Raw genomic sequence first — 62,876 nt, forward strand, 5'->3', positions numbered from 1 at the left:
GGGTCGCGACCCACAGGTTGAGAACCACTGTGTTAGGCGATTACTCTGGGCCAGCACTGTGCAGGGCTTTGGGGATTAGCCATCAATAAGACAGACTCTTACCTTCACAAAGTATACAGTCTACTGGGGAAGACACAGAGACCCTATCCTCCCACTTTTATTGTAACTAACAAGAATTACAAATAATTGTGATGTCAATGTAAGAAACGTCCAAACCTGGAGAGAATTTTTATAAGAGTTTATTTGAGCCAAACTGACATCATGCGCTGGGGAGCAAGTCTCAAGTGCTCAGGAGAATAACAGTTTCTCTTGTGCATTTGAAATGGAAAGAACTAAGGAAGATTACATAGAGGTGAGGGGAAGAAAAGCGGGGAATGGATGACAGGATAGTAAACAAAATTAGGTGCTCTCCTGAGGGTAGTTTGGGCTTATTTCTAAGGTGTATTAACCTAGATGCATAGAAACAATGGACAAAGCTTGCCTAAGGTAAAGATAAACCTCTTACTAAAAAGTTATATGCCTGGGTGTGACTGCCCACCATGACCTGCCCAGTTCGGAATTTATGATCTGATCACCCTGGGAGGTTACTCTCCATAGAACCCCTTTCATTCTGTCCACAATGACTTTTTGTTTTTTGCCTCCCTGTTGCCCAAAACAGAGAAAGCAATGCTACTCAGTTTGAGTTAGTCAAAGTTTGGAAAAGGTTAAGTTCTGGATATGCCTGCTCATCAAAAGCAGCTCCCATGGTTACCACTGAGTCTGTGGCACCCCTTGGTGTAAGACGCGAGAACTTACAACAAAAAGTTACAGTTCTCACAGGTTTACGTGGATTTTCAGTGTGGCCTGACAAGACTGCCACAAAAGTAATTGCCGAAACCAGTTTGGCTCAGTGGATAGAGCGTCGGCCTGCGGACTGGAAGGTCCCAGGTTTGATTCCGGTCAAGGGCATGTACCTGGGTTGCGGGCACATCCCCAGTGGGAGATGTGCAGGAGGCAGCTGATCGATGTTTCTCTCTCATTGATGTTTCTAACTCTCTATCTCTCTCCCTTCCTCTCTGTAAAAAATCAATAAAATATATTTTTTTTAAAAAGTAACTGAAAACATATTTTTGTATTGCCTCCTCCGTAGTGGCTATCACAGTTAGATCTTGCAGCTGCTTTATCTCCGAGTCAGGAGTAGGTTGCCATTAGTGCCAGCAAGGTAAGTGGTCAGGAAAGAGTTGATCACTTCATTCCACAAGCGGAATGCTTAGACTCTTTACCTGCCCCGTCCTCCTTAGACCATGCTAGACTGTCTATCATGTGCTTCCATAGACTCTTAGCTTACATCAACTTAGCCACCACATTCTACTGCTGTTTCACTCCCTATCTTGTCTAGCCTATGGTAATGACCAGCAGAGCAAAGACCATGTCTATCTTGCTCACACTGTATCCCCAGTACCTAGTACAGTGCCAAACATAGGTAGGCATGCAATAAATATTTTACTTAAAAAATGAAGGGCCCTGGCTGGGTAGCTTGGCTGGTTGGAGTATCCTCCCCATACGCCAAGGTTGCGGGTTGTATCCCTGGTCAGGCCACATACAAGAATGAACCCATGAATGAATAAGTAAGCGAAGCGACATTATCGACGTTTCTCTCTCTAAAAAGAAATCAATAAATTAAAAACACTTTTTTAAATGAATGAGGCTCTATGTACTAGTAAGTCCTTGTGCTAAGCAGGGAGACGGAGCAAGACTGTAATATAATAAAACCAGAATTCACAGTCAGTGGAGACACAACAGAATAAACAGGAGTGCGGCCAAATTTTGTGAGGACAGAAGCTTATACAAACTAAGGGGGCCAACTTAGGAGCAATAATATAAAATTATAAATGCAAAATTAAGTACTTCATCTTGGAAGAGGTTCATGCAATTGAGGGGACTTGAAGTTTCAGCCACAGTATTTTCACTGTAGATGCAACTCTGGTGACAAGTGGACTAAGGTACCGAATACTGTGAAATCTCTGAAGAATGATCAGAGGTTTCTGCTGGGAAAGTCAAAGATTTCATCAAAGGGATAAATTATGAGTGTGATATTTCCCAGAGGAAGGAAAGGGACTGTAGGTGGAGGAAACACCCTGAGACACAGCTGAGAAAGAGCTAGAGCCTCTCTGTGGGACAGTAAGAAGGACTTCTTGGCTAGCGTGGGGTGGGATGGGGAAAGCCTGAGGCCAGCATCACCTGAAGACTTGTTAGAAATGCAGCCCCTCAGGCTCCTGCCCAAACTTATCCAGTTAGGAACTCTGAGGTTGGGTAGGAAAAGCTTTGAGTCTGGTGCAGTTAAAGTTTGAAAATCAATACTAGAAAGTTACTTGAACTCGGCTGGTGTGGCTCCATGGTTGAGCGTAAACCCATGAACCAGGAGATCTAACGCATTTCGATTCCAGTCAGGGCACATGCCTGGGTGGCAGGCTCGCTCCCCAGTAGGGGGTGTGCAGGAGACAGCTCATGAATGATTCCCTCTCATCACTGATGTTTCTCTCTCCTTCTCTCTTCCTCTCTCTGAAATCAATAAAAACATACTTAAAAAAAAAAAAAAAAGAAAGTTACTTGAGCATCAGATGGAGCTATTTTATTACTACAAATATAATTTCAGGCTGGTATACAATTGAAGGAAGATAAGAAAAAAGGATTATGACAGAACGAAAGAGAGCATTCTTCTTATCTCATACCTTAAAATAAATTACAGATAAATAAAAAGTTAAAGTAAAAAATGGGTAGAAGAACATTATTCCAACATAAAGCCAATAATAGAACCTGAAAAGGGAAAGATTAATAGGCTTGCTTTTGCAACAATATTTGTAACATTAACAAAATTAAAAAGAAAACAAACTTGAACCTGGACAGGTTGCTCAGTTGGTTAGAATGTTGTCCCCATAGGCTAAGATTGTGGGTTCGATCCCCGGTCAGGGCACATACAAGAATCAACCAATGAGTGCATAAATAAGTGAAACAACAAATCAATGTCTCTCTCTCTCTATCTCTGTCTCTCTCCCCGCCTTTCTCTCCCTCTCTCAAAATCAATAAATAAAAAAATAGAAAGAAAACTAGAAGGAAATATACACAACATATATCTCAGACAAAAAGCTAAAAAGTTTAATTTTTAAAAAACTAGAAAAATGGGCAAAGGACACAAACTGAAAATTCACACACACAAAAATACAATGGCAATAACCACATGAGAAAATATTCAAGTTCACAAAAAAACAAGAAATACAAATTAAAATGGAATAGTATATTTTACTTAGCAAATTGACAGAGCATTTCTATTTGTCTTCACCCAAGGAGTGAGGATTTTTTTCCATTGCTTTTTATTTTTTTAAATATATTTTCTTTACTTCAGAGAGGAAAGTGGAGGGAGAGAGAGATAGAAACATCAATGATGAGAGAGAATCATTGATCAGCTACCTCCTGCACACCCCACACTGGAGATCAAGCCCGCAATCCGGGTGTGTGCCTTGACTGGGAATTGAACCATGACCTCCTGGTTCAATAGGTAGGGTCGATGCTCAACCACTGAGCAACCCCAGCCAGGGCAGCAGAGCATTTTTAGAGATGGAAGCAACTTAATTGTCCACTATCTAACTGTATGGTCACTTATATTGGAATCCCAAGGTGCAATTAGCATTAAGAGCATAACGAATGTTCATGCTATGTGAAATGGGGCCGGGGGGGGGGGGGGGGGGGGAGAGAAGCTGTTACAAATTAATATAAACCAATAAAATCTCAATTGCCAGAAGCCGGTCCATCCTTGCTGCTTGACACAGTCGCTGCAGGAAAGAAACATCTGCACAGTATATGTTTCAAGGGACCTGGCGTATATAGCATACTGTTCTTAATATGTTTGCTCCCCTTAGCGCTGTGTGTTTTAACCAAGGTCACCTCTCCGAGAAAGGTTGTTTTCCCAGGTAGGGATTTTTCCCTGAAGTCAGGGAGGGGATAAAACTCCTTAACTAAGCGCCAGGCGGGTAGTTAATCACTTTAACTACAAACAATCACGCTTAAACTACATAATCTTTACTTCCTGGAATGGAGATAAGAAACGCCCTAACCTTTGTAATAGAAATTGACAGGATTAAAATCAACTGGTATAAATACGGATGTAACAAGACAATAAAGAGCAGAACTTGGCTGGAGATCCAGACCAGAACTTGGCTGGAGATCCTGGCTGGAGATCCTGGCTATGCTGCTGATCAACTGAATGCTGTCTCCGTGTCCTTCCTTCTTCGCCGACTCCGTCCACACCTTTGGGGACCCCTGGACCTGCTGGGGTGGGACCACAGCACTTAATTAAAAAACAAATCTATATGGATAAAGATATAAAAATAAGGGAAACATATTGAGCAAAATGTTTCTAGTGGTTAGCTCTGGGTTGTAGAATTGATACATTTTTCTTTTGTTCTTCATATACCTCTTTTTTTGTTCTTCATATCCTTCCATTGTCTCCATTATGTGATAACCATGCATCCTTTTTCTAATCAGGAAAAAAATAAGCTGTACTACAAAGTGTTGCCAAAAGTTGAAAGAATGATGATTCAATATCCCCTCAGTCAAAGTTATAACAGAATATAACAAAATACACTGAGTGGCCAGATTATTATGACCACCCCATCAGTACTTCATTGACACTTCCAAAAATACTGAATATTGAAAACTTCCTAAGCAAATACTGTTAAGGTTTTATTATTATTATTATCATTTGCATAACTAATTCACTTCATTGTACTGATGGAGTGGTCATAATAATCTGGCCACTCAGTGTATATTCTAAAATAGAATATAGGAAAGAGTAACAAACTGGTATTCTTGAGATTTGAGGGTTTTATCCTCACAGCCACCATCCTCAAGAGGAAGAATAGAAAAAGGAAGATTTAAAAATCAAACTGAAAAAACAAAAATCAAACTGAAAAATATACAATCACAGAATCTCAAGTTGCCTCTGATTCATGATTACGTTTAATGACATGTAAACACTGGGATGCCCTTATTTACTTTGTTGGGTAAATAGTGTGGGCTTGTTTGTTTAAATAATGAGGGTGGTGTTTGCTCTCACTATGAAATGTATGTTTTGGAATAAAACTTCAACCTTAGAATGTGAAGGTTTTGTTTGGCATTGGCTACAATGAGCAAACAGTAATTTAAAATGGTCCCATAACACCCCCTTGTGGCTTCCACTGTATCAGATTGGGCAACAACCCAACCAGCCAAGAGGAGGGAGTGATACATACATACTTCTCTTTATAAATTCAGCAAACATGTGTGCATTCCCTATTCTGTGCCAGGTACTAACTATACTTGGATAAAATGCCATTAAATCTCTTCCTACTGTATTCAGGCCTTGCCAGCATGCGTATATATTCATTTGTTTAGGCTGAGCACACATAGAAGTTATGAGGCCATAAGAGTTGAGCCTCACAAACTAGTGTTTTGCAACTATGGCTTTACCTCCTGGGAGATAGTTGAAGGGATTCTGGAGTAAGATCTGTGATTATTATTATCCAGCTGTTGGTTGGTACCTATGTGGCAATCAGAAAAGCACTGTGGATGTGGATGTGGATAAAATGAGCCGGATTACAGCCCTGACTATCCCAGTGACCTTGAGCACCTGATAATCCACATGGGAATCATTCATCCACTTAACAATTTGGTGCTGAGGCTACAAAAATGAGTAAGACCTAGGTCCTAGACCAGCCGTGGGCAAACTATGGCCCGCGGGCCGGAACCGGCCCGTTTGAAATGAATAAAACTAAAAAAAAAAAAAAAAAAAAAGACCGTACCCTTTTATGTAATGATGTTTACTTTGAATTTATATTAGTTCACACAAACACTCCATCCATGCTTTTGTTCCGGCCCTCCGGTCCAGTTTAAGAACCCATTGTGGCCCTCGAGTCAAAAAGTTTGCCCACCCCTGTCCTAGACTCAACCTTGGCTGCATTTAAAAAGATTCCCAGGTGATTCTAATGTGCAGCCAAGGTTGAGAACCACTGCTCTAGACCCTCATAAATTCACTCTTCTAATTTGTAAATTGGAACTAACCATCTCAACTTGTCAAAAAGATTAAATATATGGCCACTGTTGGACAGAAATCTTCATTTAAAAAAAAAAAATGTTTTTAGACCTGGCCAGTTTGGCTCAGGGGAGAGAGCAATGGCCCCTATGACTGAAGGGTCCCAGATTTGATTCAGGTCAAGGGCAGGTTCCTCAGTTGCAGGCTCCATCCTGGCCCTGGCCTGGGGCCCCTGTGGGAGGCAACCAATCTATGTCACTCTCCCTCTCCCTTCCACTCTCTGTAAAAATCAATGGGAAAATATCCTCAGGTGAGGATTACAACAACAACAAAACAAAATCAAAAAAAGCCCCTGTTTTTATTGATTTCAGGAGAGGGAGAGATACAAACATCAATGATGAGGATCACCTATCACCTGCCTCCTGGCAGGACCCCTACTGGGAATCCAGCCCCCAACCCCTAGTGGGGATGGAGCCTGCAACCTGGGCATGTGCTGGGACCGGGAATGTAACCACGACCTCCCGGTTCATGGGGCAACTCTCAACCACTGAGCAACTCCAGCCGGGCCAGACATCTTCATTTTCGAACCCGTATCCACAAGTTTGTTTGTGCTTATTTAGTTTAATCCTCTCTATGTCTGCTCATAGAAACTAAGGAAAAGGAATCAAATCATCTAATCCAGTGATGGCGAACCTTTTGAGCTCGGTGTGTCAGCATTTTGAAAAACCCTAACTTAACTCTGGTGCCTGTCACATATAGAATTTTTTTGATATTTGCAACCATAGTAAAACAAAGATTTATATTTCTGATATTTATTTTATATATTTAAATGCCATTTAACAAAGAAAAATCAACCAAAAAAATGAGTTCGCGTGTCATAGGTTCGCCACCACTGATCCAATCCCTATAATTGCATGTTTATTTCCACCAAGATTTCGGGAGCCAAGGGATCCGGCTGCAGCCTAATAATAACTCGCGATCTTCCAGAGTTTCACCCCGGCCGGGCCGGGGATAGCATTCCAGCCCCGTGAGGCTCGCCGACCAACGTCAGTAACACCGTGACGCGGGGGTTGCCCTTTCCGTTGGTCCCTGCGGGCTGCTGCCACCCGCAGGGGTTTGCAGTGCCACGTGCCCAGCCTCACCCGCGCAGGATCCTTCTCGCACGTCCCCCGGGGGAGGCGGTGGGCAAGGGCCGCTGGCGCGATGCGCTTCTCCCACTTTTCCGGGGCGGGAGGGAGGGAGGGAGGGCTGGGCGCGGGCAGGGCGATTCCCCGCGCGGCCTCGCCGGCAGCCTTTCTCGGGGATGGATCGCCCGCCCCGCTAGGAGGGGCGGCACCCCGCGCCGACGGGGCCTGCGGCGGCGCAGAGGTGCCGGCAGGGGGCGCGGGCGCCGAGCCACCCCCGGGGCTGGCGGCCGGTGGTCCCTCCCAGGCCGGTGAGCCAGCCGCGCGGCCCGGTCCCCTGCCCCCACCCTCACCCTGTCACCTCCCGCCCTCCCGGCGGGGCCCCGAGGTGCGCGGCGCAGGCGCGGAGCGGGGCGGTGAGTGCGGCCGCGGAGCTGGGCCCGGGGCCTGGCCGGCCGGGTGTGGGGCGCGCGGGAGGGAGCGGGCCGGCCCGGCGGGGCGCCCGGGAGCGCCGGGGCCTGAGCGGCGGCGCCCGCCACCCTGAGCCCGCGGGCGGGGCTGCGCGGTCCCTCCGGCCATCCCCCCGCCGCCTGCGAGCTGCGCCCCGGCTGGCCCGCGGGCCCGGGGACCGGTGAGTGCGGGAGGGGCGGCCGGGCGGCGCGGGGCACCGCGTGCGGGCGCAGCTCCCAACCCCAGGAGGCGGGAAAGGCCGGATGGCGTCCGGGAAACCGAGACGCTGCCCTCGTTTCCCGGCGGGATGGCGGTCCCCTCCCCCATCGCGCAGCAGTTCCACCCCCTGGCGACGCCGCCACCCGGCTCCCCGGGGCCCCTCAGTATCGGGGCTCGGGAGTCCCCGCTAGTCTCCGGGCCCAGGCGGGGCCGGGCAGGTCCCGCGGCTTCTGGCCGACGCCCGTGGGTGCCACGCTGGCCACGGGCCCCGCCAGGCGGCAGGGCGACCCTCCGGCCGCGCATCCCCGAGCTCGGCCGCAGCGAGCAGGCGTGGGTCCGGGCCCTGCAGCTGCAGCCCGTGGTATAAGCCTCTTTAGGGTGCTCATGCACCCCTTTTGGTTTGGGGGGCGGTGTGTTTCAGTGCAACTGAGGGACACGAGTAATTTGAAGCAGTTTCTCTCTTTGCAGAGGCAAAGACGGACACAAGTTGGACGTACATATAAGTGGGTTCTAATTCAAGCTCTCCTGCAACATTTTTGTGTTTAAATTCATTTGAAACCTGGAAAACATCTACTTATTTTTAAAGTATGTTTTCATTGATTATTTAGAAAGAATGAGAGGGAGAGGGATCTAGAGAGAAACATTGAGGAGAGAAACATCACCGACCAGCTGCCTCCTGCACGCCTCCTACTGGGTATCAAACCGCAACCCGAGCACGTGCCCTGACCGAGAATCCACTAGTGACGGCTTGGTTGTTAGGGCTAGGCTCAACCACTGAGCCATACCGGCTGGGCCATATAATTATTTTTAAATGTTGGCGGAAAAGAACGTGGTTTTAAAGCTTTAGTATTAGAATGTAGCTTTTTATTGTACATGCTTGTTTTATTTTTATACTAATTAGGAACAATATTTACATTGCCTGAAAGGCCTTTAGAAAGGGTGGTGCCTATTATGTGTAGTCTGTTTTGTGCATAGATATTCTTATTGTTGAAAAAGAGAGAGAGTGGAGGGAAGGAGAGAGAACGAGAGGCATTGATTGGTTGCCTCCTGCAGGCACCTGACCGGGGCCAGTAATCGAACCTGCAACCTAGGTACATGCCCTTGACTGGGAATTGAACCGAGACCCTTCCTCTGCTAGCTGAGAGTCTAAATGAGCAAAGCCTGCCAGGGCCTGACATGTATTTTGTAAGTTGCTTTTTTTTTTTTTTTTAATATTTTTTATTGACTTTTTACAGAGAGGAAGGGAGAGGGATAGAGAGTTAGAAACACCGATGAGAGAGAAACATCGACCAGCTGCCTCCTGCACACCCCCCACTGGGGATGTGCCCGCAACCCAGGTACATGCCCCCGACCGGAATGGAACCTGGGACCCCTCAGTCCGCAGGCCGACGCTCTATCCACTGAGCCAAACCGGTTTGGCTAAGTTGCTTTTTAAAATAGTTTCTTGTGGCATGATCTCATTTTTGTACATGCAAATTAATGTATATCTTAGAATAGAAAAATGTCTAGAAGTTTATACACCAAAATGTTAATAGTATTTTTTCTGGGTGTATAGATGCTAGGTGACTTGATTAATTTAAAAATGTTTTTCTAGCCCTGACCGGTTTGGCACTGGATAGAGCGTCGACCTGTGGGCTGAAGGGTCCTGAGTTCGATTCCGGTCAAGGGCATGTACCTCGGTTGCGGGCACATCCCCAGTTGGGGGGAGGGGGGGGGTGCGGGTGGCAACTGACCGATGTTTCTCATCGATGTTTCTAACTCTCTATCTCTCTCCCTTCTTCTCTGTAAAAAAATCAATAAAATATTTTTTTTAAATGTTTTTCTAATTTTCCTGCAGTGACATATATCAGTAGTTTGATTCAGAATCTTCCCCATGAGATAAGGACTAGTGAGCAAATGTTTATATGACATCCCTAAGTAAAAGCTAAACTTCTTCATCTGGGCAGCTGTGCATACAAAAAGCACATGAAAACATTTGCTGAAATAAAGGATGGTTAAAATTTTTGGTCTTGAGTGGGCATTTTACCATCTCTCTGAAAGGAGGTCTGATAAGTGTTTAGATACTGTTCAACACTAAGTAGGATTCAAATCTTTTTCTGATCAAGGTGATCCTATTTCACCTAATAGTCTGAATCCAGACCAGCTTGCAACATTAATTTTAATGCCATCCTCGGTTTCCTTTTCTTTTTTATTCTTCATGTTCGAAAGAATTTGAAGTATATTGTGAAGGAAAAAGAGGCTACTTGAACATGTTTGGCTGCCAGTTTTCAGTGTTTTCCCTGATACCTGAAGAGCATTTAGAACATCCATATATATAAAAGGCTAATGTGCCAAGTGTCCCCTTGGGAGTTCAACCAGGAGATTGGGAGTTTGATCGCTTGCTATGACGTGCACTGACCAGCAGGAGGCAGTGCAGAATGAAGGCAGGCCCCGGTCTGCAGCTGACAGCCAGTAGCTGGGGAAGGAAGGCCCCAATCGGCCCTGATCACCAGCCAGGCCTAGTGAAGTAAAAAGCTTTTGGCTGATTAAATTTTGGAAGTGTAAAAAAAGATGTATTAAGAATAAGTCTTGAAATTTTGGTTTATTACATAAAAATGAAAACAGTTTTTCTTTTACTTGTGAATGCACTTGCTTGGGATGGGCTCAAGAAATGCTATTTGTTTTGTTAGGTGAGGCATTATATATGTTGATATCATTTCTATATATCTCATGATTGTCAGTTTCTTTCGGTGATTCCCTTCCCCCTTCTCGGAATTGGTAGCTGAGTAAGAACTGGAAGCAAGATGTAACTTGCTGGTAGCAGAGATTGACAGTGAAGATTTACTCACACAGTTAGCTGTTCAAAACCCATGGGTTTTTTGGTGTGTTTTTTTAATCTCTGGTTCTGCCACTTAGTTGACTTTTACTGAGTCTGTTTCATCATCAGTAATATTGAGTGGGTTTAGTAGGGCTCCTCTATGTACCTCATAGGATTGTTGTGAAGATTAAATAAAATAAGGGTTAGGAAAATGCTCAATAAACTAAAAAGCACTACTTATTACCATATGATGACATCCCCTGTGGTGCTAATATACCTAGGACTTTGTGAAGCAGCAAAAATAATATGTGCCTCAGTTTCTTACCACTAATGATTTTGAGAGAGGGTAGTGGATTTTGCATATCACAGGATTAAATGAGAGAAGGTACATAGCCTGGTACATAATAGGTGCTCAATAAGTGATCATTATTCTTCTATTAGTAAGTAATCTATAAGGACTTAAATAGTAAAAGTCTGTGATTTGGTATTTGCTTTTATTACGGCTGAATAAATTTATGCAGAATTGCATTCCTATTTTGGTGTTAAGATATAGCTTTAGAACAGGGATCCTCAAACTTTTTAAACAGGGGGCCAGTTCACTGTCCCTCAGACCGTTGGAGGGCTGGACTATAGTTTAAAAAAAAACTATGAACAAATTCCTATGCACACTGCACATATCTTATTTTGAAGTAAAAAAACAAAACGGGAACAAATACAATATTTGTATTTGCGTGTGGCCCGTGGGCCGTAGTTTGAGGACCCCTGCTTTAGAAGGTAAATTCATTCAAAGAAATATGACATATTTACATATACTTACATATTTAGCAATATATACAGTTTTGAGTACTTAATACAGCATCTTCAAAAGAATATTATACTTCAATTCTGTATAACTTTCCAATTGATTAAAGATCTTGGTACTGTTGTATTCTTGAGTCTCAGAGATGAACTACATTGTGACTTATATCATATTTTTCCTACAGGTGCTTTTTACCATCTGTGAAAACTTCGCTGTAATTCAGTTTTCCTCACTTCCATATTAAGAATTATACCAGTAAGTGGAATGTGGTAAAACGAATGAGTCAATTTTATAACAGTCCATGAGAATCTAATTATACATTGGTTATTGCTATATATGTTTTGTTCTCAGGAGATTGTTGAAGGTGCCTTATAAGAAAAGGGGTTTTTGTTGGAAATTATATTTTGAGCTTCCGTATGATGGATATTCTTCCTGGAAGCCAGGGAATCAATACAAATTTGTGAAAATATATATTTTTAAGGGATCATATTCACCTTTTGCTTGAAAACTATATCAGAATTTTCCCAGTTTTAAAACACCTGTTTCATTCTTAATATGTTATCATAGGCACAATTTATCCTATCTAATAAAGAGGGAACATGCTAATTGACCCTCACACTGTCGCAAAGATGGCAGCGCCCACAGCTAATGAGAGAATATGCTAATTGACTGCCCCACCCTCAAAGATGGCAGCACCCACAGACAATAAGGAAGGAATATGCTAATTGACTATCACACCCTTAAAAATGGCGGTACCCACAGCCACAAGATGGCAGCGACCAGTGCCCTCAGCCCTGCTGGGGCGGCAGACACAGTCCCCTGAGGCGGGGGTGTCCCTCAGCCCAGCCTGTGTCCTTTTGTACTTTGGGAGCCCTTAGGGGATGTCTGACTGATGGCTTAGGCCCACTCCTCAGGGGAGCGGGCCTAAGCTGGCAGTCGGACATCCTTGGCACTGCCGCGGAAGCAGGAAAGGCCCCTGCTTGCCAGCCATCGCCCAGCTTCTGGCTGAGCAGCACTCCCCCTGTGGGAGTGCACTGACCACCAGGGGGCAGCTCCTGCATTGAGCATCTGCCCCCGGTGGTCAGTGCACATCATAGCGACTGGTTGTTCCACCATTTGGTCGATTTGCATATTACCCTTTTATTATATAGGATTAACAATGGTTATTTGTGACATATTTGTTAAATTTTTTTCATTTTTAGATTGAAAAGATATGAATGAATACCCTAAAAAAAGAAAAAGGAAGACTTTACACCCTTCTCGTTATTCAGGTTAGTGAATTATTTTAAAGTTGAGCCATGGATTAATTTCCATGCAATTGTATTCCAATCTATTCTCTCATAAATGATCAAAGTTATATATCTAAATCAATTTTTAAATAAGAGAAAATTTTAAATAAGTTCTCTGAGTATAAATTCTTTTGTCTACCACGTGCTAGGTACACATCAGAACTTACAGACATTTAATCCTCACAACTTAAAGGTTTATAGACATTTAAAATTAAATATCAATGGTTGGGTACTTATACAGCATAATTGAAATGTGTCTGTGTGCTTCCCAACCTTGTGCTTAAGCACAACAATAACCTTGTTAGAAGATATTTTGCACATTGCAAAAAAAATTTTTATTCTATATATTACTTTCAGAAATGTGAACTTCCATTTTGATTTTGTAATGTTAGATCCTTTGGTTGAGGTTTACTCAACTATCTTGGCAGTATTTAAAAGAGGTCTTGCCCAGCTGGCATGGCTCAGTGGTTGAGCATCGACCTATGAACCAGGAGGTCACGGTTCAATTCCCCATCAAGGCACATGCCCAGGTAGTGGGCTCGATCCCCAGTGTAGGGCATGCAGAAGGCAGTCGGTCAATGTTTCTCTCTCATTATTGATGTTTCTATCTCTCTCCCTTTCCCTTCCTCTCTGAAATCAATAAAAATATTCGTTTTTTAAAAAAAGGAAAAGAGATATTTGTGGTCATCTGTAATATACCTCCCATGAACAGTACTTGGAACAATCTCAGGCATACCTGTTAGCCCACCCAACCTACACATTCTTCACACCTAAGGAAATTAAATCTAGTTTACTGCTTACTGACTCCTCCCAGACAAGACTTGAAATTACTCTATTTAGAAGCCCTAACTGGTCCTCCCACCATTTTTCCTATGTATTAGTGCTTTTTATGCACTTCATAAAATGTCTTCTTGGAGTTAATTTAGGTTTGGGGGTTGTTGGGGTTTTGTTTTGTTTGTTTGTTTTTGCAATTAACACATTAATTGCATATTTTTATTTTGTGGGATTTAGACAGTAAGGTATCTATATGCTTCAGAGTATTATATTTTTATATTGAATAATTTGTGGTTCTTTCAAAACGCAATGTTAATATCAGGTCTGAAATATAAAAGCTATCAGAACTGAGGGAACTGTTACTTTATTACAGATACTATAAAAATTTACATCTGTTGGATAAGGGGGTGGCTGTCATCAATGTATATGTGTTTATTATGCTTGAAATTTTAAAAAATTTTGTTTTATGTTCAGATTCCTCTGGAATAAGCAGAATTGCAGATGGATTCAGTGGCATTTTTTCTGATCATTGTTACAGTGTCTGTTCTATGAGACAACCAGACTTAAAATATTTTGACAACAAAGGTATATCTAATATTTTCCAAAATATTTTTTCTTTAAATTACTTTTATAATCATTTCTTACTTATTTAAAAATGTGGGTGAATTATGATTTCAAAATGGGCAAGTGTTTAAATTTGTTTAAATGTAAGAAAACTATTTTTTTGTAATAAAGTAAGTGAATTTTAATTTTTAACATTTCAGATATATAATAAAAAGTACATTTTCCTAAATCTATTTTTGTTGGCTAGGAATTGGTGGCAAAGCTGGAGTGATGCAGAGTTGGGAGTATTATGGTTAAAAGTTAAAAATGGTGTTATACATGGTTCTTTCACTCAACTATACCTTTCAGTCTGGAGGGCATAGTTTGAAGGAAAGAACAGAGAATAAAGAATTTGGTCTTTTTCAATCTTTCATCTTCTGTTGGCTTCTCTTTTCTAGAGCATTGAATGAATGATAACAATTCGGGTTTGTTTTCTCTCTCCTCTGTAACCATCAAAATTCTCAGTTTTCTTGAGCTCCTGTTACAGACACAGAAACATAAATTATTAAAAATAATACGGAGTCAGAGACATCAGTATGAACTCATGTTGGCTTGATATAGACACAGATGTAACATACAGAAATATTTATAGGTATGTTTATACAAATGTGGTGGTATACACAAACATATATTTTTTGTTTCATTGTCTGAGAGGACATAAAAGAAATGACACCCAGTAGCAGTGAGCAAGCAATCTAGTGTTAGGATCTTGGTGTCTAGTATCATTCTCCAGTGAAAGGAACTAGGGCTTCTTGGAGAAATGCCTACTGCTTACTGACCTCTCCCAGATAAGACTTGGGAAGAAACAAATTTCTTATACAGAAGAATTCCAAATTATTTATGTAGCTACTCCTCCCTCAAGGAGGTGGAATGTAAATCCTGGTTTCTGAAATGTGGACTCTACGTAGTGTCCCCCTTCCAAAGCACAGAGTAAATGAAAGTAAAAGAATGACTTTACAGAAGAAAAATCTGATAAATACTACCTCAACCAGGTGATCAAAGTCAACATCAGCAGTAATAAATCATGTTGATCAAATGTACCTTTGATAAGTTGTGATAAAATGGCAGTTTGCCTCTCTGGTTTGCTCTCAATAACCCATAATCCCAGTTGAATCATTCAAACACAACACATTTTAATAGTGGGCATCCTACAAAATACCCGATCTGTTCTCAATATTGTCATGGTCATCAAAACCAAGGAAAGTCTGAGAATCTGCCACAGCTAACAGTAGCCTAGAGAGACTTGACAGCTAAATGTCATATGGGATCCTGGAACAGAAAAAGGCCATTAGCTAAAAACTAAGGAAATCTGGAGGAAGTATGGATTTATTGGCATTGGTCGTGAATTGTAACAAATGTATATTATAAGATGTTAATAGTGGAGAAACCGCAGGATATATGGGAATTCTCTGTACGACTCAAAATTTTTCAGTAAATCTTAAACATCTAAAAAATAAAGTATATTAAAAACAACAGCCCTGCCTGTGTGGCTCAGTAGTTGAGCAATGACCCATGAACCAAAAGGTTATCTGTTCTGTTTCTAATCAGGGCACATACCCGGGTTGCAGGCTTGATCACCAGTATGGGGTGTGCAGGAGGCATCTGATCAAACGTTTCTCTCTCATTGATGTTTCTAGCTCATTCTCCCTCTCCCTTCCTCTCGCTCTAAAAAATGACATTAAAAAATAACAATGACGTTAGGTTGAAGCCTAGTGTTCTCTACTGACCTGTATTTCAGTTTATCCATGCTAACTTTAAAACACTGGGGCTGGGCTGAGGGGATAAGGGCTTATTCAAATTCAATAACATTAAAAAATGTGTTCTAGTCCAAATGGGGCATGGGAGCAAAAACATTTGCTTGTTTGGACAGATTTTCTGTGTGTCTGTGATATACGTAATGTCTTCAAATCAAAGTCCTTATTCCTGTTGGAATTCAAAATTATATTTAAAATATTTGGTGCTTTGTGTTATAATATTTAACGTTTAATACTTTGACACAAACAATAAGTTTTTCCAAACTTCTCTTTACAGATGATGATTCTGATACAGAGACATCGAATGATTTGCCAAAATTTACAGACGGAGTCAAGGCCAGAAACAGAAATCAGAACTATCTGGTTCCCAGTCCCGTACTTAGAATTCTAGACCACACTGCCTTTTCTACAGGTTAGGGAAACTAAGTAATAGCATTTGCATATTTTATAGCTCAATGAAAAGATAATGCATAAAATAAATTTTTGCCAGTTATTTATTTAGTAGGTTTTATAAATTTTTGCCAGTTATTTATTTAGTAGGTTTTATTTAGTAATCATAATAATAGGCTTGCTTTATTTTTCAGAAAAATCTGCCGATGTTGAAATTTGTGATGAGGAGTGTGACTCACCTGAATCACTCAACCAACAAACTCAAGAGGAGAGCCCTATAGAAGTTCACACTGCTGAAGATGTTCCAATCGCTGCAGAAGTGCATGCAATTTCTGAAGATTACGACTTAGAGGCAGAAAACAATTCCTCTGAGAGTCTCCAAGACCAAACTGATGAAGAGCCACCGGCTAAACTTTGCAAAATTCTTGACAAGAGCCAAGCTCTGAATGTGACTGCCCAGCAGAAATGGCCTTTGCTGAGAGCTAATAGCAGTGGCCTCTATAAATGTGAGCTTTGTGAGTTCAACAGCAAATATTTTTCTGATTTAAAGCAGCATATGATCCTGAAGCATAAGCGTACTGATTCAAATGTGTGTCGAGTGTGCAAGGAAAGTTTCTCTACCAACATGCTTCTGATCGAACATGCCAAACTGCATGAAGAGGATCCCTACATTTGTAAATACTGTGATTATAAGACAGTAATTTTTGAGAACCTCAGCCAGCACATTGCCGACACCCATTTTAGTGATCACCTTTATTGGTGTGAGCAGTGCGACGTACAGTTCTCCTCAAGCAGTGAGCTCTACCTGCATTTCCAGGAGCACAGCTGTGATGAACAGTACTTGTGTCAGTTCTGTGAACATGAAACAAATGATCCAGAAGACTTGCATAGCCATGTGGTAAATGAACATGCATGTAAATTAATAGAGTTAAGTGACAAATATAACAATGGAGAGCATGGACAGTACAGCCTCCTGAGCAAAATTACCTTTGACAAATGTAAAAACTTCTTTGTATGTCAAGTATGTGGTTTTCGGAGTAGACTTCATACAAATGTTAACAGGCATGTTGCTATTGAACATACTAAAATTTTTCCTCATGTTTGTGATGACTGTGGCAAAGGCTTTTCAAGTATGCTAGAATATTGCAAACATTTAAATTCACATTTATCTGAAGGGATTTATTTATGTCAATACTGTGAATATTCAACAGGACAAATTGAAGATCTTAAAATTCACCTAGACTTCAAGCATTCGGCTGACTTACCTCATAAATGTAGTGACTGCTTGATGAGGTTTGGAAATGAAAGGGAATTATTAAGTCATATTCCAGTCCATGAGACAACTTGATTATTCTAACTTCCATAATGTTAATGTAAAATAATAAATACAACATTTTTGGAGATGTTAAAAAGGATGATTTTAAACAGAATTTATGAGAACTGCCTTTAACAAGCAAGATTTTTAATTGTCTAATTCTTTTGGCATGGCTACATTTTTTAGTATATGAATGTATCCAAAATACGATATTTTCAGTGCATGGTAGCTCATAGTTTTAACCACTCTTGGGGTCTATTATCCTGTGCATGTGCTCTGATTTCATGAATGGGTAAGAACCAGATGTACTAAAAATACTAGACTTGTTTTCCTTCCATAACCATTGGTGCTGTTAACTTTTTAAAACTCAAGACAAGCTTAGTTTTTCATATATGAAGACATTAAAGTATTGCAGTACCAAAACTAAAATGTAACATAATATACAATTAAGTCTACTGGTATTCCTGTTAATAAGAACCCAGACCCTCCTTTTGCATTCCCCATCAGTAATTCCCAGGGCTCTCCATCTGAATGATTCTTTTAATAACACTAGAAGGCCAGTGTTCTTGGCAGTCTTTTTTAATTCTCACTTTATTTTAGTCCTTATATATATTAAATAGTGTATATATGTTCAAGAATTTAAGGTGGGGGGGAGTGGGGAGGAATTGGTAAGGGATGAGACAATGAAAAAGTAACATTTCATAATGCTTAACCTGTTCACATTTCATTTTCAGTTATACAACTGCAAAGTCATGTCCAAATTTTTGATTTCCAATTATTTATTGACTGAGAAATTGCACTGAAGTAGTAACACAGAATTAGGAAGATCTAGGCGATAAGGGGTTGCTGGCATGATAACGTACAAATTACTTTTGATAAAGGTAAAATAATCTTAGCTCTATATTAGTTTCCTGTGGCTGCCATAACAAATTATCACAAACTGTGTGGCTTAAACAACAGTAATGTATTGTCTCAGTTTTAGAGTCTAGAATTTGAAAATGTTGGCATAGTTTGTTCCTTCTGGGAGCTGTGAGGGAAGAATCTGTTTTGAGCCCCTCTCGGTTTGTAGATGGACATTCTCATGTTCACATGGTGTTCTCCCTATATGCAGGTCTGCCTCCAAATGTCCCCTTTTTACAAAGACATCAGTCATGTTGGATATGGTAAGACCAATATCCCCAAATAAGGCCAAATTTTGAGGTACTGGGGCCTAGGACTTCTACATATGAATTCTGAGGAAGGAGGGAGGCACAACCACCACAATTCAAAAGCAGCTTCTTAAATAGTATCAAGAAGGTAAAATTTTGCATATCACTGGCTTCAAATTTAATAAAAACTGCAGCTAACAATATTGTTCAGGAGTATTGATAAAGTTGAAGAAACCAATTTATGACCTATGATTTTTCCACTTCAAAAACAATGGGAATTTATTTTGAAAAAGTTGGCAGCAAAAAGTACTTTTAGAACCAACCATTTGTTTCTCTACTGTTTTGTCATGTATGTATATCTGTCTTCTTACAAACTGCCATCCCATCTGATTATAACTTTCCAGGTAGAGCTGTCGCATACAAATATTTCTTAGAAGACTTAAAATTATAATAGTTTAAATTAGAAACCATCTCATCTAAACCCTCTGATTTTCTAAGTTTCTTGTATAAATAGAAACTTAGGTTCTTGTTGGGTCAAGGACACAAAACCATTAGAGCAGACAGGAGGGAATCTAAGTTATTTGGCTTCTGTTCTAATGTTTCCATTACACTATGTTACATAAAAATCCAAGCTTTGTCCTTGGGGTATTTTTCATGGCTATTTAACCTAGCCATTCAGATGCCTTCTTGGTAATTCTGTTTTTACACTTGTTTGGTATATATCAAACTCCAGGAATTTGATTTTCAGGAAACAAACCTTAAATAAGTAATGCCTTATTGGTTTTGTAAAATTCTGTAATGTATTGCTTTGCTTTGATCAGGTATTAGTAATCAAATTTAAAAAGACTGTAATGAAACTAAACATATTAAATCCAAGTTTTAAAAACATACAAACATTTTGTATTTTTGATGAACCTGCAGCTTGAAGTGACATCCCACTGACTGCTTGTCCCAATAAAAACTTTTGGCTTTGATTCAGCTTTCAAATAAGTCTGTGACTGACTATAAATTGCTGAGGTAGCTGGTCTATATTTTTACTTAAAGGACTTCTTTGGAAAATCATACCTAAAAAGAAAAATTTCTAACTACTTTTGGGTTTTTTCCTCTCAAAGACAGGCATTTCCACTGTACTCTGTGACTTGAACCACAATTCAAGTATGAATGTTTTTTATTAGTACTACAATAGAATTCTTGGCAGTGATCAGTAGTGATGGGTCATTTTTTTTCTTGCTGTTTTTATCTCCACCTTGCAATGAAATCCCAAAGCATTTCCCTTGTCCTCCAAAATTTCAAGGTGATTGTGCACTACTCAAAAGACTCTCCCTATTATAAACTTGCCAGTTTTACTATTTTAAATCACTTTGCTTAGGTTTCTTTGAATGTATGTCATCACATAATAGTTCCTCAGTTTCACTGCGCCTGTAGCAAGTTATTAGGTGGTTGCTGAATTGTTGGCAGGCATAGTATATATAGGCGTTTCTTTTTCAACAGATTAACACTATTCCTAATTTTTAAATCTGATTTACAAAGAATTGAATGATTTAATTCCTTACATTTAAAATGAAGGGATGTCAGGAAGATTGGAGAATGCACAGGGGGGCTAAGTGTGTTAACGGAGATGCACAAGAAAGGGGCAGGGCTGGCTTAAAACCTTCCACTAAGGAAGTATAGGTCTGGGGCGTGACTACCCACCATGACCTGCCCAGTTAGGACCTTATGATCAGATTACCCTGTGATGTGACTTTCCACAGAACCCCCCTTCCCCTTTTTTGTCCATAAGAAGAAAAATATGTATTTATTCAGCTCTTACTATACGCCCAACACTGTACTAAGCACTTTACATGATATTGACCCATTTTCACAACAAACAGGGTAGGTGTTATTAGTACTCCAATTTTATAGATGAAGAACCTCAGGCTCAGGAAGATGACGCGGCTTCACTTCAAAACATGCGTATCCGCAAAACCAATGGACACAGACAGTAGGGGGGTGAAGGCGTGGGCTGGGGGTGGGCTCGGAGAGGTCAATGGGGGGGGGGGTGAGGAGACATATGTAATACTTTCAACCATAAAGAATTAAAAAAACTGCATCTCACTTGCCAGCTCTAAAGAAAGACACCCTCAGGAATTGTGTTGAGCCCCGAACAGACCAGCAGCCGCTCCCCTGGATGTTTAACCCAACGACTCAGAATCTGCAGTTTAACAAGATCCCTGAGTGATTCCTCGCTACAAAGTCTGAGAAGCAAGAGACAAGGATGCATCAATTTCCTACGTCTCACCTCTAAAGTAATTCAACACACACACACTCACAACTGTGCTCCACGCCCCGAAGCCCAGCTCAGGCAGAGAGCGGCCAAGGGGCTTTCCTTTATGTCAGCAAGCGAGGATCCCGCGGCTCTGGCTGCTCCAGCCCCACCTCCCCCTGCCTCCCCTCAGCTCTCCCTCACTCAGCAGGCCCTGGCAGTCGGCTCAGACGAGGCTGGGCAGAGGTGCGCCAACCCGAAAGGGAGAATCGAGAGGAGGCTGGAGTGGGGGGAGAGGGAAGGGAGGGTCAACGACCAATCACTCCTCTGAGAGCATGCTTTACCCACAACAAACCTTGCCTTCTGCCCGTAACAAAAATGGCGCCCGACGCAGGGGCACTTCCGGCCAGGGAGCCAAACAAAATCCGTCAGGGCGCGGGACCGGAAGTTACCGCCCCCTGGGCACTCCTCCCGCCGCCCGGCCTGCCAGAGCAGGATGAGGCGGAGTGCGGGCTGCTGGCTGGAGTACCGTGGCCGGTGACGAGGGGGAGCCGGGACAGCGTGAGTGTCATCCGCCTTGGCCGCCGGCCGGGGTCCTTCGCCCGGGGTGACCTTCGTGCGGCCAGGGACGGGGCGGGGAGTCGTGCGCGGGGAGCTCTGTGACGAGTCGCCGCCGCCGCGGTCCTGCGGGACGGGAGCGAGCGAGTGGGGCGGCGGGCGGGTCCGGCCCGAGGAGCCCGCGAGGCCGAAGCCCGGGAAGTGGGAGCCCGGTCCGGACGGCGCGCGGGGCGGGGCGGGTCTGGCCGCTAGCCCTGCCGGCGGGGTCCCCGGCCGCGGCGCGCGGCGTGGAAGGCCTTCCCCCAGGTAGGCGCTGTCCCCGGGCTGCAGCGGGCGCTGCCGTCGCCCCGCCTGTCCCACGCGGCTCCTGCGCCCGGTCGGTTCCCGATCCTCAGCTCTCCTTGTGCCTGCTCTGCTCCATTACACACGCACACACGCAGGATGGGTGTTTATTCTTCTGTTGTGTGTGTTTGTGTGTGTGTGTGTGCAGTGGTTCTCAACCTTCTGGCCCTTTAAATACAGTCCCTCATGTTGTGACCCAACCATAAAATTATTTTCGTTGCTACTTCATAACTGTAATGTTGCTACTGTTTTGAATCGTCATGTAAATGTCTGATATGCAGGATGGCCTTAGGCGACCCCTGTGAAAGGGTCGTTCGACCGCCAAAGGGGTCGCGACGCACAGGTTGAGAACCGCTGGCTTAGTGCCCTTTTTCATGAGAGGCTGTCAGGGGACATTTTTCCCCTTTGAACTTCTATTCCTTGAAGTTCTTGGGCTGGAAACGTCACTGCTCGCTGTAAGCCTTGCCCTTCTTCCTCGTTGTGAGAGCTGCGTCTCTCTAACGTCAGTGTGCAAGTATGGCCTTGGAATTTTATTGCTTCACCCTGCATGGCCACCTCCGCCCACCTGGAGCGCCAGGCCTTACCCTTGGTGAACTCGGCTTCCCACGAACCCTGTTGCCGATGCACTTAGGAGTCGCATGTAGTCGCAGTTTAGCCTCAGTTCGCTTCATCTTCCCCAAAGGGAAATAAAGTGGACATTGCAGCCAAGATTTTCACTTGTTTTAGTGGCATACCACCCCAGAGCGTCTCCGGTTGTCGGACCGGAACCCTGCTCGCCAGGGACTGTGCAAACAGCCTCGGCAGGAGGTTTCCTTTCCTCGGGTAAGTTCATCAGTGTCGCTGATTTGCAGGTGTTTGCGACCCAGGTTAATCCGTGCCCTTCTGACTTGTTATTTTCTCCCTCCCAGTGGCATAATGGCAGAAGCTGCTTCTCCCCTGAAACGCTTTGTGCTGGCTAAGAAGGCAATTACTGCAATTTTTGACCAGTTACTGGAATTTGTTACTCAAGGTTCACATTTTATTGAAGGTTAGTGTCTCTTAAGTGTTTCAAATAAGGACTGTTGAAAATAGGCCGTGGCGCTTTATTCTTTCAGCCTTAGTTACTGAGCACAAATAGAGGGGCATTGTGGTGTGTATGCCATGAGAGATACCGTAACAAATAACACCCATTTTTGCCCTCGAGAGGAGGAAGATAAAATGGAATTTATAACAACTAAGAAATAAGTGCTTGTAGGTGAGGTGCTATCCTAGCACTTTATTACATTAATAACACATTAAAAACTTAGTAACTCATTTATTATACAAAATACATTTTAATTATAATTAACTCAAATCAGTAACACTAATAGCTTATTTAATCCTCATATCAACATTGAGGCACAATTTTATTTATTTATTTATTTATTTATTTTTAATATATTTTTATTGATTTTTTACAGAGAGGAAGGGAGAGAGATAGAGAGTCAGAAACATCGATGAGAGAGAAACATCGATCAGCCGCCTCCTGCACATCCCCCACCGGGGATGTGCCCGCAACCCAGGTACATGCCCTTGACCGGAATCGAACCTGGGACCTTTCAGTCCGCAGGCTGACGCTCTATCCACTGAGCCAAACCGGTTTCGGCTGAGGCACAATTTTAATCACACTCATTTTACAGATAAAAAAGCCCAAGACGCCCTGGCCAGGTGGGTCAGTTGGTTACAGTGTCCTCCTGTCCACCAGCTGGTTGCAGGGTCGATTCCCGGTCAGGGCACATGCCTAGATTTCGGGTTCAATCCCTAGTCAGGGCACATGCAGGAGGCAGCCTATCAATGTTTTTCTCTCACATCAGTGTTTGTCTCTTTCTCCTTCCTCTCTCCACAAAGCTAGTAAATGCCCAGACTACAAAGTAGGCAGCCCACAGTAAGCCATTATACTTATCTTCTCCCCAACTCAGTAGTTAAGCCAAGATCTCAGGCCAATTTTATCCTCTCAAATGAGGCTGGGATGCTGTGGGAAAGAACCAAAAAAGTCTTCCTAAAATGAATGTAACTGTTCAAACAAGGGGGATAGGAGTGGCTTGCTAGGGATTACTGCCTTGGAGATAACTGTTAAAACTTTTCTGGTTCTTAAGATTACATGACCTTCAAGGGTACAATGAAAAGGGAGGGATTCTGGAAACCTCTCCAGTGACAATTGGGACACATTCAATAGATGAGTAGAATCAAACTTTACTTTTCCCTCCTTACTCTCCCTCACCAGATTTTGAGCTCCTTGAGGGTAGGGATCATGCCTTACTATGGTGTTTCTGTCACCAAACCTTAACACAATTCCAGTTTTGTTGGAGTGAGAAAAAAGAAGTACTGGTGTAGAACATTTACATTTACAGTTTGGGAAAAATTTGAACTGGAACAGTGACTTTGAATCGTATTTTATTCTAAAACGATAGGAAGTGAAGATAAAATTAAATATATTTTGTGTAATGAGCTAGTTATAGATTGAGTGTCATGCTTGGAGCTAGTGAATAGCAGCTTTAAAAATCTGAATTCGATTTTACTGGTTTTAGAACCTCAGGGAAAAAAAATGTTATGAAAAGAGACAAAGCAAATAAATCGGGAAGAACAAGAATAAAATGAAAAACATAGGTGAATATAATTGTACTTATTTATTCACTTAACTTCATTCACCAGAGCCCACGTATTTTATTATTGCACTTGAAAAGTATGATGAGATATGTAAGGCTTAAGTTGAATTAGATGAGTACTGGGTAAGCCAGTGGTTCTCAACCTTCTGGCCCTTTAAATACAGTTCCTCATGTTGTGACCCAACCATAAAATTATTTTCGTTGCTACTTCATAACTGTAATGTTGCTACGGTTATGAATCGTAATGTAAATATCTGATATGCTGATATTTAGGCGACCCCTGTGAAAGGGTCGTTCAACCGCCAAAGGGGTCGAGACCCACAGGTTGAGAACCGCTTCGGTAAGCTCTATCATTGTTTTGTAATCGGAGAACCAATGGGTCCAGCTGCCTGTCACTACTTGAGACAATTAAGCAGAGACAAGATTGAATTACATATGAGCGTTTATGCCGGTGGTATGGGAGAGCAACAGGTCATCCACAAAAATCTGCTCTGCAGCCCCCATAAGACAGCTGTTTATATTTGGTAGGACAAAGATTACATGGGGAAGCAGGAATCATAGGCATAGGGAAGTAGGCAAGGTGGGCTGGGTGGGACTCCATTGTTTGGACAATAAGGTTGTAATCTTCCCTTGATATTAAGCAGTTCTTGAATGAGGATGGACCACATTTCAAGGTTGACTCTTAGGTCCCGGAGGCATACAACTCCCAGTCAGGTTAGAATGTGCTTTCTTTAATCAGAACAAAACAATCAGGGTTAACAGCATGATTAATATTGCTTTTTTTATTTCTTAGCTAGTCCCCAGTATTCTATTTCTACCCCCCTAACAGTTTGTCTCCAGTTAGCCAAATGAATCTCCCATGTTTTTGCCTGCAAAATTGAAATATAAAAATATAACTGTAAGCATGTATAATCCTATAAAAACAAAACTGAAGGGCTTTTCTACTTTTCAAACCCAGGCTTATCCTTGGGGAGGTGAGGTTGGGGCTGGGTGGGATTCAATTTACAGTTCTCTTTCATGTGAAATGAGTTGTTTTTGTCATCCCTGTGGGTAGCAGATAAGAAGTGATAAGATAGCAAAGTCTTACCTAGCTTGGAGATCTTGAACCATGTCTTTGTTTCTTGGGGGGTGTCCATTCAAACTTTACTCTTAACATGTGTATCCCTCTTCTCAGCTCAAGATTTGAAGATTCAGTCAGAATGGGACAATGATAAGTGCATATTCTAGTTTCTCTGTTCAGAAATACATTTTTGTCTTAGTTGGCTGTTTTGTATTTTTGAGACCTAGATGAATAACAAACATCCCCTTTTGATTGGGCCCCTGTAAGTCTTAATAATTTTGACATTCTTTTGGGCAGGATTCTTATGAACCATTGCAAGAAGGCATTTATCTTTTACCAAATATTCAGATATGGGCATTTTTACTTTTCAAACGGCATGTTAATATACAATAGAGCCAAAATACATGCATATCTTAGGTATTACATTATGTAATTCTTAATATTCATTTGATCCACTTTTTCTAATACCATTGCAATTTTGCAGCAACGTACAGGAATTCAGAACTTGATCGAATAGCTACTGAGGATGATCTAGTAGAAATACGGGGGTATAAAAACAAGCTTTCCATCATTGGCGAGGTGCTGTCTCGGAGACACATGAAAGTGGCCTTTTTTGGCAGGTAATCCTTTATTATTTCTTCTCAAGAGTAGTTTCCAGAAATCAGCTTTTTTTTTCCTAATAGGATCAGCTTTGTTTCTGGTGTTCCAGCAAGTGGTATGTCTCCCCCCTCTCCCACAGCAGTTTCTGGCTGTGTTATGGTAAATCTGTTAGCATGCAAGATAACTTATTTTAGTTCATGATATAAAATGAAGCTATGGAGGTCAATCATATTTTTATTTTTTAAGGATGCTCATATCTAAGAATTGGCCAGTTAGAGGAATAGAAATACAGCACACCTGCTATGGCTCAGTGGTTGAGTATCAAACCATACATCAAGAGGTCGCTGGTTGGATTTCTGGTCAGGGCACATACCTCGGTTTCGGGTTCAGTCACCAGCAGGGGTTGTGCAGGAGGCAGCCAACCTATGTTGATGTTTCTCTCTCATTGAAGTTTCTACCTCTTCCTCTCCCCTCCTCTAAAATCAATAAAAACATTTTTAAAAAAGAATAGAAGTGCAGATAATGATATATATAATTGTGACTTATTCTTTTAAGCTTCTATTGATTATCAGGTATGTCTTCTGAAAGGATTCTCAGCCCCATGATTCCCAGAGAGTAGGAATTAGGCAGTTTTTTGGTTTTTTTTAAAGAATAATTTTAATACAAGGTATTATGCAGAGAATTAATGAAGCTTTTTTTGTTGTTAATCCTCACTCGAGGATATTTTTCCATTGATTTTTAGGGAGAGTAGACGAGAGAGGGAAAGACAGAGAAACATTGACTGGTTGCCTCCTGCACAAGCCCCAACCAGGGCACAGGCTGAGGAGGAGCCTGCAACCATGATACGTGCCCTTGACCGGAATCGAACCTGGGACCCTTTGGTCCACAGGCCAACACTATCCACTGAGCCAAACCCGCTAGGGTGGAAGTGCCAGTTCTTAATGTAACCCACTGGAGTGATAGAGTGATCTCTGCCGCAGCTTCTGCATTCATTTAAGGATCATTTGTTAACTACCTAAGTACCATGCACTCTGTTGGGCACCAGGGATGCAAAGACAAATGACTAGCTCATACTTGGTGACTCACATATGTGCTATGTACCAATAGAGCAATTTATGTACTCACTACACCTCATGTCTTCTAAGCTATTTCCCATCTTAGGGCTTTAGCACTTGCAATTTCCTATTCATAGAATTCTCTTTGTGTTGTTCTGTGTATGTCTGGCTCCTATTTTCTCTTCAGATCTCATCCTCAATGTTACTACCTTAGAAACCTTTCCTTTTCACTGTTAAATATTCCTTTTCAGTTATTCTCTATTAAATCACCCTGTTTATGTCCTTTAAAACAGTGTTACAGCGCTCTGTTATTTTTGTTTTATGTTTTTATTGTCTGCTTCTCCCACTTAATCATATATTCTCAAGGTCTTTGAGAGTCAAGGATGAGGTAGATCTATTAAAGAGACCCTACCTCAGGTTAAGGTGGAGTAAGAATGGGAAGGAAAAGGCCTAGAGCAGCGGTTGCCAGCCTTTCAGACCTCGTGGACCACCGGTTGGCAACCACTATCCTAGAGGTTGACGCCTCAGTTGTCCTACTTGAGAAGGAGAAATAGGTATTCACTGTGGATTTAAGGACATGGGACATTAGATCACATTTTGGGCTGGGTAGTGTCATAGAATTTGGGGCTGTGATTACAAATTTCCCCAAGAAGCAAGAAGGAGAAGGCCAGGATAGCTTTATGGGAAAGGTAGGATTTGTTTTCCTCTACTTTATCTCTCTGAAATGTACATTGCTAATATTTGTATGAATTATCAACTCTTTTATGAAAAATGCCATCTGATGAAATTTTAACTAAATTTGAATTCTAGAAAAGTCAGTCTTAAACCCAGAAAAAGAACAAAGTTTTTATTGTTATGTTTTGTTTTTCATGATTTTGTATATTCATTCTTCAGGACAAGCAGTGGGAAGAGCTCTGTTATCAATGCAATGTTGTGGGATAAAGTCCTCCCCAGTGGGATTGGCCATACAACCAATTGCTTACTGAGTGTTGAAGGAACCGATGGAGATAGAGCCTATCTTATGACAGAAGGATCAGATGAAAAAAAGAGTGTGAAGGTATTACATTTGACCTTAGCAATATAATGTATTTTAAACCATGCCCTAGTTCTTTAAAAAAGAATTATAAGATGTCTGCATTGCTGGAGATGGAAGAACCATTAATGTCTGTTCATGGCTTTTAAAACCATCAGTAATGTTTTAAATTCTCTAAAATTCTTTTGCTTCAGAGTTAAATTACTGGGATAAGAAACCCTACCTTAACTTAAAATGTAAGTTAATAAAATATAAAAGCTTATTAATGCCTGACCGAAGTGGCTTAGTTGGTTGAGTGGCCTCCTGTGCACCCAAAGGTTGCCGGTTCAATTTCCAGTCAGACCACATACCTGGGTTGCGGGTTCGATCCCTCCGGGTCATATATGGACCTACATAAGGCAATCAATTGATTTTTCTGTCTTTCTCCCATTCCTTCTCTCTCCCTTCCTCTCTCTAAGCATGTCCTCAGGTGAGGGTTTTTTGTTTTTGTTTCTGTTGTTTTTTTAAAGAAAAGGCTTACTAAGTTTTTAAAATAATGTCCCAAGAAAAAATTGAAGTCTTTTTAAAGAAAATTTCCTTTCATAAATTTCCTAATGGATTCAGTACCACTAGATTCCTTCAGCTAAAAACAATAAAAAAATTGGATATAAGAATTGACTGGAATGAGAACTACTGGTTAAAGGCATTGTTTCTCACTACAGTCACTTTTTCTTAAGTCTTTTGTTTTTAAATATATTTTTATTGATTTCAGAGAGGAAGGGAGAGGGGCAGAGTGATAGAAACAGAGAGAGAGAATCATTGATCAGCTGCCTCCTGCATGCCCCACACTGGATATTGAGCCTGCAACCCAGGCATGAGCCCTAACCGGGAATCAAACCTTGACCTCCTGGTTTATAGGTCAACATTCAACCACTCTGCCACTCCAGTTGGGCTAAGTCTCAATTTCTGTACCACAAATGCAGAAGTTCAATGTTTGAAGATCTATACCATTTTAGTTTTTGGTAAATTGTAGGTGAATTCATGGGTCTGGTGTTTGCTGTTTGATCTTTATCAGATAACTCAGTCTGTGTAATACCCTTCAGAGTAGTTCTGAGGAATGAGATAAAGTTTATGAAATGATTTCTTTAAACTTTTAACCTATACAAATGAAGGAATAATTTATTGTGAAATCAAGATTTTTAGCAAATTAGAATTCAAATTGCCTGTGGCTTTAGATCCTCAAGTCAGATATGCTGTGATATTTTTTTTTCTTTTTTTTTTTTTAATTAAATCTTTATTGTTCAGATTATTACATTTGTTCCTTTTTTCCCCCCCCCATAACTCCCCTCCTCCCAATTCCCGCCCCACCCTCCACCCTCACTCCCCACCCACTGTCCTCATCCATAGGTGCACGATTTTTGTCCAGTCTCTTCCCACATCTCCCACACCCCTTTCCCCCCCAAGAATAGTCAGTCCATTCCCTTTCTATGTCCCTGATTCTATTATAATCAACAGTTTATTCTGTTCATCAGATTATTTATTCACTTGATTCTTAGATTCACTTGTTGATAGATGCATATTTGTTGTTCATAATTTGTATCTTTACCTTTTTCTTCCTCTTCCTCTTCTTAAAGGATACCTTTCAGCATTTCATATAATCCTGGTTTGGTGGTGATGAACTCTTTTAGCTTTTCCTTATCTGTGAAGCTCTTTATCTGACCTTCAATTCTGAATGATAGCTTTGCTGGATAAAGTAATCTTGGTTGTAGGTTCTTGGTATTCATCACTTTGAATATTTCTTGCCACTCCCTTCTGGCCTGCAAAGTTTCTGTTGAGAAATCAGCTGACAGTCGTATGGGTATTCCCTTGTAGGTAACTGAGTTACTTTCTCTTGCTGTTTTTAAGATTCTCTCTTTATCTTTTGCTCTTGGCATTTTAATTATGATGTGTCTTGGTGTGGTCCTCTTTGGATTCCTTTTGTTTGGGGTTCTCCGCGCTTCTTGGACCTGTAAGTCCATTTCTTTCACCAGGTGGGGGAAGTTTTCTGTCATTATTTCTTCAAATAGGTTTTCAATATCTTGCTCTCTCTCATCTTCTGGCACCCCTATAATTCTGATGTTGGTACGCTTGAAGCTGTCCCAGAGGCTCCTTACACTATCCTCGCATTTTTGGATTCTTTTTTCATTTTGCTTTTCCGGTTGGATGTTTTTTGCTTCCTCGCATTTCAAATCATTGACTTGATTCTTGCGCTCCTCTGGTCTGCTGTCGGGCGTCTGTATAATATTCGTTATTTCAGTCCGTGTGTGCTTAATTTCTAGTTGGTTCCCCAATATAAGATCGAGGGTCTTATTAGTTTTCGTGTAGATCTCATTAAGTTTATCGGCAGCTTCTAAACAGTTCTTGAGAGACCTTAAAAGTGTGGTTCTGAACTCTATTTCTTCCATTGACAATTTTGTCCTGTTTCTTTGTCTCCGCATTTTGTTATGCTTCCTTGGTGCACCCCCTAGTGGTCTTTGTTCGCAGTCTTATAGATAAATCTTGATTGTTGTAGCTAATTCCAGGGAGGGTTTGACCTCCAGGCCAAGTGGCTATGAGAATCAGCTGTGTCAGTAGTGAGAGAACTTCTGTCCTCTAGGGAGGTGCTAATCTAGCCTTTGCCTGAGGCTATCTGGCAAATGCCTCTGGGCAGGGCTTGGGCGGGGCGGGTCGCACAGGATCAACAGGGTGGCCCCGAGAGAGCAGTTATGGCGGCTCTCAGTCCTGTCCCCAGGGGCTCTGCCTCTCTGAGTCCCAGCACCCGCTGCAAAGCTCGGAGAGAAAGCTGCACTCGCTCTGACCGAAGCCAGACAGTCCCGCTTCTCCCGTTTGAGTCTGGGTCCCTAAAGACTCGCCCGGATCTGGTGCTCAGAGTCTGCGACTCCCTCCAGATTGAAAACAACAACCGCGCCCTCCGCCGCCAGCCCGCTCCGCACACTCCGCACCTCAGAATTTGACTTCAGCACTGCGCCTCCTCTGAGTGTCCGTGTGCGTTTCTCTTTCCTCCTAGTTGTAGGACTTCCACTCAGCCAGCGTTCCTGTGGTTCTGGGTGATGTCCCTTCCGTTTTTTGGTTTCACTTTTGAAGTAGTTGTTCAAAGCAGCAAACTCCGGCGTTAACCTATGCCGCCATCTTGGTTCTCCCTGCTGTAATATTTTAAAGTAATCATTTCTTTTTCCTGATCTGTGCTATTTCCAGTCCTCTTCCTTTGTGTTCTTTTACTCCTCTCCCTTACTCCAAAATTTGAATTTGTTTACCTCAAGTAATGGCCTGCTTTAAGGTATAGGTAGGCTCTGAGTATCGTGCTCATGTTTGAATAGTTAACTTAGTAAAAGAAATGCAACAGTAATAGCTAGTACTTGTAATAACTCAAACCTCACCACAGTTTTGTAAATAGATGCTTTTATTTTAATTTTATAAATGAGACATCAAGATTTTAGTACAAGTTTATAATTCTATCAAAAAGTTTATGAAGCTGAAACCGGTTTGGCTCAGTGGATAGAGCGTCGGCCTGCGGACTGAAAGGTCCCAGGTTCGATTCCGGTCAAGGGCATGTACCTGGGTTGCGGGCATATCCCCAGTGGGAGATGTGCAGGAGGCAGCTGATCGATGTTTCTCTCTCATCGATGTTTCTAACTCTCTATCTCTCTCCCTTCCTCTCTGTGAAAAATCAATAAAATATATTTAAAAAAAAAAAAGTTTATGAAAGCAACAAAACAACACAACCTACCTAATAGTGTCATGATGGAGATTCACTTCATCCCTGATCAGGACTGTTGTGCCCATTTGAAAATAGATGTTCCTCTTTACAATTTGATATAGATCACAAATAAACCACAGAGGTATAAGTGCTGATGCCCTTCCTTAATGACATTTCTTCTATTCCTTGTTATTTCTGTACAATACACATTCATTTTAGAAGAGTCGGAAAGTACATAAATAAACACAAAGAAAAACTCCAAACAAAACTCACACACTTCCCAAAAACCAATGGAAGCCCTTTGGTATAGTTAAATTTGTGTTTCTCTGTATTTTTAAAGCAGAATGGCTATCATGTGCTATTTCCTGATTTGCTTTTTTCCCCTTGATATACATTTATTTTCCTACATGTAATATCAATTTCTGAGACTGCATAGGATTCCACTACCAAGTTCTATTTTTGGGGGGCATTTAGAATGTTTACAGGCCTGATTATTTTTGCAGAATGGTATGAATAAACTGTTTTAAGGGTATCACTTTTTTTTTTTTCTATTTGGTAATTCTAAAACTTGGGTTTTTCAAGATTCTCAAATGGTTTTATTTCAAATTATTTAAAATTCTGATTCTTAGCATATTTACAAAAATAAATGTTATGCCAAATTATACTATTTTTCTTTTTTATTACAAGTAAATGTTTTGCTTTTGCTTTTCCTCCCACTTTAGACAGTTAATCAGCTGGCCCATGCCCTGCATATGGATAAAGACTTAAAAGCTGGCTCTCTCGTGCATGTGTTTTGGCCAAAGGCAAAATGTGCCCTCTTGAGAGATGACCTGGTTTTAGTAGACAGGTAAAATTACATATGAATTGCATTTTCTTTTTGTAAAGGTGTATTTATAAAATAATGCTGCTTGCTTTAGCATGTAGTACATAAAAATTTTAAATGTTCAATTGCTGCTTTGTTCTTATTTTCTAGACTGTTAAAGAACAAATAAGGTGTTTGTTTTTGTATCTTAATCATATCATAAAAGTGCCAATTTATCAGCATTTCTATTATAAAAAATTTCAAGGATAGTTACTTTTGTCTTATTTCTTTGTTTCTCTAGATTGACTTCATAGTTTGTGTAAATCTAGGTACCTAGGTAGAGAATTCTAAATAGTTAATTTTTTTAAAACTAGTAATTAATTTATTCTTGAGATCAAGTTTCCCAAAATAACTTCACTGGACAATTTATGTAGCTTTTCATTGGTCAAGAATTAATCAAGTACTTTTGGAATTTTTTTCAAACTCTTCTCATTAATTTGCATTTATATATGTTTTTAAATCACCTTACTACACTAATGCTTAATAAATGATAATTCATGTCTGTTAAGCAATGTCATTTACCAAAAAAGGTACTTAAATTATTTTTTATGTGTTCTTTTGTTTTCTTCAGTTAAAATTTCAGTGTTCTGTGGAATCCATTTTGTTTTTTGAGGACAGGCATTCCTTTTAGAAGAGTTTTCCAATTAATAGAAATAGCTCAGATGAGAGAGAAGATGCTTGTGAAATAAAAATATTTGGTTTAAATAGAGTAATATTAGCTAGTTAACTTTGCTTTTATTTCATGGTCAGAATGTATCCATGACACTTACCTATCAACTCACCAACTTGTCTCAGGACACATTAAGACAACTTGAGGGATAGCTGCACTATAAATTTTATAGTATAGATTGTACACTATATTTATGTCTAGTAGAGGGTGTTTTATTTTTTATTATTTATGCTTATAAGCACCTAGTCTTTTGTGAGCTGTACTGAATGTAGTTGCTAGAACCTTATTTTTTAATTTCTTCTTCTTTTCTTTTTTTAATATTTTTATTGATTTCAGAGAGGAAGTGAGAGGGAAAAATAGAAACATTAATGATGAGAATCATTGATTGTCTGCCTCCTGCATGCCCCCTGCCAGAGTTCAAGCCTACAACCTGGGCATGTGCCCTGACCTGGAATCTAACTATGACCTGCTAGTTCATAGGTCGATGTTCAACTGAGCTATACCGGACGGACAAGCACTTTCATTTTGTTTTTTTAACACATTAAGCAGCCAGCCTATTTTGTCTTCCGGACAGAAAGTATAGTGTCAGTCACCGGTGACTGGGTGCTTAATGTGTTAACATTTTTATTGACTTCAGAGAGGGAGGGAAAGAGAGAGAGATTGAAACATCAATAATGAGAATCATTGATCAGCTGCCTCCTGCATGCTCCTTTCTGGGGATTGAGCCCTCAACTTGGGCATGTGCCCTTGACTGGAATCGAACCCGGGAACCTTTGGTCTGCAGGTTGATGCTCTGTCCACTGAGCCAAACTTGGCTAGGGCAGCACCTTCATTTTTTATTATACATTAGCCTTGTTTGTTTTTAGTACTTATTTTTTAGCTTTCCAAAGCATAAACATTTAAGAGATTAAACTATTGCTCTTGCTGGGTGGCTCCTTTTTTTTTTTTTAAGCATTTGTTCTCAATTGGACAGGCTCTGGAAGTTCCTTGTCAGCAGAATAAATATGGAGAATTACTTATAGCACAGGCTCTCACCTTGCCACAAGTGCTTTCTTATAGGTGAAAAAGTAATGTAAATCTCCTGGGTTTGATACTGATGACTGATAGAAATTCTGTCCTTTAGACTTTAAACTATTATAAAAGTTACAAAAATTGTCTTTAAGAAATGTTATATAATTTTTTATTTTATTTCCATTAGTCCAGGTACAGATGTCACTACAGAGCTGGATAGCTGGATTGATAAGTTTTGCTTAGATGCTGATGTCTTTGTTTTGGTTGCCAACTCTGAATCAACATTAATGAACACGGTAGGATTTAATCATATACAATTAGTGGAAGGAAATGAAATGGTGCCTGTTTTAATTCTGAAAAGTGAGGGAAATCCAAATCTTGGATTAGAAGGAACTTCTAAATCAAGGGTGAACGAAGGGGTTTATATCTCCATGAGACTAAAAGGGCTTATTTTGGTCTTGAGTGTTCCCAGGGTTTGATGGCACTAGCTTCTACTGAATCTTTGTGTGTTGTTGACCTTTACTGTGGTTATTTGCCAATTTCAGAAGGAATGGGCACCAGCATTGTTAGGATACTGACTTATACCACACACCACCACCACCACCACCACCCCCCTCCAGCAAGATCTTTGTTTTGTTGCAGTGTTATTAGTGTTGGAGTGGCCAATAGCCTAATCTATGTCACATAGACCAGGCTGTTGTGACAACACTGACAGTCGTTTATAACATGATAGTATAAAAAAAATGGATAAATCTTTAAAATCTGTTAGAATAATTCCATTATTGGGGTGGTGGATAAACAAACTTTGATATGCCTCTGACTTTGATGCCTTCATTTATACTGTTCCTTCCCCATATTCTTCCCCCCTTCAAACTTCATTTCAAAAAGCCCTGTTACCAGTACTTTCAAGGCCACCTTTATTACCTCTTCCTTCTTTATGGAGCTTTTCATAATTTCAACTAGACAGGGTGTCTCCTTCCTTTGAATAGTACCAGCATTTATTTATAGTATTTTTGGCACATACCTTTCTCTGTTGTTTATTATGATGTGTTGTAAACAGGTCTTAATCTTAAAAAAAGATTTGCTGTAGTTTTTTGAAAATTTGGACAAAATTTTCGTATCAAGCAATACCTTTTAAGTATTTGTTTAATTGAATTTCAAAAGACTAATGGCGGGATCAGGAAAACCTTCGCTTTTCCCTTTCTTATGTTTTAGTTTCCTTATCTTTGAAAAGTTTAATGCTTATAGTGCTTTGGGATCCTTTATCAATGGCTGTTAATCACTGTTGTCTAAATGGTTCCAAATTTTAGATTATAAGAAAGTCTTAATTATAAATACAAATATAAAAATACTTTTTAAAAGTGAACATACTGTTGGCCATTTGATGTTTTTTAGGAAAAACAGTTTTTTCACAAGGTAAATGAGCGACTTTCCAAGCCTAACATTTTCATTCTGAATAATCGTTGGGACGCCTCTGCATCAGAGCCAGAATATATGGAAGATGTAAGTTCTTTTCCCCTTAATACTTGAAGTTATACTTATGTACATTGTTATGGGAGGGAACTGTATACCTATAGTAGAGCACATCATAAGCAGCTATTCTCTCACTTGAAAGAATATAATTACAGGAAATCTGAAGTCAGTGTTTGATACAGATGTTATTAAGCTACCTGGAAGGAAAATTATGTTATAAAAGTACTATGTAATCATTTTAGATCTTGAAACTTCCTTTTTCTTTTAATTTTTTATTGAAGTATAACATAATAGAATAGTGTACAAATCATATTCCTGCTCAGTTAAATTTTACAAATTTAGCACAACTTTGTCAGGATCTAGATCGAGAAACAGAACATTCCCAGCACTCCAGTATTCCCTCCCTTTCACTCTCTGTTCTTCCTCCAAAGGATAATTACCTTGGACTTCTAACACCCTAGACCAGCGGTTCTCAACCTGTGGGTCGCCATCCAGTGTGTCGTGACCCCTTTGTGGGTCGAACGACCCTTTCACAGGAGTCACCTAAGACCATCAGAAAACACATATATAATTACATATTGTTTTTGTGATTAATCACTATGCTTTAATTATGTTCAATTTATAACAATGAAAATACATCCTGCATATCAGATATTTACATTGCGATTCATAACAGTAGCAAAATTACACTTATGAAGTAGCAACGAAAATAATTTTATGGTTGGGGGTCACCACAACATGAGGAACTGTATTAAAGGGTCGCGGCATTAGGAAGATTGAGAACCACTGCCCTAGACTAATTTTCCCAGGTGTTCAAATTTATGTAATAGTCATACCGTATCTACTTTTGTGTCTCAGGTTTCTTTTCAACATTATGATATGCAGTCACAGTGTTGTGCATAGTTAAGAAGCATTCTCACTACTGTATGATATTTCATCCTGTGATTAACTACACTTGATTTATTCGTTCTGTTAGTGATAGGCATATGGATAAATTACCTGTATTTAGTTATTTGGATAATGGTACTGTGCATATTCTTTTATATATACATATGTCTTTTTGTGACTCATAGGTTTATATTTCTTTTGGGTATATATCAGTGGTTATCAATGTGAGGGGTTGGGCAGTTTTGACCCCCGGGAATATTTGGCTATGCCTGAAGACATTTTTGTCACAACTGGGGAAATGTACTACTGGCAAACATAGCCCAAGAGTTTTCGAAAGTGCTTATACCTGTTTATGCTCCCACCAGGTGACTGAGGGTTTCAGGTGATTTATATCTCCATCAACACGTGGTATTTTGGTCATGTTGGTGATTTTAGAACTTCTTTTTAAAAAGAAGTGGCCAGTGTGGCTCAGTTGGTTGGAATGTTGTCTTGTACACCGAAATCTGGCATTTGGTCTGTAAATAATGTCTATTTAATTTGCTTGACACTGTTTCTGATTTTAATTAATAGTTGTATATGTTTATCATAAAAGATACATAAAATGCATAAAAAATTAAAATTTACACTATTCCATTACAGTTCACATGTTAGATTATTTGCTTTCATTGTTCTTCCCACACCCCAAATTAGAATTTTGCTTAATATGAAGTTTTATATCCTGGTATTAAATTTTTTGTTGTTAATCTTCACCCCAGGATATTTTTTCCATTGGTTATCAGAGAGAGTGGAAGGGAGGGGTAGAGACAGGGAAACATCGATGTGAGAGAGACACATCAATTGGTTGCCTCCTGCACGTGGTGATCAAGCCCACAACCAAGGTATGTGCCCTTGACTGAAATCGAATCTTCAACCCTTCGGCTCGTGGGCCGATGCTCAACCACTGAGCCAAACTGGCCAGGGCATTAACTCTTGTTTTATAATCACACTCTTTCAAATTGGGGTCTCAATCATCAGAGAATTAGGAAGTATCACCCATAGATGGTTTTTCTCTATTCTTATGTAGCTTAAGTTTTTTACTTTTTTTTTTAATTAAGTAGTTTGTTTATTTTTCTTTAATTAAATTTATTGGGTTGACATTGGTCAACATGAACATATAGGTTTCAGGTGTGAGTTTCTATGAGCTTAGTTTTATTAAGTATTAAAATAGAGATTTTTTATTTTTTTTATTTTTATTTTTAAATATATTTTATTGATTTTTTTACAGAGAGAAAGGGAGAGAGATAGTTAGAAACATCGATGAGAGAGAAACATCGATCAGCTGCCTCCTGCACATCTCCCACTGGGGATATGCCCGCAACCCAGGTACATGCGCTTGACCGGAATCGAACCTGGGACCTTTCAGTCTGCAGGCCGACGCTCTATCCACTGAGCCAAACCGGTTTCGGCTAAAATAGAGATTTTTTAAATCATAGCCATAATGCTAAAGGCTAGTACCAAGCCCTAATTCTAACCCTTAGTCCTAACTTTAATACCCAAGTGTTAATCTTAAACCTAACATTGCACTCTTAATTCCTAGCTAATACATTCTCCCCAATTTTTATTACCAGTGTTTTTAAGAATTGGAATATATTGTATACTAGGGGACCAGTGCACAAAATTCATGCACTGGGTGTGGGGCGGGGGGGAGTGTCCCTCAGCCCAGCCTGCCCCCTCTCACATACTGGGAGCCCTCAGGTGTTGACCCCCATCACCCTCCAATCGCAGGATCGGCCCCTTGCCCAGGCCTGACGCCTCTGGCCTAGGCGTTTGGCCCCGGCAGCGGGGACCCACAGCTGCAGCGGCCCCGCGATCGTGGGCTCCGCTTTAGGCCCAGGCAAGGGACCTCTAGCTCCCGGGACTGCCAGTTTCGACCATGCCCAGCTCCCATCGCTGGCTCCACTCCTACTTCCTGCTATCACTGGCCAGGGCGGAAAAGGCACCTGATTCTCCGATCTTAGCTCCCCCCTGGGTTTCCGATCACTGTCAGTGGCAGGGGGCTTCTTCCTGCTTTCCCTTTCGCCTCCCTGCATTGTGCCTACATATGCAAATTAACTGCCATCTTGTTGGCAGTTAACTGCCAATCTTAGTTGGCAGTTAACTGCCAATCTTAGTTGGCAGTTAATTTGCATATAGCCCTGATTAGCCAATGAAAAGGGTATCGTCGTACGCCAATTACCATTTTTCTCTTTTATTAGTGTAGATGTTCTGACTTCAAAACAAAAATAGACTCATTGTAGCAAATTTATTGTACCTCTTATTTCCTGTTTCAAAGATATTACTAGCAGCATTGTGGAATATAAAAGCCTGAGGAAGAAGTAAAAATGCCACTCATTTTTGTAGGTGTTGGCCTGCATGTCACTTATTAATTTACATAAATATAAACATACATATGTATACACTTCATTTTGTTGTTGTATAATCATGTATATCTTTAATACAGAACTAGGGATGTCTTCCTATTCCATTAAGTACTAATATTGGTCTACAGTATATTTTATAATGACTATGTAGTATTGGATGGTCCATCAGAATTTTAAATTGACTGTTCAATGGAAGAATCATTACTTTAAGTGAAGAGACAGAAATTTCCTATCAGCAAGTATCAAACTTTAATTATTACAAGTATAATTAGAATTTGTTAAGTATATGGGAATTATAACTATGATATCACTATAAATGGAGTTTAAGTCTGTAGCTATCCATTGCAATTATATTTGTTTAGTTATTAGAATTCTTTTAATACCCTGTTTTGCTCTAGGTACGCAGACAGCACACAGAAAGATGCCTACATTTTTTGGTGGAAGAACTCAAAGTTGTGGATCCTTCAGAAGCAAGGAATCGTATTTTCTTTGTTTCCGCAAAGGAAGTTCTTAGTGCTAGAATGCACAAAGCACAGGGGATGCCAGAAGGTGGTATGTACTCATTATAGACTTACTTTTGAAATACAAGTATCCATTATAAAAATGGCATGCCAGAAATCTTACCTTACTATATGGTTTTTAAATCTTCACCTAACTGTTACAGGTGGGGCACTTGCTGAAGGATTTCAGGCAAGATTACAGGAGTTTCAGAATTTTGAACGAATCTTTGAGGTAGGAATTTGTGAATGTATTGGCTAATATAAAACCCTATCATTGAATGGAGAGTGATTATATTTTCACTATTTATCTTTGTTGATAATTTTACTGTTATTTAGTAGAGTTACACAGCAAGTGAAACAAGGGAAGTTTGAAGAATGCAAGTCCCTGCAAAATGGATGATTCGTAAGAATTGAGAATTAAAGATTCTAATTTCTTGTACATTCTTATGTATTTACATTTAAATGAGAAGCTGCTTTCTAATATTTCTTTTGTTGTGAATTGAGGGAATTTCTTTATATTGAACTTAGTATCTAATTTGGGGTAAGACTAAACAAATGCAGTTGCTGTTGGAATGGATAATAGAGCAAAGTGAAGATCATCTTTTTTTTCTTTGGACCACTGTATTTATAGAGAGATAGAACATAGTTGATGCCATGTGATGAAAGTGTGTTATATTTCTAAACTGTCTTATTACCTGTTAATTCTCCACATTTTATGCCAAATGCCCTGAACACATGAGTGAATACAAAAATAATTAAGATCTGTACTTTAGGAATCTGTTAGGAATCACTGAAGCTCAAAAATAGCTCATGTGCATGCAACATTGAGGAGGGAGGATACTTCTTTATATCTTGGTGTAGATGTTTTATTCAGAGACATTAACCGCGGGACCTCGTAGCGCAACGGTAGCGCGTCTGACTCCAGAGACATTAAAACTTATCCTGCATTTGACTGAATAGTTTTTTAGATATTAAAAGACATCTAAACTCTTATTTAGCCCTATTTAATCTAGCTTTGCCTAAATTGCATATTCTCACCCATGAATGATCTGCTGTAATTATTCTTTCTTATAAGCAGTAACTGCCTTAATGATAAGGTCATTAATGTTGAATGTAGTAGGCAGAATTAAATATTTGCTCACTATCCCCTGTCTTTAATTTGGTGAGAGGGAGAAAGATGATTAGGTAGATGAAGAAAAAGTATTAAAGAAAGAACACCCAATACCAGCTTTCTTGGTAAGATCTCTAATTGTTCAGAGACCCTCTGGGATATCAGCACATATTCTCTCAAACTAGGCCATAGGATACATGAAGTTTCAGTTATTGAAAGACCATTGCTATCTATTTTCTTTCCCTTTGCTTTCGTAAGAGATTTAATGCTCTTCTCACTCTTTTATCCATAGGAAAAATATTGGGGAGAGGATCTGTTATGTTTCCCTTGTCTTTCCTTATTTATTAACTTTTTCCTTCTTTACATCCTTTTCCCTTCCCTGTTTGTCATTGATTTCTCCTACCAAATAATATACATTTATACCTCTTTTATACTGGTTTCTGGTACAGTTTGCTCTCCAAAAATAGCTCCTTGAAGAGGTGGAGATGAGAAGAATAACAGATGTATTATAGAGCATTGGTTCCCAAACATGGCTGATCTTGAGAATAACATGAGGTGCTTTAGAGATCTGTAGATTCCTGACCTATTCCAGGAACTGAACCAGTGGAGCTAGGATGGACCTAGGAATCTGTATGTATTCAAAGCTTTCCAGCTGATTGCAATAATCAGGCAGACTTGGGAACTATTCTTTTTAGTATTTGTAGGAGGAAATTGGCACTTTACTTTTTTTTGTTTGGAAATCTAAAAATTATATACAAAAAAAAACTAAATTTTGTCTGTGTGTCCAAAGCATTTTAAGTGGCATTATTTTTTGCTTTTTGTATTTTTGAAGAAGGAAACTTTATTTAGTGCAAACAGCTCAATGGTAATACAGCATGGTTGTGAACACAGCACTGCTGTGGAACAGCTTGGAGGTGCTACAAAGCGGCTGTGGGGCTGCCCAGGGCAGGTCCCTGAGGCCAGGACCCTCTTCAGTGAGGCAGCCCCACAATAGTCTGAACCAGCCTGCGCTGTCTCCGCTGTTCTGCTCCCGGTCTTTGGTGTTTCAGCTCCAGTCGGGGAAAGTGTGCTCTGCTTTTTGTTCTTTAAGAAAGAATTCGGGGCTGTGAATTTCTCTGTGAGTGTAACTTTGGACGTATTCCATGGGTTTCAGTATCCAGTTTAGTCTTCATTATTTATTTGACATTAATAGTTTTTGGAATATCCTATTTAATACAGGAGTTAAAATTCAGATTTTTTATTCTTTTTATCCAACTTTTGTTTATTAATTTATTAGTTTCTTTGCATTGTGATCACAGACTATAGCCTCTATACACATTTTGTCTTCATTTTTAAAATTTCCCTTTCTTTTGTAGTCTTATGATTTTTGTGAGAAGAAAAACTGCCAAATTCATCATTTTTATCAAAGTCCGATTTTTGTCATGGACTTCTTTGAAATTAATTTGATTCAAAGGAGCTAAATATTAATGAACAAACATAGGGTACCAAGTTAAACAAAGCTTGATTAAATCAAGAAAATAAACATTAATTCTAATATAATGTTTCTTTTTTTAAAAAAATATATTATTGATTTTAGAGAGGAAGGGAGAGGGAGAGAGAGATAGAAACATCAATGATGAGAGAACCATTGATCGGCTGCCTCCTGCATGCCCCCTACTGGGAATCGAGCCCACAACCCGGGCATGTGCCCTTGACTGGAATTGAACCTGGGACCCTTCAGTCCACAGGCCAGCACTTTATCCACTGAGCCAAACCTGCTAGGTCTTTCTTGCTGTTTTCAACCTGTATTTGGACAGGTGTATATTCTAAGCCTTTGAGAAATCTAAATATCTTTGCTCAGTTATTTGGCCATTAACTTTTTAATAATTTTGGTTGTATGGTGGAAAAAATATATAAAATAACTCTTCTGTAAAATGTCAATGAATTTGTTGTAAAGAACATTCCTGGGATAACGGGTAAAATTTGAAAATGGACTCTGTGTTAGATTAATAGTATTGTCCCAGTGATAAATGTTCTGAATACAATAATTGTTTTCATGGATCTGTAGAAGACACATGTTCATATATTTAGTAGTAAGGTGGTGGCTGCAGTGAACTGTCATATTATTCAGGAAATTGTGTGTCTGTGTGGTTATAGCAGAAATACACACATACACACACATATATATGTATGTATATGTGCATATATATGTATATGTATGTATGTATATCTCTATATAGAGACATAACTATATATCTGTATGGAGAGCCAGAGAAGGAAGGCTAAAAAAATGAGGTTGAATGTTAATAGTTTGTATATTTACTTGAAAGGTATATTATATTGATGTTCATTCTTACACTTTCTTTTCATTTAAAAATATTTCAAAATAGTAAGTTGAGAGTGGTAAATAGGACTATATGTTATTGAGTGTTTGGGGTCTGTTATCAAGGAGGTCTTGACAAGTTTGTTTTATGTTTTAATTACACATAAATATTAATATTTACTGTGTAGCTGTGTGTGATTACTTACTAGCAGGCTTATTTAGATGATTTTAGAAAATCAGAAAACTATCTTGAGATATGCTTATTGTTTTGGTTCTAAATCTTTAATAAGTTGTAAAACAGTTTAATGATATCTTGACAAGATGGAATTTAAGTTGGTTTGATGTAGCATTTTAAACTTTTTGGAAAATTAGAGTTCCTGATAAATATATTTCTCATGAAATTCAAAAACATATTAGTAAAGTAATTCAGTAAAATAGAGTAGTTCTTTTGCAGGTTGACTCTTGATATTTTTCTGATCAGTGGGAACACCATTGTGGGATACTTTTTATTACAAGAAGATTTCCTATGTTCTTCTTATACTTATTCATCATTGTATATTTTTTAATCAAGAAGTAACTTTTATATTGCTTAATAACTTTTGGAGATCTTTTCTTTCCTGTCTAGTCTAGCTCTAATACTGTGCTGTTATCTACAAATTGAAATCTTCATTGCTGATATCTAGATCTGCTTCATCGAGGAACATAGTTTCTTTTAACCATTTTTCCTTTTAAAAATATTTTAATGCTTTTATTATTGTTTTTGTGGAGCTTAATTTGGCAATTTATGAGGCAGTTATTTAAAGTAAAACATGAGTTTTGGTTGTTAAAAATAAGCAGTTTACACTTTAAATGTTTAATATTGTATAGTTCTTGGTGGTTTTTGCTTTGGCATGTACTTGCTGAACAGGAAGCATGGAACTTTCTACCACCAATATCCTCTGGATTAGTGATATGGAGTGATGTATAAGTGAGCTTAACCACCAGCAAAAGTGAGGCTATGCAATGGAAGAGATTAACGTTTCTGAGTTAAAGCTGTATGAACTGTTAGTTAATTTAATTACCCTTGTGGGTTTACAGCTAAAGAAATGATTTTTGTTTTGTGTTCTGTACCTCAAACAAATACTTAAGAGGGCAACGGAAGAGGCAAAAGAGATTTTACATCTTTTCTACCTTAGTGAAGTGAACAGGTAACCATTTTAGAGACCTGAAGGCGAAGCATAGGTTATAAATAGTACATTAAATGAATATGTAACATACTGATTTCAAGATAATATACAGGGTGGGGCAAAAGTGGGTATACAGTTGTTTGTATGGACAATAATATAATAATTAACAAATAATAATGCAAGAATAAATTCTGTGTTTTGTGTACTCACAACTGTATACCTACTTTTGCCCCAGCCTGTATATAGAACTCTAGAGTATTAAGTGGATACCCTTTTAATCCTGAAAGCTTTTTTTAAAAATTGATTTTTAGAGGTCAGCTGCCTCCTGCACATCCCATACTGGGGATCAAGCCTGCAACTTGGGCATGTGCCCTGACCAGGAATTAAACTAGCAACCTTTTGGTGCACTGGACAACACCCAACCAGCTGAGCCACACCGGCCAGGGCTAAATCCTGAAAGCTATTTATTTTAACGAAGGATAGTAATAACTTTAGGAAGTAATGATCACAATTTTGTACTAGTTATACATATACAAAGAGGTTAAAAAAGATGAATTTAAAGAAATATTGAAGTTGGGGTATATGCCTAACTTTTAAAAATTCATCATAGAAAATAAACATGGCCTCCAAAACATCTATTGTAGTTATTAATGTTGTGACCCAGATGATGTCTTTTTTTTAAATCCTTACCTAAGGATATGTTGATTGATCTTAGAGAGGAAGGGAAAGAGAAACATCAATTGGTTGTCTCCTGCACATATCCTGACGGGGAATCAAACTCACAACCTAAATATGTGCCCTGACCTGGAATCGAACCCCCCAGCTTTTAGTGTATGGGACGATGCTCCAACCAACTGAGCCACCTGGTCAGGGCAGGTGAACATCTCTTGATTGTTCCAAGACCAGATAGTATTCTTCTGTAAATACTTGAAGTTGTTTTCAAGTGTTATATTCTGTGAAGTAAACATGAAAGGCTGATTTTAATTTAATGATTTTGCAAACGTTCAATGATGAATCACTATAAATACTTTAAATAACAAGTAGTATGCACATATATTAAAATTGAAACTAAAATTTCACAAAATAAGCATTCATTACTATATGTGATACATTCTGATATATTTTCTTCTATTTAAATAAACACTGGTCATGAAACTATGATTTGTACAACTATTAACAGGTTGTGAGCTGTATTTAGCTTGAAGGTAAAACAAATGAGATAGGGCATCATTGGGACCTATATGCACACACTGTAGACCAATGACAATAGGAAGATTATCTTTGAAATAGTTGCTATTTTTTCTATATACAATTTAAAATATTACTTAGGTTATTATTAAAGAGTATTTTTCAAATTGTGCAAGTTTTCACCTGCAAAAGTCCTTTATAATAACCTTATGTAAATCATAGCATTCAACTAAATTTTTTTAATACAGTTGAATTCTAATTTATAACTCAATAACTTTATTAGGATGCCTATTGCAAGTATGAGAAAAATCTAGACTATAAGTAGATTAAAGGCAATACAAATAAAAATAGTAATTATAAAAGAAAAACCCTTTTTAACACAAAATTTTTATTTTTGACCCTGTTATTTATTTTGAAAAATAATGTAGTAAAAACCATTGCACATTACTGTGTAAAGTTAACACAAAGATTTGAACTTGCTGTCTGAAAGTGCGTTTTACTTTTGCATCTTTGTGATTTTGTTAACCTTTGTAATTTTAAGTTGTGTTTATCATGTATTTATTTTCTATTCTAATTTCTGTTTTGGTTAAAGTTATAAACAGCAAGTTTTTGTGTTTCAATTCCTAAAAATGTTGGGATGGAATTACAGTAATGTGTATGGCTTGGGCCCCTCGCAGGAGTGTATCTCGCAGTCAGCAGTGAAAACAAAGTTTGAACAGCACACTATCAGAGCTAAACAGATATTAGATACTGTGCAAGACATAATGGATTCAATAAACGTGGCAGCAGCAGAGAAAAGGTATGAATGCATTTATTGCAAAATAAACATGTGTTTTTGTATCAAGATGAGTTCCTTAAACTAGGATTTGAAATTGTTACATTATAAATACTTTTCCTACAAAAATCAACCTTGTGAGCTTAGCTGGTGTCTACTTGCATGTTTTTAAATGAATATTAAATGTAAATATTCTGTTTATTTGTTGTACACATCATTTGCATTCCCTGGAGTTCAACATTGTGTATGGCTTGTGGTTTTAAAATGTTCAGTGGCTTTAAAATATCTGTAAAGCAGTGGAAGAATTATTTCTTCAAGCTAAATTTCTTAAAGAAGTGCAAAGCAGGTGACCCTCTTATTTTATATTCAAAGCATGATCCATCTTTTATATATTCATACGTCGATTCCTTGAAATCACTTTTTTATTCCAGTGGTTGTTTTTTATCAGTTGGCAAACAAACAAGGTAATATTATCTGCCAGCCAGAAAGTCAGTTTGTTAAGCACTACTCTCTATGTCACACTGTACTGCATGATTTTATTCCATTTATTACTTTATAAAAATTAAAATGGCAGAGCTATAAAAGAGAAAGGTAGTTGTCACAACCTTGATCACTTGAAACAATGATCAGGATGTGATTAGTTTGACAAATATAATGACGGTAAGTCTCAATTGAACCTTTAGTGAGTTTAGGCCAATCAAAAGAAAGATATAAAGCATTAAAGATTAAGTCCAAGATGACATATAATTGGGAATTTTAAATGTATTTGATGTTGCTAGGAACAACTCCTCTCCTGTCTAAATCTATTGTGTAATTTTGACACATTTGCAGGAATGTATTACCAAAAAAATTAGAGAATTTCCAACATATAAAACAAAAGGGTGAGGACCCCAGAATCTTATCTCAGGCTCTGTGCACTTTTCTGTATAATGAGATCATATTGCCCTTTATGTCCCTTTCAGCTCAGTAGCTTTATTATAGTTGCCAAAGTAGTCAGTCCGCTGGATTGACCTTACTAATTTTTTAAAAATATAGGACATTGAACAAACATGGTACGAAGAATATGTGATTGAGGATGGTTTGTATAATCATAATGCCTCAGAAACTCTTGTTAAAGACGTTCTTAAAAAGATCTCAGGTCTTTTTTCCCTGCATCATCTACAGGTTGGCAAGTTTTCTATGGAGGCCAGAGAAAAAATATTCTAGGCTTTGTGGGCCATACCATCTCTTGCAGCTACTCAATTCTACAGTTTTAGAGCAAAAGCAGGTATTTAGGTAGTAGGTACATGAATAAGCATAACTATATTCCAAGAAAACTGCTGGATTTGGCTTACAGGATGCCATTAGCTGGCCCTTATTTGTTATATAAAGTCAGTATTGAGTTCTGTTCATATATATATGAAGTGTTTGCAGACTTAGAATTCTTACTAATCCTTTGGTGGGACTCAGGTGACACAAAAGCAGAGAAACAAAGTAATTTATATACAATCACCTCTAAAATATTTTATAATTGAAATATAGTTTGAATCCTTTTCAATGTTGGAATATGAGATTTTTTTTCTTTTATCATGCTAACAGATGGTTCATTACATAATTGAGTGCCCTTGCTTAATTGCTTTGAGACTTTAATATCCTGATTATTAATTACTCTTCATACCATAATAGGGTTTATTCAATGGAAGAAAGGGAAGACCACATTGATAGACTAGACTTTATCCGAAATCAGATGAACCTGTTGACACTGGATGTTAAGAAGAAAATCAGGGAGGTTACAGAGGAGGTGGCAAACAAGGTGGGTTAAAGTAATTTTATGACTAAACTGGGAATGGAAATATTTTTGGTAATGCTAAAAATGTTATCCCTTTTGCCTTAAAGGAATATTTTGTGGGGTTTTTTTCAGTTTGGTTTTTTGAATGGTTAATGATCTTGTTTAATTTTTTTACTCTGATTTTTTCCCCATATTTTCAGGTTTCATGTGCAATGACAGATGAAATTTGTCGACTTTCTGTTTTGGTTGATGAATTTTGTTCTGAGTTTCATCCTACTCCAAGTGTATTGAAAGTATATAAAAGTGTAAGTTAAATTGTAGTTAAAGCTATACACCGTATTCTACACTCTTATGTAGTGGTTTGTCTATTTTGGTGTCTTTGGCAGTCAGTACTCAATTGACTGTTAACATCTCCTGTAATAAACGTAAACTACCTTGTATAGTATATAAAGTATACAGAAAAGTTATCCTCTTAGAATAAGATCATTTTAGCACTTAGTAAATATCTAAAGTTTTTATAAAACTGCTTATATTCTAGAGAAAAAGTAATGTGGACACTTACTGTTTTTAACAGGAGTTAAATAAGCACATAGAAGATGGTATGGGAAGAAATTTGGCTGATCGGTGCACCAGTGAAGTCAACGCTTCAATGCTTCAATCCCAGCAAGAAATTATTGGTAATATTTATGTCTACAAGTTCTTTATTTTGTTGGTAAAGGATTTATTTTCCTTTAGATATTTTACAAAATGTAAAACATTATTTACTATTGTTTTTTAAAATAATTGTCCTACTTTTCTTTCTAGAAAATTTGAAACCGTTACTTCCTTCTGATATACAGAATAAACTACATACACTGGTTCCTTGCAAGAAATTTGATCTCAGCTATGACCTAAATTGCCACATGTTGTGTTCAGACTTTCAAGAGGATATTGTATTTCGTTTTTCCTTGGGCTGGTCTTCCCTTGTCCATCGTTTCTTGGGTCCTACCAATGCACAGAGGGTGCTTCTAGGATTATCTGAGCCTGTCTTTCAGGTACAGATTTTTTTGTTTTGTTTTTACTGTTTGGAGTAGTCTTTTTATCAGGTGTTTATTGCTGTACTGCTACACAGGTATGTGGCTATGATTCTACCAGTTGAGATTCTCCTTTTATTTTGTGTTTTGTTTTTGTGGAGGTTTTTATTTTAGTTAATCCTTACCAGAGGGTATTTCTTCCATTGATTTTTAGAGAGAGTAGAAAGGAGTTAGGGAAGGATTGGGAGGCGGGGGGGGGGGGGGGGGGGGGAGACAGAGAGAGAGAGAGAGAGAGAGAGATATTGGTTGCCTCCCACACTTGCCCCAACCCAGGCCAGGGATCAAACCTGCAACCAGATACTTGTCCTTGACTGGGAATCAAACCCTTGACCCTTCAGTAAGCAGGTCAATGCTCTAATCCCACTGGCCAGGGCACTCTTGTTCTTTCTTTATGTAGACATCAGTTTTCACTTCTCTTGAGTGTATACCTAGTAGTGAAATTGCTATACTGAAGACAAACATGTTTAACTTTCTGAAGAACTGCCAAAATGTTTTCCAAAGTGGCTGCATTTTACATTCCCACCAACAACATGTTAAGGTTCTGTTTCTCAACATTCTCATCCAGACTTGTTATTATCTATCTTTTTTATTCCTAGAGTATGTAAAGTGCTATCTCATTATAGTTTTGATTATATTGATTTTGAACATCTTTTCATGTGCTTGTAGCCATTCATGTATCTTGCTTTATAAAATATCTATTCAAATCACTTGCCTAATTTTAATCAGGTTATTTGGCTTCTAATTTTCTTAATCCTCACCTGAGGTATATTTATTTCCTCAGGTGAGGAAACATAGGGTTTATTCAATGGAAGAGAGAAAGGGGTTGGGGATGGGGAGAGAGAGAACATCAATGTGATTTGTTGCCTCCTGTAAGCACCCAGACCAGGGATCAAACCCGCAGTCTTTTGGTATATAGGACAATGCTCCAACCAACTGAGCCACTTGGCCAGGGCTCTTGTGATTATTTTTATTTTTATTTTCTTTTATAATCCTCACTGAGGATATTTTTCCATTGATTTTTAGAGACAGTGGGGGGGGGGGGGGGGCGTGGAAACAGAGAGATAGAAGCATTGATGTGAGAGAGACATCGATTGGCTGCCTCCTATATGTACCCCAACTGGAATCGAACCCTGCAACTGAGGTTTGTGCCTTGACCGGATTGAACCCGGAAACCTTCAGTCCGCAGGCCGACAATCTATCCACTGCAGCACACTGGCCAGGGCTTTAATTTGAGGGTCTATTGTTACAGGTAAACTCATTGTATATTATGAAATTCATTATTCTTTACAGTATCTAAGTCATAGAAAATTATGTCATGGAAATAAGTTTCAGATCACTTATTTTCTTCATGTATTTACGGTAAACTCATTAAGTAAAGTTGTTTTTTTCATTGATTTACTACTATAATTTTAAATGTAATATAATATAGTAAACTTCATTCCATTTATAGTTGTTTAATTGTAATCCTTTCACCCAATGTTTTTAGCTCCCCAGATCTTTAGCTTCTACTCCCACCAATCCAGCAACACCAGATAATGCATCACAGGAAGAAATCATGGTTACCTTAATAACAGCATTAGCTTCTCTGACATCCAGAACGTCTATGGGCATCATTGTTGTTGGAGGAGTGGTAAGAAATACTTTTTATTATAATGAAAATTGAAATTTTACAAAGCTTTCTGCTATATCACGAAGAGAAAGGTATATTTCTGTTTTCAGGATGTATAAAATGACATCAAAAGGTGTAGGTTAAAGTTAGTGAATTAGGAAGAGTTTCACAAGCCTCTTAAATTTTTTAATTGAAATATAATTGACACATTGTGTTAGTGTTAGGTGTATAGCATAATGATTTGATAAATATATGTACAGTGAAATTATTACCACAATATACATTTTTTTTTTAAATGCATCTTTAGGAAAGAAATACCACCAACTAGTTGGTCCTTGAACAATGAACAATGCTTTCCAACTATTTTTCCATCACAGTACACAAAGAAATGGTATTTGTCCATGCAGTAACAAGAATGATCCAGGTCCCATATCTAATCTTATCTAAATACCAAAGGGATCTGCCTTAAAGTATTAACGATTACTTCTTAGTAGTAGTTCTTACATGTTAAAAAAAAATTTTTTTTCATATCATTAACAGCATCAATTTACATGTTTTGGTTTTTGAAACCTCTAACCTAAAAGAAATAACCTCCTTTTTCAAGATATATTGAATCATCTCACCAAATGTCTAGCAGGTTATCAAACTTCTTGCCTGATATTTATGTGCTAACTCCTTTTTCAGCTTGTTTGATTTCTGATAACTTTAGATTCTCTTAGAGAATGAATATACATTTCTTAAAAATGGATCTGACTCATAAGACCTATAGTGCAATCTCCTTTGAGTACAATCTCCCCAGCAGTGTTTTTCTTTGTCAAAGTAAGCTGTAAATTTATCTTACAGATTTGGAAAGCTGTAGGCTGGAAACTCATATCTGTCTCATTAAGTATGTATGGAGCTTTATATCTTTATGAAAGGCTGGCCTGGACCACCCGAGCCAAGGAGAGAGCTTTTAAGCAGCAGTTTGTGAACTATGCAACTGAGAAACTACAGATGATTGTTAGCTTCACAAGTGCAAACTGCAGCCATCAAGTACAACAGTAAGTTGAGAAATTCACCTTAATGAGAAAAAAAAAATTCATCTTCAGCTTTAAAAAAGGGCCATATATTGAAGTATGCCATGCATGTAGAAAATGCACAAATAAGAGTATAGTGCAGCCCTAACCGGTTGGTTCAGTGGGTAGAGTGTCAGCCTGCCGACTGAAGGGTCCCAGGTTCAATTCCGGACAAGGACATGTACCAAGGGCATGTACCTTAGTTGCAGGCACATCCCCAGTAGGGGGTGTGCAAGAGGCAGCTGATCGATTTTTCTCTCTTATTGACGTTTCTAATTCTCTATCCCTCTCCCTTCCTCTCTGTAAAAAATCAATAAAATAAAAAAGTTTAAAAAAGAGTATAGTGCAAAGATTACAGTGTGAACCCATGTGTTGTTAACATAATAAATACCTGGGTCCATTGAGTGTCTTCTTTTTTGTATCATAAATATTTCACTGATTTAGTAAAAATATGTAGAATTCCAATTAAGTCAGTGCATAATATTCTGCATTTGGATACTACTGAGAGACGAATTAAAAAGTTCATGATTACAACTTAATAAAAGACATAATGTACATCATTATAATAAAAGTGAAAAGTGATAAGTAATATGAGAGCTTCTTAATGTGAGGCACTAGAATCTGAAATCATGAAGGGTAGTGGATCAATATAGATTTCCTAGAGTAGGGGTAGAATGTGCAGAATGGGAAGATATAGGGAGAGAAAACAGCCCAAACCAAAGGCAAGAGGGTAGAGGAAAAGGAATGTGTTCAGAAACAGGAGAGTTTCAGTGAGAAATGTATATATAGGGATGGGGACAGAAGTCTGGATAATTAGAAATCCTGGGAGTGATATTAATATTTAGCTCCAGGGCAAATAGCTTTGCAGTGGTGTGGTGTGTATAGAATGGTTTAAATTAAGGAGACAAGAATTTGCAGGTATATTTTACTGTTTCAGATACAAGATGAAAGCCTGTACTTAACAGAGCTATAGAGAATGGAGACAATGAGGGCATGGATTTGAGACCACTGAATTAGTTCATTCATTTACCAAATAGTTATTGAATTCCTATTTTATATAATAGGGGTTTTTTATTTGTTTTTTGTTTTTTGGTTTTTTTTTTATTCCTCACCTGAGGATATTTTTTCCCTTTGATTTTTAGACAGGCTAGAAGGGAGGAGGAGAAACAGAGAGAGAGAGAAACATTGATGTGAGAGAGACACATCGATTGGTTGCCTCCCGAATGCACCCCAACCCAGGCCATGGATCTAGCCTGCAACCGAGTTTCGTGCCCTTGATGGGAATCAAGCCCAGGACCTTCAGTCTGCAACCACTGAGCAAAACCAACCAGGGCATATATAATAGTTTTAATTTTATATTAAGGAAGATCTTCTATTGAATATATCTGGACCTCCAACAGAAATCAGCTGAGGTTCACATAAAAACAAAGTTTAATAAAGCTTTCCATTCAACTGATGGTCAAACATTTATTGTCTGCCATGTGACAATAACTGCTAAATGTTATAGGAAATAAAAAGTTAAAGATAACTTTCCCTAGAGGATGTCACATTGTAATGGAGATGACCTTAACTAATTATTCAAAGTAATACTAGCTCTATATTAATTTAATAAAACATTAAAATAATGAAAGATGCTTCATTTGTCCAATATTGATAATTAAAGACCATGGAATGGGAAAGATATACAGGAGAATAATTGGCAGAGAAAAACGAGTAAGACAGTTAATGATATTCCAGAAATATACACCTGCTAGCCATGTTCCCAGTTACAAAATATAATATATAAACTAGCATACAAAAGAAGTAATGCCCTTTGATTCTGGAAACATGGTTAAATGTTATGATTTAGAGTATTTTTCATAAGTTATAGGATTAATGAAATTTTCTTTTTTGTTCTCAGTAATTATTATGGTAGGAGGTAAGGTTTACTGTGCTTCTAAAGAAATATACCCATCGTTTGCCTTTTTATAGCTTGTTCATGTTTACAACCATATGGCAGAGGAAATAGTGCCTGTTGAGCATTGATCTTGAAGCCAGATGGAATTAGGCCCACAGTCATATTAAACTTACAAGTTCCATGCCTCCCTCATCCCATTCTTAGCACTTTGTTCTTTAATACCTTATGTTTTAAGAATATTTTAAACTTGTGATCTTTTATATAATCTTTTGAAAGCCCATTCATTTTAAGACATTTGTGATAGCTGATAAAATTGTTTTTTATTTTAAGGGAAATGGCAACCACTTTTGCTCGCCTTTGCCAACAAGTTGATATTACACAAAAACATCTGGAAGAAGAAATTGCTAGATTTTCCAAAGAGATAGATCAATTGGAGGAAATACAAAACAATTCAAAGCTTTTAAGGTACTTAACGCATTTTTTTCTCAATAATATGAACATTTATTAGTCTCATTACCAAAATATAATTATGTAAATCACTAGTGATTATATTAAAACTTTAGCTTCCTGATGGCTTAAATTATAATGTTCCATAGTTTTAAAATTTCAATGAATGCTAATTTCAACAAGAAGAAACATCTGAGGTAAATGGATGCTTTTAGATGTCAACTTCAAACTCTCTGTTAAACTATATTAGTCACTTTTGAGAGTACAAGTTCTGTAATTAAAAGTATCACTTTTTAGTCCTGTATCTCCAAGACTCATAACTTCCGTTTTCACTGGGGAATATTAAATTCAAGGCTATGAAAGTAAAAAAAAAAAACACAAAAAAACACCATGTACTGTAATGTGGAATTCTTGTTTAATATGGTTTCTCATGGATTCTTCAGGGGTCTAAATCAATTCTGTTTTAGGGAACAAGTTTCACCATGTGGTCTCTACTTCTTGGCAGTTAACAACTTTCCACTTCATTACCCATTTGCTGGTTTACGTATGAGTCTGAGGGAATCATTAAGCATCATTTAGTCCCTGCTGCTACTTACCTGGGTACTTACTACATACAATTGCCCATATAAGAGCAGTCTGTAATGTCTGCAAATTGGAGAGGCTGTCTTTGGGTCCTGAATTTTGAGACGTCTATTTAAAGCATGTGTGGTCATATCTCTCCATGGTGTCCCAATCTGACAGCAGGCACACTCTCAGTGCACCTCAGTCTCAGACTCCAGAGAAGATGACTGCCTATCCCTTAGGCCCCAGCCTCCTTTCTCACAACCAGTCACACCCAAGTGCTCCATTGCTCCCATTTCAAGTTAGATCTTCCCAAAGACAACCTTTCAAAGTTGGTAAAACTATATGCAGTAGAAGTTGTTTTGTTTTTTAACCTAGGGAGGTTTTTAAATAGTTTCATCTTGTCATAGCAGAACATAAATGACAAAACAGATAATTGGCACTTATGTACTTTTCTGATTTTGGCTGGACTGACTTGAAGAAGTATGAATATTTTTGATCTACTAATTCATCCTTTTATAAGAGGAAAATAAAAAAATACATATACCACTAGAGGCCCGATGAACAAAATTCGTGCAAGACTAGGCCTTCCTTCCCCTGGCTGCTGGTAACAGCTTCCCTCTGGCACCCGGGACCTGGGCTTCCCTTGCAGCCCAGGCTTCTTTGGAAGGACATCTGGTCTAATTAGCATATTACGCTTTTATTATCCTATCTAATAAAAGAGAAACATGGTAATTAGCGTACGACCGCTACCCTTCCCACTGGCTAATCAGGGCGATATGCAAATTAACTGCCAGCCAAGATGGCGGCCGGCAGCCAGGCAGCTTGAAACTAACATGAGGCTTGCTTGCTTCAGTGACAGTGGAAACCAATGTTCCCTGCCTGCCTTGCTGGCCTCTGAGCCTGCAGTTTGAAACATTGTAACAAATATAGAAGCTAAACAAAACCCCAGCCGGGCTTTCAGCCAGCCGGGATCTCAGAGCTGGAGTTATACATTGTTTCGATTATAGAACCCAAACAAACCAAATACCTGCTTTCAGCAGCAGAGGCCTCAGAGCTGGAGCCAGAGCTAAAGCTGGCCCAGAATAAAAAAAAAAAAAGAAAAAAAGGATCATTTGGGAGCTTCAGTCACCCGCCAGCCTGAAAACAGCCCTCAGCCCCTCACCCGGACTGGCCAGGCACCCCAGTGGGGACCCCCACCCTGAAGGGTGTGTGACCAGCTGCAAACAGCCATCATCCCCTCACCCACGCTGGCCAGGCACCCCAGTGGGGACCCCCACCCTGATCCAGGACACCCTTCAGGGCAAACCAGCCAGCCCCACCCATGCACCAGGCCTCTATCCTATATAGTAAAAGGGTAATATACCTCCCAGTACCGGGATCAGCAGAGCCGAGAGGCCTCCCAGCACCGGGATCAGCCTGACAGGGGGCAGCGCCCAAACCCCCTGATCGCCGTGCGGCTCTGTGTGTGACAGGGTATGGCGCCCCAACCCCCTGATCGGCCCTGCTCTGTGTTTGACAGGGTGCAGCACCCCAAACCCCCCCCCCCCACACACACACACACACACACGCCCTGCTGTGTGTGTGACAGGGTAGAGCCATAACCTCCCCATCGGCCCTGCCCTGAGTGTGAGAGTGGCAGCGCCCCAACCCCCTGATCGGCCCTGCTCTGTGGGTGATAGAGGGCGGTGCCCCAACCCCCTGATCCGCCCTGTTCTGTGTGTGACAGGGAGCGGTGCCCCAACTCCCCTATCGGCCCTACTCTATGAGTGACGGGGGAGCTCCTCAACCCCCTGATCGACCCTGCTCTGTGCGTGACAGGGTAAGGAGCCCCAACCCCCCTGATGGGCCCTGCTCTGTGCATGACAGGGGGCAGCGCCCCAATCCCGATTGGCCCTGCTCTGTGCGTGACGGGGTGGCGCCGCAACCTCCCCATTGACCCTACCTTGAGTGTGACAGGGGGAGGTGCCCCAACCCCCCAATCGGCCCTACCCTGAGCGTGACTGAGGGTCGCATCGCAACCTCCCAATCCGCCCTGCTCTGTGCATGACAGGGGAAGGCGCCCCAACTCCCCAATCGGCCCTGCTCTGAGCCCGACCAGGGGCTGCACCTAGGGATTGGGCCTGCCCTCTGCCACCCGGGAGCAGGCCTAAGCCAGCAGGGTGTTATCTCCCGAGGGGTCCCAGACTGCGAGAGGGCACAGACCAGGCTGAGGGACCCCACCTTCCCCCCACCCCCCGAGTGCACAAATTTTTGTGCACCGGGCCTCTAGTTATAGATAATTGGAATCTCCATTGTTACTGGATCAGGCTCAGCCATTGAGATAGAACTTACCTAGTTTTTCAGGAGAGTGGTTCGAAGAAATATACAGTAGAATTCATATACATCTAACTTATATGACCTCAAGTATGTGCACTCAACAAAACAAGACCAAGATAAAAAGAAAGGGAGAAGCTCATTCAAGTATGTGTGCGTGCTCTGGCACAGTATGAGAATGGAAGAGCGAATCTGTGTTCCTTGGTCAATTTTAGGTCCAGTTTTCCTTCTTTTATGGACAGTTTGCAATCAAATACGATTCTAGTATTTAAAAAAAAATTCTTTTGGTATACCATGGTCCATATATAAAACCACTTATTCTGTACTTGATGCTTAAAGGAAATTCAAGGACAGTTATAACTGTACGTTACTTAGGCTTTGACTCCCATGAAAGGCGATAGGACTCCCGTTTTCTACGCTTTTTAATAATTCTTTTAAGTCCTGAGCATTGGACTCTGTTTACTGCATAGCTGTAGTAGCACATGTAAGTATTCTTAAATGTAGTAGCACATGTAAGTACTCTTAAAAGGGTATTTATAGTGTAGTCTGAGTTCAGATAAATGTAGCAGCAGTTGGCTAGTGTTGTTGTATGTATGTTTTTTTACTTTTTAAGATTGGATGGAATGCATTTTTAAATTGACCTTAATGATTTTGGTGTTTTGTTCGTGTGTTTTTTTTAATTAGAAATAAAGCTGTTCGACTTAAAAATGAGCTGGAGAATTTTACTAAGCAGTTTCTACATTCAAGCAATGACGAAGAATCTTAACAATAGAAATCGCTTTGGTGATCATCATAGGAGAAAATGCAGCTTGGATGATTTGGGACAGTTATTTTTATGAAATGGTTTTAAATATGAATTGTATTCACTATACCTAAATAGCAAATTCTTGTGTAGATTCTGGTAATGATCTATCTCAGGGTGTTTGCATTTCTGAAGAGTATTATTATATCTCTTAATTTAATTCTGGGTAAAGAACAGGCTAAGTTGTCTGATGTGGTAAGGTGATGAATTAGTTAAGAACAGCAGAACCAACTATGTGACCCCTGAGGGGTGGGGCCTTACTCTTGATTAGGGCTCTCTTTGTTTTTGCTTCTGAAACGCTCAGCTTCCTGGCATCCAGGAGTTAGAGAATGCTCTTTCTTCTCAAAACTAATTTTTGATGTCACTTTAATGGGAATAGTCACTTTTTTGTTTTATACCTGCATTGTTTTAACCACCAAAAAGGAGTGTGTAATGTTCTTGAGTGTATTATCTTGTGAGTTACAGTCATTTTTGCCATTCTGGCAGGTATGTAAACCACTAATAAATAAGCTGTTGTTTACTCCTTATATTCCCATTAAAACTAACGTAAAGCAGTATAAAGGTTATTCTAAAAGTATCTGGGTTGAAATAGCTTCCTGATGTTTCTAGAGAAACATTTTCAGCTTCAGCTATGAGTACAGTAAGGGAAGTTAAGTTTTAGAAGTTTGAAGTGATAAAAATAGCCAGATGGGAGGTCTGAATTCTGAGTGGTTACAGTCATGTAAAAATTCTGTTCTTCAGAAGGTATTTGTTGAGGATACTGATGAATTGTCCTCCTGTGGTGGCTTTACTTTTATTTAATTGTATGAATTTGCCAGGGCATGGTTAAAAATTATCACTGTATTTTTTAGTTTAATGAAATGTTTATGGATTCAAGTATTGTGTGTGTTTGTGTTAAAAACTAATTGAAACTTACATGGAAACGTTTAAAAAATGACATTCTAGGGCTTTGTTATGCAAAAGGGAGCCTTGAGGACCACCAAATCATCTTCAATCCCCCTAGGTGCTTGTGAGACAGCAAGGAGGACACAGTGCTGCTTTTCCAGAGGGATAACGTTTCAGGCTCCTTTCTTCTTTTAATACTCAGTGCTTCCTTTTCTGTGCCTTTAAGGCTCCTGGATGCCGTTCTGTCTTTTCACAGCTGGTGCAACAACACTATTTTTCAGGCTATTTTAAAGAGAATATTATGTAGGCCATAAGCCTTTCAAAAATATATTTTTATGCCAATCAGATACTAGGATGCCAAATTTGCAATAAATATTAATTTATAGTTTTTGTTGTTGCTTTATAACCAAAATTGGTACAGGCCACCAATAAGTGTGGATCAGGTAACACCTGCAGCATGAAAACTTGATGTCTAAAGTTACAAGCTCTAGTTCTTAAATTTATACAAAGTACTTGAAATTTTGAAACAGCATAGTGGTTTGGTATCACCTCATTAGTATACTACTATGGCTCTCAAAGTTTGGTCCTTGGATCAACAGTATCACTTGTCAACATGTAAGAGGTACACATTCTTGGTCCTACCCCAGACCCAAGAATCAAACACTAGCTCTGGGGGCCAGCACTCTCATAAGAAGCCTTTCAGGTCATCCCGATGCATGCTAATATTTGGGAAGTCCAGGAATTGTGATTCTGGTATATAAGTTTGTAGTAAGTTTTACATCACCAGTTTGAATGCATTCCACCTGATCAAGTTTGAAAATCTATATGAATGTTGGAAATAGACACTAAAATAATGAGACTCAACCTTTATGCCTAGAGGTAAGTGCACCTATGACCCAGCCCGTGAATTCTACAGAAATCATGTAAGTTACACCTGATGTAATTCAGAGTTCTTGTTCACTATGTGTTTGCAGATTAATTTATAAACTTTGTATAACCTCAAACTTTTTACAAAACTACATTTTTAAAATAAGTATGCAAACTTGCAAGGTGAGAATAAAACTTTTGTCTGATAGTTGATAAATGTAGCATTTATACTGGCATTTAGTGAGTCTTGCTCCTAATTTTATGGTAGGTATATAAACTGTCTTGGGCAGACTGGTTCATCTTTTGATTGGATTTACTCATTTAGCATGCCTGGTCGTATATTGGAAGTTTCCTCATTAATCCTCCCCCAAGGCTGTGGTTATGAAAATAAAAACTTATAATTCTAGCCCTGACAAGTTTGGTTCAGTGGATGGCACTTCACTATGGGTTCAGTTCTTTAAGGACACATGTCCAGTTTGTCCACTCCATCCCCAGTAGGGGGCATGCAGGAGGCAGCCTATCAATGATTCTCTTTCATCATTGATGTTTCTGTCTCTCCCTTTCCCTTCCTTTCTGAAATCAGTAAGAAAGTTTTTTTAAAAAAAAAAACCTTAAAATCCTATAAGCAATGGAATTATTTATCCAAAGGGAGTTCCAGGGAAAGAATGACTTAATTTTGCTTTTTAAATTTGTGGTCCTTTTAAGGGTAAGCTAACATAGTACTAAAGGAGCACTACGATCTCTTGCTCTGGAAGCTCATTACAAATCTATAATAATAAAAGCGTAATATGCTAATTAGACTGGACAGCCATTTGGAAGACCTTCCAGACGAAGCCAGGGCTGCAAGGGAAGCCCCGGTCCCGGGTGCCAGAGGGAAGCCAGGGGGATGCAGGCCTACTCTTGCACGAGTTTCATGCATCAGGCCTCTAGTATTTAGATAAAGGACATATTGGGCTTGTAGTTTAGGTCTGGGACTTAATGTTGAAATCTAAATTTGACTTAAAATATACCACATGAAATCTGGTTAAAGTACTTTATTGATTACAATATCATTTCACAGCCAACATTATTTCACAGAGCTACTGTACAAATACAGGAATGAATCACTGTGCAAGAAAGATCCAAGAATACTGTTAAATTGTGGAACAAATCCATCTTTCGTTTGGTTTAAAGCTTGTACAAGAGCTTTAATCTAGTACATTCACCTCTCCCATAGCTATACTACTGACATCCCAAGTCAATTGGCCACAAGTGTGTCAAAACCATTCTAAGTGAAGAAAAACATTTTAATCAAACTTTTAAAAACCCACTTAAATGTGAATGCCTTTGAATAAGAATATGCAAATGCTTCTTTGCAAAGAAAACAAAAGGATAGAGCACCATTGTGTGACAGACATCAAAGGCTGGAAGTACCAAGTATATCTCCAAGGTTCTATTAACTAAGAAATAAATATTGTATGATTTTTTTTGTCGGGCACATTGAACACCAGTTAGAACACAACCAGTTTTTTTTTTCATAATGCTGCACTGTCTTTTATAGGGTAATTGGATTAAGAAAAAAAGACAGGAAATTTTATCAACATGCAAACAAATTAGCTAAATACAAGTTGTACCTTTACTCTTTAAAACAGTGCTAAGACATTCAAATACAAATCATTTTCATGAGTACCTATGGTAACCAATATTTTTAAAAACACTAAGGCAACTAAAATTGAACAAGGGAAGAACTAGTAAGTATAAAGTACTTTACATTCTCCTTAATCAAATTTAAAATGCCAATTTTATCATTGTGCTACCTTTCCTCACAAGAAAGACAGTTTAGCTTGTGGGTCTTAAAAATTCTAACAGGATGGGAGAAAGTTTAAAATTTTGCTTTCCACAACGGCAAAAAGGGAACTAGAAGCTAAACATAGTAATTAATAAAAAAAAAAAATTTCTTTAAGCCTGACTCTCACCCTAAAGACTGTAGAAAAATAAAAAATAAAAATCGTAGAAAGGAAATTATTAAAATAAGCTTTTGGGAGGTTGTTTAATCAGTTTGTATACATTTACTATTATATACATCAACAAATAAGTCACAAGTATTCAATTTTGTTAGTTTTTAAAAAATATATTTTATTGATTTGAGAGTAGAGAGGGAGATAGAAACATCAATTATGAGAGAATCATGTATCAGCTGCATCCTGCACACCTCCTACTGGGGATTAAGCCCACAATCCAGTCATATGCCTGACCAGGAATCGAACTGTGACCTCCTGGTTCATAGGTCAATGTTCAATCACTGAGCCACACTGGCGGGGCTTGTTATAACAAGTTTTATAATGTGGTACATTCACAGTGTTCAAAGCATAAGCTTCCCTGAAGGTTTTTGCTTTTAAAATGGTCAGTCGGTATTATTAAATCTAAGACCTCAAAAATGCCAGAAAAAGTCAATTATATAATATTTCACAGTATCTTTTTTAACTAATAAAATTTCACTTTCTCACCTGGATAAGTCAAGATCCATCAAGGTTAACTTTTAAATTGCTTACCCCATACTCCAGAAGCACCTATAATCCATTATGTCTAGCAGACTACACTTTCATCACACAGTATTCATCAGTTCAGCTGAATCTAAATTAAAAAGAACTGCTTGCTATTATCTTATAGTTGAAATATTAAGACCAAATCTTTGCCTCTATGAAGATGGAACTCAGTATGGTATGTGTAACCTTGGAGTCATAGGTATAGAAATATGAGCTAGGGAGGGAACTAGCTCATGGTAGCAAGAAGTCCTTTCTTGAGCAGGTTTTTGGGTGATTTAATCACATGGCAGGTCACTATTTTAGAAAAGAATGTATGCCTTTAAAATACTATTTTTAAAAAGTTCTTGTTAAATCTCTAAAAACAACTTTATGGGGTGATTAGAGAGTCTACAAATAAAACCTGTTTCTTATAAGGTAAAAAGAAAAATAGGGCTTAGTTAACTCCAATATACTTTTTTTGTTTTTTAATCCTCACCTGATTATATTTTTCCCATTGATTTTTTTAGAGAGGGGGGGTGTGGGAGAGAGAAATATCAATGTGAGAGAGATATCGATTGGTTGCCTCCTGCACATGCCCCAACAGGGGCCAAGACCAACCTGCAACCAAGGTATGTGCCCTAGTCCAGGAATCGAACCCGTGACCCTTCGATTGGTGGGCCAACGCTCCAACCCCTGAGCCAAACCAGCCATACTCTTGATAATACAAATTCTTTAAAACTACATTTGGCCATATATTTTAAGTATTCAAAAACTAAGATTCAAACTACAGTGTTTCTACAAATTATATAT

General features: G+C 39.1%; 2 protein-coding genes across 11 annotated transcripts; both read left to right on the forward strand.

Moving 5' to 3' along the window:
- The first annotated feature begins 7,323 nt into the window (after nucleotides 1–7,323).
- On the forward strand, nucleotides 7,324–19,682 carry ZNF639 (zinc finger protein 639). 6 transcript variants are annotated; one of them, XM_059687087.1, is made up of 6 exons: nucleotides 7,324–7,586; nucleotides 11,620–11,690; nucleotides 12,638–12,706; nucleotides 13,973–14,083; nucleotides 16,133–16,267; nucleotides 16,440–19,682. In XM_059687087.1, exons 3-6 carry the CDS (start codon nucleotides 12,649–12,651, stop codon nucleotides 17,591–17,593), a joined length of 1,458 nt encoding a protein of 485 aa, XP_059543070.1. In that variant the 5' UTR covers nucleotides 7,324–7,586; nucleotides 11,620–11,690; nucleotides 12,638–12,648; the 3' UTR covers nucleotides 17,594–19,682. The 6 variants fall into 6 exon arrangements, with proteins under 6 accessions (XP_059543070.1, XP_059543073.1, XP_059543071.1 ...); XM_059687090.1 differs by having other exon boundaries at nucleotides 7,324–7,481; XM_059687088.1 differs by lacking the exon at nucleotides 7,324–7,586 and adding an exon at nucleotides 7,593–8,200.
- Nucleotides 19,683–21,410: 1,728 nt separating this feature from the next.
- MFN1 (mitofusin 1) lies at nucleotides 21,411–59,779 on the forward strand. Of its 5 annotated transcripts, XM_059687083.1 has the most exons (19): nucleotides 21,681–21,814; nucleotides 22,577–22,672; nucleotides 22,759–22,877; nucleotides 26,019–26,154; nucleotides 28,084–28,246; nucleotides 32,660–32,784; nucleotides 34,668–34,776; nucleotides 35,876–35,983; nucleotides 39,639–39,792; nucleotides 39,905–39,972; nucleotides 46,185–46,306; nucleotides 47,948–48,074; nucleotides 48,251–48,355; nucleotides 48,625–48,727; nucleotides 48,855–49,084; nucleotides 50,610–50,753; nucleotides 51,576–51,772; nucleotides 54,015–54,149; nucleotides 57,693–59,779. In XM_059687083.1, the coding sequence occupies exons 3-19, from the start codon at nucleotides 22,766–22,768 to the stop codon at nucleotides 57,772–57,774; spliced, it is 2,220 nt and encodes a 739-aa protein (XP_059543066.1). In that variant the 5' UTR covers nucleotides 21,681–21,814; nucleotides 22,577–22,672; nucleotides 22,759–22,765; the 3' UTR covers nucleotides 57,775–59,779. The 5 variants fall into 5 exon arrangements, with proteins under 5 accessions (XP_059543064.1, XP_059543067.1, XP_059543065.1 ...); XM_059687081.1 differs by lacking the exons at nucleotides 21,681–21,814; nucleotides 22,577–22,672 and adding an exon at nucleotides 21,411–21,511; XM_059687082.1 differs by lacking the exon at nucleotides 22,577–22,672 and having other exon boundaries at nucleotides 21,680–21,814.
- The last annotated feature ends 3,097 nt before the right edge of the window (nucleotides 59,780–62,876 follow it).

The sequence above is a fragment of the Myotis daubentonii genome, chromosome 3 (genome assembly GCF_963259705.1).
Source record: "Myotis daubentonii chromosome 3, mMyoDau2.1, whole genome shotgun sequence".
In the NCBI taxonomy this organism is placed as follows: domain Eukaryota; kingdom Metazoa; phylum Chordata; class Mammalia; order Chiroptera; family Vespertilionidae; genus Myotis; species Myotis daubentonii.

Bases quoted from the DNA above. Each gene is read 5' to 3' on its own strand.
- ZNF639 (XM_059687087.1), top strand. From the start codon at position 12,649: ATGAATGAATACCCTAAAAAAAGAAAAAGGAAGACTTTACACCCTTCT. The intron at 12,707-13,972 runs GTTAGTGAATTA...TTTTATGTTCAG, and splicing joins ACACCCTTCTCGTTATTCAG to ATTCCTCTGGAATAAGCAGA. The intron at 14,084-16,132 runs GTATATCTAATA...TTCTCTTTACAG, and splicing joins AAAATATTTTGACAACAAAG to ATGATGATTCTGATACAGAG.
- MFN1 (XM_059687081.1), top strand. From the start codon at position 22,766: ATGGCAGAAGCTGCTTCTCCCCTGAAACGCTTTGTGCTGGCTAAGAAG. The intron at 26,155-28,083 runs GTAATCCTTTAT...TTCATTCTTCAG, and splicing joins AAAGTGGCCTTTTTTGGCAG to GACAAGCAGTGGGAAGAGCT. The intron at 50,754-51,575 runs GTAAGAAATACT...TTTATCTTACAG, and splicing joins TCATTGTTGTTGGAGGAGTG to ATTTGGAAAGCTGTAGGCTG.